At 35.5% G+C, this 72089-nt stretch overlaps 1 protein-coding gene across 2 annotated transcripts; it reads left to right on the top strand.

The window, feature by feature from the left end:
- The first annotated feature begins 36150 nt into the window (after positions 1-36150).
- LOC131859853 (glycolate oxidase 1-like) lies at positions 36151-64890 on the top strand. 2 transcript variants are annotated; one of them, XM_059214043.1, is made up of 12 exons: positions 36151-36651; positions 36765-36944; positions 39427-39551; positions 39639-39685; positions 62082-62163; positions 62324-62444; positions 62792-62858; positions 62993-63055; positions 63529-63598; positions 63730-63830; positions 63931-64035; positions 64358-64890. In XM_059214043.1, exons 2-12 carry the CDS (start codon positions 36808-36810, stop codon positions 64541-64543), a joined length of 1104 nt encoding a protein of 367 aa, XP_059070026.1. In that variant the 5' UTR covers positions 36151-36651; positions 36765-36807; the 3' UTR covers positions 64544-64890. The 2 variants fall into 2 exon arrangements, with proteins under 2 accessions (XP_059070026.1, XP_059070025.1); XM_059214042.1 differs by having other exon boundaries at positions 36153-36651; positions 36806-36944.
- Positions 64891-72089: the final 7199 nt, after the last annotated feature.

Genomic DNA, 72089 nt, shown 5'->3' with positions numbered 1-72089 from the left:
TTGGGAGAGTTGCACAAGAAACAACAATTAAATGATGATATAGCTCTCCAGTCTGGTCCTTCTTGACAAATTGCTTCACCTCAAGGTCCTAAACACACAGGAGCAGAAGAGAAAGATGAAGCAGAGGAACAGTCAGATGTGCACATTGTGACCAATGAGATATTTCCATAGGAAGGTGATAAAGATAAGGATGTACCACAATGGTTGGAATTCACCTTCGAGAGGAAGAAGGGGAAAGTAGTGTTACCTAAGGTTACACTACAACAAACAATCATGGAGGAACCAAGGAAAGTTAAGAAGCCCAAGACTATGCATCATCTGTCGAGAATAGGTTCCGGTGATGTGGTTGCGGATGTGGTAGTTCCAATACAAACAAAAGGTCAAACCTCTCCAAAGTATCAAGTATATCAGGTAAAACTAGGTAAGCAAATAAAGTGGGGGGAGTTAGATACTTTAGAACTAGCTACTAGTGTCATCAAGGGATGGATGGAGAAAGAATATACCTCCCATGCTGAGGTCAAAGCACCACTGGAGCAGTACAAATAGTTGTTGGTAGAAATGGGTAAGTCATTAGATACTTGCAGAAATGATAATCTACCTTCAACCTCATCACTCCTAGAGGGAGAGGTAAAAGCATTGTTGGAGGTGAGATAGGTGGCTGGCACAACAAAATCATGGGCCCAGATAAATGCCTCAAAAATTAGATTATTTTTGCAAAATACTATGAAGGAGTGCAAGGAGGCAGTACAGGTGGGAGGAGCATTAGCTTCTTGTTCTTAGCAATGGGAGCGGAAGCTCAACATGTTCAACAAGCAATTCCGAGTATTAAGTAAATTTTTGCACCTAAGTGAGGAAGTAATAATAGAGGAGGACCTCTTGGGTGGAGATAGTTGCAAGAATTTGCAGTCTTACACATACATTTTGGAACTAAAGGTGGAGATGCTTCAACAGTATGTGAAGGATGTGGAAGACATCCGAGTTCCCCTCCTCAAGGTAGTATTAAAATATGAGGATTTTGTAAGACACTTACTCAAATTTTTTGGATTGGGGATAACTGATACATGGATTATGGAAGAAGAGAAAGTACTTAGTCTGTGAGATGCATATGAGGCCCAACATTTGGGACCCTAGACTCAATTTATTGTTACATTAATGGATAGATATACGCATTTAATTACACAATGTCAATAGGTTGTAGAGACCGTGGTAGAGTTAGAGAAGAAAAGGAAGAATACATAAGAATTTTTGAAAACATATAAATTTAGAATCAAGCATGTTCTTGATCCCCTTGCTTAGGTATTTGCATGTATCATGAATAATTATGTCTTATAAAAAGAAGTAGAAGATAAACACATAGTCACCAAAGATAGCAAGACTTTTGAGAAGAGATTTTGTATGACTTCCCACTAGTACTCCGACTGTAGCTCCAACTCATGTTCCAATTTTGAACAAAATTTTTCATGACTACGAAAGCCTGGCTCATACAAAATGCTCTTCGTAGTGCTTACCTAACCTTCGTTTCGTAGTAGCTAATTGGAGTCTAGAGGCAGAAACTTGCAAGTTAATTGCGACTCCTATATTTTGAGTTCTTAATTTAGATTAGGTTTATTTCCTAGAAAGTAGGGTAGAAAACTCTATAAATTGAGGAGTTTGATTCATTTGTAAGTGTCCACAAATTGATGATTTGAGGCCCACTTAGATATTTTATATTATTCTTTCAGATTGTTATGAACTTGAGTTATTTTTGTTACACATTCTTTGAAATTAATACAAGAAGCATCTTGTAGATTGCCTTATATATGCATATGTTCTACGAGTTTGTTCCTTGTAATCTGGTAATGTCTATTATTTGAAATCAGCAACATGTTCTGATCTTCCATTTATTTCTTTATGAATCATATTGCACACGTAAGTGGTGTATGATAATTATTGGGATAGACAATATTTTGGTTTGTGAAGTTGTAGACTTTGCAGGTTTACTGAAGGTCCGTTATTGAATCTAATTTGGATAATATTTGATAATTTTTGGATTGCAAGGTACTAATTAAGTAGTTCATTAAGTTGCCATTGAATTAGTTTCATTGCTATTTTCTTGTTTCCCTATCTCTCGCAATTTATTTTTAGAAGAATCTTAAAACCATAAAAATACCAAAAAAGGAGGTTAAGTTATTAACGATTAGTGGGATTTAGTTTTAGCCAACAAGCCCCTTAACATGTACAAGCACATCAACCATTGGGATTCTCATCACCATCGAGACCCGACTATAGAGACCTTGGAGTGATCAGTTCCCCAAAACTTATTGCTTTTCAAGAGAGGTGGTGATTGTTCACATTGGCTACCTGACTGTTGTCGAGTGTGTCAAAACAATCATCAATAGAAACTGGCACTAGAAGGAGGGCCCCATACTAGTCCCCTCATTGATTAACCACATATGGTGCTTCTAGGAGATGAACTTCTACCATTTATGCAACCCAACCTCAACTACGAGCAAGAAGACATTGTTTCCCAACTATACGATCTTGCTTGGGATAGTACAAGGGATTATAGTGATTGGTTGTGAGCATGACAAGTCCTAGACAACGAAACACAAAAGGCTATACATATAGAAGCAGAGGCAAAAAGGCAACTTCTCCCACAGGAAAACCCACAACCACCTCCACAACCAAGGAATTGAGGTACTAAGCTAGATCATATATCATCTTTCTCTCCCGAGAGATTCCACATAATCCTTAGGAAAAGTTCTTCGTCATCTGACTTAGTAGAGTTAGGGCCTGCAACTAGGAAAAGGAGAAATAAAGCTAAGGGACAACCTTCAACATCCTCATCAGTGTAGTCATTCATACCCAACGTAGAAGATCAACTAATCCCTAGTCCTCAACCTATTGCTGCACCTTTTGTGACTCAACGTCCACCATCACCACCCTCGATGGCCTACTTTAACCAAGACCAAACGCCACTAGGAACTATACCAGGGGGTATACATGACCTACCTAGAAACTCAAATAAATTTTGCAGTAAATTTTATTATTTGAGGGTAGGATGGCTGATGAGCATATTGAAGCATTCAAAGATGCAGTCATTCGTAATAACATTGAACACCAAGATGTAGTATGTAGACTCTTCCCATATTCACTTGGGGAGAATGAATACAATTGGTATTTGACTCTACCAGCAAATTCTATCACTGGCTAGGATGTTTTGGAGAAAGATTTCATTGATCAATTCCGAGTATATATTGACCCCGGAACATTGTACCATCTATTTGCCTCTCTTAAGAAGTCACCAAATGAACCTTTAACAACTTTTAATACTAGCTTCCAAAGGGCATTTAAGAGGTTACAAGATCCTTATCAGGTAGCACCTAATGTAGCAATTGACTCATATCTAAGAGCTATTGACCCATGGACTGCTATGTTTATAAAAAAGAGTGTGCCCGAAGATCAAAGGAACACCTTGACAAAGGTCTATACGTTGGCAATCAACATGAATCATGAGTTGAACCAAACACTATGGGGAATTGGATACAATTTACCCATAGGAGTGAATCAAGGGAACTATAATCAACTCCCCGGGGTACCCTCGCCTTTTCCTATAGGAGCCCCAACAATGAACCCGATGCCAATCTATGCTTCCCAACCTCCAACTAATCAACAGTTTGCTTCCCAAGCTTTAACTTGGCAGACTAATACCAATGCCGCTCCCACTCAAGCACAATATGATGGTCAAGTACAAGGGGGAAATCAACAATTTTGTAATTCTCATGCACAAGCCGACCTCCAACTACGACGCTTAAGAGTCAAGGATCTATCGGTGAATGCAGGATTGTAGGTACTGGACATTGATTCCATCTGGTCTCATAGGTCTGAGTGTGTCCTAATCCCAATGGCAGTTGTTGGAGATGACTTGGTTTTCCCTCACCTACTCATGGTCTAGTATGCTCACCTTGTCAGTCTTGTTGGGTTTAAATGTTGTCCAATCTTGAGTCGACATCTCATTCTACCTATGTGCGGTTGGTTGTGTGTGTGTGTGTGTATGATTTATCATGGATTGGATTAATTATCCTATGGTTGGACAATGTCTATTTAATTAGTTAATTAATATTGGGTAATAGTTATTAAAGTTATAATTAATCAATTAATTAATGGATATTTGATTTACTATTATTGAATTTATTAATGTTTGATTTATTAATTAATTGGTTTTATTTTGGATTTAATTGGTTTATTGAATATTGTTTTATTTAATTAATTTTATCCTTTTGATTTTATTTATTGTTAATTGATTTAATTTAATTTATTTTAGATATAGTTATGTAGTTGATTTTGATTGTTAATAATTATAAAGTATAAAGCCTATTTCTACACCCCTAAAAGTAATATAATATTACTACTTTGATTTTTATTATGCATGGGGTGGGGTAAAATAAATATAATATATTCTACTTACCCTATTTGGTGATTGGGCAAATTTAAATTTGTTGGTAGATAATATAATAAATATTCCTACATTGGAACTATACAAGGTAGGTAAGAAATATTGTTTTTATGGATTTATTTGATTGGTTGGGAGTTTTTGTTGGGAAATATTTTTTATTTATCTTCTTGTAGTTGTTTGGGGGTTACTAGCGGGCACCATTTTGGATTTTGGAGTCATGTTTCTGGTTTGGATTGAAGATTTTGGAGTGGTTTTGGATTCAACATTTCTTCCTCTTTGATTTAACTCTTTTGGATTGTGATTTGAAGGTCGGTGGATTTTTAATTTTTACATTTATGATTTCAGAGAATGCTTTCTCCATCAGAGAATTTATTTGTCGTGTCTGCAACTTAAAGATTGAATGGGGATTAGTCTATTTTAGTTTAGATAAGCAGGTGGTTATATTTGTATGGAAATATTGATGAGATCCTCTTCTGTGAATTCTCATTGTGGATTTTCTCTGCGAATTTCTCTTTGAGTGTGTTTCTGGAAATGTTATATTCCTAAAATATTGTTAAAATGTATAATGGATCCCATGCATATGTATGTTGATGTTTCCTATATGTTTTAAGTGTGTTCTTGATGGCATTTGATATCTGTTTGAGTATTGTTTCTCTTGAGAACTCCTTGTTGAGATAGGAGTTGCTTTCCTTGGTTTGAATGTGTTGGTAGCATTGTAAAAGCTCATGAATCTCATAGTGAGTGTTCATGTCCTGTTTCAGACATTTGTAGTCTTTTTGTTGGAGTATTGGAGTTTTTGGTAATGTTTTGGTTCAGTTCTTCTGGCCTATGCAGAGATTGGATTCTCTCCTTTGCTCTTTAGATTCAAAATGCAGTTTTAGCCAAGTTGCTTATCCACTGAGTTGCAAAATAATTATTGAGAATTTTATTTGATGTGTAAACCATGTGTACACCCTTTCTAATGCTTATCCAACCTCCTAGTCATTCCCTTGAGGTCATTTTTGTCTCCTCAGTCAATTTGGGCAGTTACCTTACCTTCAGGATCCTTCAAACTTGAGATTTTGCACACTTTACCAAAAATGCCACCATACTAACCAAGAACGCTACCCTATCAACTAGGAACACTACTATGCATACCAAGAACATAATGATACAGACCCAGAGTACCGACAAATTGACTGAGTTAGCTAATCTTCAAACTAAGAAAGCTGACCTATGGACCCAAAACATTGACCAATGGACCCAGAACATTGTGCAATCAACCAAAAACACTATGCAATAGTTCAAAAATGCTACCCTACATACCAAGGGTGCTAACCTGCATACCAAGAGAGCTAAACAAGTCCGGAAGGCCCAAAAAGGTCAATTTTAGTGTTGTAAAGTCCTAGTATGGATTCTGTGAGTTCCCAAAGGCATATGAAGTTTGTGTTGAGGAATTTTAATTGGTTCATGATGTTATATGATGTCTTGTGGTGCCCAAACTTTTGGGCAAAAATGCAACTGTAGTGTAGAAATTAGGAATCATCACAAGATAAGTAGATCAAAACAAAACACAAGACATGAATAACTCAATCAAAAGAACACTCATTGAAATGAACCTAATTCCAAAGCACATTCAATAGAGGTATGAAAACAAAGCATCTAAAAGAAAATATCATGCAAACCATATAACAATTCAGATGCTTCTTCCATGCGGCTCCATTGTTGTTCTTTCCTCTTCAATGGGTTTGTGGATCTCACCTATAAGTGCTCACACAATTGAAAGCAAAAAGCTCAAGAGTACTAGAAATGAAAGTTCGGTAGTTTGATAGAAATTCAGGATTCATGAAGGGATTGAAGGGTTTGAGTGAAGAAAATTATCCAATTTATAGAGAAATTGGAGAAATGACAAGATTGGCATGATGCAATTCAAATGGAAATTGCAAATCAATATGTCAATTATGACAAATTATGCACTTTCCATGCACAATTTAATTGATTGATAATTGATGAAAAATTATGACACATTTCATGTCAAAATTGATTGATTATCAATTATGACAATTTCATGACAAATTGAAATGTCACTCCCATAGAATTAGGAGATGAATATAGGAGGGAAAAGAAATTAGAAATTTAGAAAATTAGAAAATTGAAATTGATGAAAATTAGGAATTAGAAAATTGATGGAAATTAGGATTTAGTGAATTAATCAATAATTTTTCATTTATTAATTAATTCACTTACAAAGAGGAATAATTAGCCAATTAAATAAAGATTTAATTGTAAAGAGAGGACTTAGGATTAATAAATAATTTAATAATCCTAGAGGAAGAAATGACAAATTAGGTTAAATGAATAAATCATAAAACCCTAGAAGATGAATTAGGTCTTGATGAAAGATAATTGACTTGATCATGATTTGAATTGATAAATGACCAATGCGACAAAAATGATTTGATTAAGAAATGCACCAATTGACGAGGAACAATGACAAATTGCTCCAAATTGACATAATTGAGACAGACAATGATCAATGATAAAATCGTTCGCAAGATTGACAAGATTGACAAGAGGACAAGAATCGATGACAAAATAGATGGCAAGACGACAAGATTGACAATGACCACGATCGATGAAAAATCGATCGCAAAATGACAAGATTGCACATGACAACGATCGATGACAAATCGATCGCAAAATGACAAGATTGAAGGATTGATGATAAATCGACAAGATTGATAAGAGGACAAAACCCTAATTAGGATTGACGATGTCCAAAATGATAAGATTGATGATAAGATTGATAAGATTGATAGGAGGACAAAACCCTGATTAGGATTGACAATGTCCAAAATGATGACAAATAAATACGCACATTGATGCGACAGGGTAAAATCGATCAAAAACATGACTGGATAATGTTGTCAACAAGACCAAATTCGAAGACGAGATGATTGAAGAATGTAGAAGAATGACTCGATGCTCGCAAATGATAAAAATCAAGTGCGTGACATAGGAGAAATGTTAATGCAACGCAAAAACCTAAAATGAGGCAATGCGCAATTGTTAAAGTATGACCTCGCAAGCGTTTGACCATTTTTGGGTGTCTACATTTTGCCCCTCTTTGAGACAATGCGATTTTAAGCGTTGTTTCAAAGAACAATGATGAAAATGCCCTAGACAATAACGATGACATATGCATGCCCCCTCGAGGAATTGGCCGGAAACATGCGGAAAAGAGGCCAATTGATCGATAAAAATGATAGGATTGAACGGACTAACAATCGGAGATCGGATGCATGACAGACAATCAATTTAATGTGCACAAGACCGCGACCAACATAAGACGGAGAGGACGCACATCCATCTATGCAATGACAAAGAGCTATAAATGGGACCAAGAGGGTGAAAATGACTCATTTGCACTAGCTAAAGAGGAGGATTTGTTGCTCTGGACAAGGACACTTGCAGACAGATGGTGAACATTCCAACGGCAGATCACCTTGGAGAACGTGTATGCACATTCAGACGACCGGAGGACGCAGGAGCAGCAGTATGTATCTCAAAAACCCATGTTTTGGATTTCATGAATTTGACTCGTTTGCGGGACATTGCGGGGATGAGGAGGACAGAGGGAGCACCCAGTGACAGAGGCACGTACTCCTTATGACAGACAGTGGACATATGTAGCTTGATATGTTGTAGTCAGCCTGCGGGCCATACTGAGGACAGACAGTCCGATTTTGTACTCCGATATTATTAGGATATGTGATATGAAATGCATCGATATGATTGGATGCTATATGTTATGACTTGTGTTTTATTTGCATGTATGGATGACTTATGTACTGGTGTATGAACATGTATGAATGTATTTTTATTGATTTTTGATGGATTTATGAAATGAAATGGATAAAATGCTTGATGTAATATGTGTGATGCAATTGTACTAACCAAATGGATGCAGGATGCAACATATGTGCTTGGATATCAGAGCACTAGACCGAACTGACTATCCGACCGGACGGAAGAAGTGTTAGTAAGAAGAAATGAGATAGAAGAGATGATGAAAACTTGCTTTCAGTAATGCACTTTGTAGGTGAGAACCTTTATTTTTATTTAGCAAAATGGATGCGTAGCATCATGGCATTGAAGGCCATAGCTGAAATGCAACCCTTTTTGCGAAAGACAGACACATCACAGACAAACGACAATCACAATCAAAGAAAGAGACCATGAGCCATCCTGGTCACTCTAAATCACTCAATGACATCATCAAGCAACATAGGGACATGATCAAAGCCAAAGATAAATCAATAAAAAGATAAGACTCACAAATTCAAGCAAATCAAACAAACATCTTGATCTTCATTGTCAAAAGTTGAACGTGCTGATAGGACGATCATGCTGTCTGGTTTCAGGAAATGCGGTACCCCGTCTAAGACAGGACACAGTCTGGTTTCAAGTATACCACACCCTGTATAAGACCCATGATAATGTGACAAGGACAAATGATTTGAAGACAATGTTCGGTTGATAAGACCAATGTGATCAATTTGAGTGTTTGAGTTGATTGAAAAGGTTCATCTGGTTAAAGCATGATTTCAGTTAAAGCACCATGTTGGATTGATTGCAAGTGTTCTTGGATGAATGCTTAGTGATCTATCGAAGCATAAAGGGAATACTTTATTGCAAAATGCGTGTTTTTGTGAGTTTTATAATTTTTTTGTGTTCATTTTTTTAGGACTTTATTTGATTTTTATGAATTTTTTCAAGACCTTATTTGATTTTTATGAATTTTTTCAGGACATTATTCAATTTTTGTGGATTTTTTCAGGACATTTTTTGATTTTTATGGATTTTTTCAGGACATTTTTTTATTTTTATGGATTTTTTCAGGACATTATTTGATTTTTATGGATTTTTTGAGGACATTTTTCAATTTTTATGAGATTTTTTCATGACATTTTTCAATTTTTATGAGATTTTTTCAGGACTTTATTCAATTTTTATGACTTTCTTCAGGACTTTTTTTCAATTTTTATGCATTATTTCAAGACATTATTTGGTTTTTACACTTTTTTTTAGGACTTTTTCAATTTTTAAAACTTTTTTCAGGACATTTTTCAATTTTTAAGACTTTTTTCAGGACTTTATTTAATTTTTATGACTTTTTAAAAATTTTGCCCCCAGTGTCTAGCAAGACCAGGAATATGATAGGTGAATAAATAGGCTTGGTGAAATGATGGTGGATAGAGGGAAGACAAAGACTTTTTATCGTGGAGACAATACGGATGCAATTTTCAAGGGCTATTGCGTGATGGGACAAGAGATTGGATATGACAATGTAAAGCAGTGCCATGGCATGAGGGACATGTCAAGAGGTGTTTGAAACCGTGTTTACATTTTGCATCCTTATGTCAGATCAAGATCAAGGAATGAAAATGAGTGTATGGATAGTGATAAGATATGGATAGGATAAGCAAGACCAAGAATGGATAAGGGACATGGACTGAAGGTCGGGATAGTATACGTGATAGTGGTAGAAAGTTGCAATAAGCTAGGGAATATGGATGAAAGGTTAAAATAAGCAAATGGATAAATGACCAAAAGCTATGATAGACTGAAAGCTGCAAAAAAGATACATGATGCTCATGATGATCCTCAGCCTTGTCAAGATCAAAGGTGGAAAGGGAAATTGGACATGAGGGACAATAGGATATGAAGGGTAATGACAGGGGTTCGATAAGATAATGAAGGGCAATATAATATGAAGGAGGAAACCTGCCCCCAAGTGTGGTGTGCAAGAAGTTCATAGATTACGCATGACGCCTGTTTGCCAGGTTTTCATCACGGTACTTGCCCAAGGCGCCTGTTTGCCAGGTTTTCACCAGTGGACGAATTATTTTTCTTTATTTTTTTCTTTTTCTTTTTTTTTCCTTTTTTCTTTTTTTTGACTTTTTCAATAGAAGATGGACACATGATAGGGGATGAAAGAAGGACTCAAGCGTCTTTTTGTTTGGATAGTAGCCTTAAAAAAAAATGGACCATGACCTTTAAAAGTATGCTCAAAGACGTTGGTAGGATAAGGACATGGAAAATGAGATGAAACTAAGGCAAGGATTTACGCAAAGGATTGGACCAGAGGGATGGAAGGATGGAAAATATGCATTGGATAATGGATAGGGTATTGGAAGAATTGGGCTTCAGCGGATGGAAATGAAGGCAAGATCGACATTGGCACACACCTTGAGGGGTGATGGACTAATGGAGGAAAGATGTATCTTGGATATTGAGATTTGGATGGAGGAATAGCTTGGGATTTTGGGACATAAGGGCCCAAAATGGATGAAGACGGTGGTGGAGAAATAGACTTGGAAGGTTTGGATGGAGGAATAGCAACTTTGGATGCCAATCTGGGTTGTTCTTTTTGTGCTTCAAGGAGCTTCTTGGGGATCCACATGGTTTTTGATTTTTCATGCTTTTGTGGTTCCTTGGAGTGCATTGCTTGCACAAGGGATTTAGGAACCCATATATATTTTGACTTTGCTTGATTTTTCTCAGTGGGCCTTTGTGGCCTTTTGGATATTTCTTTTTCTTTATAGATCATATTGTTCTTTGTTTTGATATGTCGATTAGATTGGACATGTTGATCCTTGAATACATGTGGATTTCTAGACTTACGACTTTTATGCTTGGCATCCAAATTTCTTGGAAGAGGGAATGAATGTTGATGTGGATGAGAATGATATGGAGGCATGTGGGATGGATGAAAGGTTCTCCAAGATGTGTGCCTTTGCTGATGTTGCATAGGAGATGGAGGGATATAGGGACCTAGAATGGATGGAAGCGATGATGGGGAAGGTGGACATTTGGATTTTAACTTTGAAGGGATACCAATGCCTTGAGTGTGAGCTCTGTAGCCATGACCATAAGTATACTCTTTTATATGAAAGGGTTCTTGCTTGTGAAGGTCTACCCCTTTGCCTTTATCAATATTTTGACTAATAGGATACTCTTTGCTTTGGCAAGAAGACGCGAGTCCATTTTGAGGTGGATGTGATATGAGAGAAATAATAAGATCTTGAAGTGGATCAGATTGTACCAAAGTGGAAGAACCCATTATGCATGTCGAGGGTTCATGAACATCTTGCACTGACACGTTAGAATCATGAGGGGGATCAGGATCATGAGGGGGACTAGGATCATGTAATGGACATGGTTCAATGATAGGCTCTTCAAGAGATGGAATGAGAGGAATAATGGGATCATCACAAGAAATGGGATCTTGGAGTGTATATGGAGCAGTAGGACAAGGAGATGGAGGAACAAGTGGATCTTGTGGAGGATCTGAAGGAATAATTTGATCTTGACAAGGAGGAAGATCATTGGAATCCTCTTTCAAGGTGCTTTGCTCTTGACTTTCAATGGGATCATCAGAAAGGATGGAAGGGATATCTTGAATGTCAATGGGATTTGAAAGCACATTGTTTGGGATTGGATGGACTGGGATATCTTGATCTTGCTCAGGGAATGGAGTGTCAATAGGACTTTGGATAGGATGGACAAGAATAGGGGAATCATCGTGAGTGTCTGGGAAGATGAGATCCTGGTCAACAATTGGATGGGATGATAAAGTTTCAGGATCTTGATCTTGATCTATTCTAAGACACATTTCTTCATGTTCTAAATTATCCTCTTGACATGGGGTTGGACTTTGGATATGCATGGGGGATTCTGACAAGGAACCAATGCTTTGGCATGAAGGAAATGCACTTTGAACATTTGTGATGGATTTTGGAAAGGAATCAATGCTTGAACATGAGGAAGAGGGACTTCGAAGGGGGTCCTCTAAAATAGGTAATGGCAATAAAGTGCATGGTGGCATTGGGTCTTGTATTTTTGAAACATGACAAGGATGTGCATCATGAATTGGATTATTTTGGCAATCAATTATGGATAGCTCTTGGATAATTGCATCCTTAGGTGTATTGTTTGATGAGGACAATATGGAAGGTTCTTGTGAAACTTCTAAAGGTGTAGGGATAGATGCCACTGGAGAGTCAATTTGTTTGCGGGGGGATGAGGCATTGCTAGACACAATTGTATTATCTTGATCTTCCTCAATAAACTCACTTGGTAGTTTCTTTAAGAACATTGCAATAAAGCCACCCTTCTTTCGAGGTTTTGACATGGTTGTATCTGGAATTTGAACTTGTTTTTGGTTTGATGTCATGTTTTGATGTTGAACTTGGTTCAATTGTTCTGACATGTTTGAAACTTGGGTTGGTGTGTGTTGCAACCTTTGTTTTTGGATGTTTGGTTGCGGTTGTTGACATTGATATGTTGATTGAACTTGTTGATATTCCACCATTGGTTGAACCATTTGTTGACATTGTATAGTGGGTTGGACATATTATTGAAATTGGACCATTGATTGTGTTGGTTGCAAATCTGATTGATAGTAAACACCTTGTTCTTGTTGTGGAGGCACATAATGTTGAAATTGATGTTGTCTCCTTTCTTGTCATTGTTTCATCATCTCTATTTGGGAGAGGAGAGCTGGTATGTCTGATCGTTCAAGAAGAGATCTTACATCAATTGGCTCAATATTTGGATTTTGACCTGGAAATTTTCGAAACACTTTGGACATTTGTGATCTAATCTTTGCAATGTTTTTCACTCTTTGTTCCAATATCTCATTTTCTTGAGCTAGTTTCTCCTCTAGTTTTTGTATTTGGACATTTGTTTCATCATAAAGAGTTTGATCGATATTGCCTTGTTGTTGGGTTGGATAGAATTGTGATTGCCTTGGATTAAAATTTGATTGCATTGTCGGTTGATATGTCAAACTTTGTTGCATCATCGGTGCTTGGAACCTTGTTTCAATAGACATGTCACTATGCAAATACAATATTTTTTGGAATTTTTCAAGGATAATGTATGATATGCAACTAAATGCAACCTAAATAAATGAAAATGCAATCTATGTTTTTGGTGTTTTTGAAGATTTTGACAAACTTTTGGAATGCAAATCTAAGAGAGACCCTTAGGATATTGGAATGATGTCTAGACCTCAAAGGACAAAAGGACTTAAATGGCAAAGGACAAGATGACAAATGTCTCCCCTATATGCTTGGATACTAAGCTAGGTTTGACGAAATGATATTGATGACAAAAGGACAAAAGTTTGATAATGTCTAGACTTCCCAACACTAACTTAGGGTTTATCAAAGATTTGGATTACTCAAGTATGACAAAACCTAGTTTTGACACTATATGCAAAAGGACAAATGCTATGAAAATGACCCTAATATGATATGATAATGACTTAGGTTTAATGAAGAGACTTGGGATATGCAAATGCAAATGTATGACAATGTCCACCTAAGATGAAACCTAAGGTTAAATTATGAAATGATATTACTCTTATGCAAGAGGACATATGCAAATGATCTTAATATGATATGACAATGACTTAGGCTTAATGAAGAGACTTGGGATATGCAAATGCAAATGTACGACAATGTCCACCTAAGATGAAACCTAAGGTTTAATTATGAAATGATATTACTCTTATGCAAGAGGACATATGCAAATGGATGACTCTTATTGGTATGCAAAAGAAGTATGACTTAGGTGAAGCCTAACCTTGATACTTGACAATGACTTTGCAACATGCAACCTAGGATGAACCTAAATGTAAGTGACATAAGTGTTGAGACAAATTTTTGAACAATGTTGGATAACCATGGTTTAGGAAGATGATCTTTGAATCTTGTTGAATTTTTGTTGGATGAATATCTTTTGTGTTTAAATCTTATGTTTGATCAATGTGTTTTGCTTTTGAAATGGGATAACATTCAACTTTTGACAATCAAAGAATACAAGATGTTACAACTTAGACTCAAGGCAATCATGCTCATTTCCACATTCCTTATGGTAGGCAAAGACATTAGGTACTTGAGAGGTAGACTCATTATGGGATTCAAGGAGAATACATAGATGCTTGACCCCAGGGGCTCCCCTCCACGACACTCACTTCTCAGGGTAGCCAAGCATCAGTCCCCAAGAATCTCCCCATGGCGAACTTAGTATCTCTTCCAAGTATCCGAATTTGTCCTTCTCAAGCAACTAGAAGGGTTTTTGGCCTCTAAAAACAAGGTATGTAGTAAGGATTTCTGTTAAGCATTACTCCTTGATGTCATGCAAGCATGATTGAGACATTAAGCCCATCAAGATACCAAACAAATGTAGTCGCGCAAGCGCGATTTAGACCAAGAGGCCCTACTTAGATGTTGATATGAGAAAGAGTTCAAGGGGCATCACTTCCCAAGTAACTGCAATTCCCACGTAACACTTTCTTCAAAGCTTTCGCTCATCAGGTATTTTTTTATAGTGAGTTAGAATGCCAAGGAATTCTAGCCGTACTCACTTTGGGTCGTTCCCTTCTCACGATTATCACTTGCTTGCTAAAGCAAAGTGGTCGGGAAGGCAGGCCCTCTAATGGAGACAAACAATCAACAACACAAGCATGGTATCGAAGATCTGGATTTCTGATCACCCTTTGAAGGATGAGAGCATACTCTCCTACTCCAATGTCATACTTAACAAACAAAGCAAACAAGGGTTCATTTCCTCCTATTTATAAATCACTAAGTGCCTAATTAAAAATCTCAAACACACAATTTGGTTGTTTCTCCAAGGCAACCTGCAAAACCCAAGTTAGATGTTTGATTTGTTGTCTTTGACCATCGAATCTGCATAAAACATGTTAGTAGTTTGATTTTTAGTCTTTGTCATGCGTATGCCAAGATCCTGCACAAATAATTAGTACCAAAATCCAAAGCACAGATGATCTGATTTATGAAAACCATATTACAATTTCAGTCCACTTTGAGAAGGCATAACTTTCTCATCCTAGCTCCAAATTACAAACCATTTGATGCGTTGGAAAGGTATTCAAATAATCTAGAACCAAATTTCGGAAACATCAATGATGTCTCATCATGTTTCCATATTTGTCCAAAAATGCACCGAAGACCTTCAAAATTGCAATTTACTAAAACATATAAAATTTTGGAAAAATTAGATTTCAATATTTTCCCAATTTAATCCTGATCAACAGAAAACAGAAAGCAAAAATACCAAAGATTTCAAGTAAAAACTGCATTTTTCACCTCTGTTCTGGACTTTACACAGGCGCAGAACTCATGACATAGGTGCAAGATGTCTAACACAAGCACAAAATGTCTCAACACAGGCGCAAGATGTCTCAACACAGGCGCAGAATGCTTCACACAGGCGCAGAAGTGTCCAGAATGCACTGCACGGCCCTGTTTTTGAGTTTTTGACCTGCAAATCAACTTAGAAGCACTCCAAAACACAGTAAGATGGTTAGAAGGTTAGTATTCACGTCGGGTTCACCAATTAATGTAGCGTAGAAATTAGGAATCATCACAAGATAAGTAGATCAAAACAAAACACAAGACATGAATAACTCAATCAAAAGAACACTCATTGAAATGAACCTAATTCCAAAGCACATTCAATAGAGGTATGAAAACAAAGCATCTAAAAGAAAATATCATGCAAACCATATAACAATTCAGATGCTTCTTCCATGCGGCTCCATTTTTGTTCTTTCCTCTTCAATGGGTTTGTGGATCTCACCTATAAGTGCTCACACAATTGAAAGCAAAAAGCTCAAGAGTACTAGAAACGAAAGTTCAGTAGTTTGATAGAAATTCAGGATTCATGAAGGGATTGAAGGGTTTGATTGAAGAAAATTATCCAATTTATAGAGAAATTGAAGAAATGACAAGATTGGCATGATGCAATTCAAATGGAAATTGCAAATCAATATGTCAATTATGACAAATTATGCACTTTCCATGCACAATTTAATTGATTGATAATTGATGAAAAATTATGACACATTTCATGTCAAAATTGATTGATTATCAATTATGACAATTTCATGACAAATTGAAATGTCACTCCCATAGAATTAGGAGATGAATATAGGAGGGAAAAGAAATTAGAAATTTAGAAAATTAGAAAATTGAAATTGATGAAAATTAGGAATTAGAAAATTGATGGAAATTAGGATTTAGTGAATTAATCAATAATTTTTCATTTATTAATTAATTCACTTACAAAGAGGAATAATTAGCCAATTAAATAAAGATTTAATTGTAAAGAGAGGACTTAGGATTAATAAATAATTTAATAATCCTAGAGGAAGAAATGACAAATTAGGTTAAATGAATAAATCATAAAACCCTAGAAGATGAATTAGGTCTTGATGAAAGATAATTGACTTGATCATGATTTGAATTGATAAATGACCAATGCGACAAAAATGATTTGATTAAGAAATGCGCCAATTGACGAGGAACAATGACAAATTGCTCCAAATTGACATAATTGAGACAGACAACGATCGATGACAAATCGATCGCAAGATTGACAAGATTGACAAGAGGACAAGAATCGATGACAAAATAGATGGCAAGACGACAAGATTGACAATGACCACGATCGATGACAAATCGATCGCAAAATGACAAGATTGCACATGACAACGATCGATGACAAATCGATCGCAAAATGACAAGATTGAAGGATTGATGATAAATCGACAAGATTGATAAGAGGACAAAACCCTAATTAGGATTGACGATGTCCAAAATGATAAGATTGATGATAAGATTGATAAGATTGATAGGAGGACAAAACCCTGATTAGGATTGACGATGTCCAAAATGATGACAAATAAATACGCACATTGATGCGACAGGGTAAAATCGATCAAAAACATGACTGGATAATGTTGTCAACAAGACCAAATTCGAAGACGAGATGATTGAAGAATGTAGAAGAAAGACTCGATGCTCGCAAATGATAAAAATCAAGTGCATGACATAGGAGAAATGTTAATGCGACGCAAAAACCTAAAATGAGGCAATGCGCAATTGTTAAAGTATGACCTCGCGAGCGTTTGACCATTTTTGGGTGTCTACAACAACAACAAATTTTTTTAAATAACATTAAATTACTTGCGATCTACGTTATGTGAAGGAGTGGTTGATCACATAGTTTCACAAATTCGATAATTTAAGTGTCAATTTAATAAGGTCTTTAATGCAAACATTAAGGTGTTATATAAAATTCAAATTCTAGAGGGGTAACATGAGCATAAGTTTAACTAAGCGGGGTAAATTCAATCCTTAAGCCCCATTGTTAATCTTCCCTCATAGGGAATAGCTCCCTAGCATTTAATTTAGGAGACTATCCTTAGAGTAGTCCATATTATTTTAAGTTGGTTAGTTAAATTAAATACGCAACTAAGAACTTGAGTAGTTATTGTATACACCTAAAAATGGTCTGAAGATAATTAATTAAATACTCATTTATTTAATTAATCCCCCTTCCCAATTATAATTGAATTCATAAATAATTTGATTAATTTCCCCTTTCATCTACTTATAAATAAATCTATTGATTTATTTAATAAGTTCATTTCATAATCCCCTTTGATTAAGTAATCTAAATTAATTGTAGCCCATATTATTTTAAGTTGGTTAGTTAAATTAAATACACAACTCAGAACTTGAGTAGTTATTGTATACACCTAAAAATGGTCTGAAGATAATTAATTAAATACTCATTTATTTAATTAATTCCCCTTCCCAATTATAATCGAATTCACAAATAATTTGATTAATTTCCCCTTTCATCTACTTATAAATAAATCTATTGATTTATTTAATAAGTTCATTTTATAATCCCCTTTGATTAAGTAATCTAAATTAATTAATTCTCCCCCCATCTAAATTCATTCTTCTAATCTCATAATTAGTGAAAACAAATCAAATCATGATTTGTTGAGATTAATTATCTTTTTCTAAATATTTGAATTTCTAAATTCAAATTGAGCACATGGCTCCTAACTTTTAACCACCTAACCTAACCACCCTTAACCTAACCCATTCTATCTAATCCTAGGGTCTAACTAACCATATCCTCTTGCACATCCTAACCTCTTATGGGTTGGATATTCTTCCCTCGAGACACATGACACTTTTGCCACATGTCTCCTCCCTTGGATACTTTCCCTCTCATGAGAAAGCTTCCTTGACACTTGTCACCACAGAGATGACAAGAATCCCTTCCTCCAACCTCTTCTCCAACTTCCTTGATCTTGGCCCTTGATATCTTCAGATCAATTCTGGACCATCAATTCCTGCCACCTCAACTTTGGCCTTGGAATTCCTATAAATACCCCTCATTTTGGAGCAATAAGGATCCCTTGCATTCCTAGTTTTTGCATTGTAATTATAGGGATTTTACATCATATCATCTAGCATTAATTGTTAATTAGATTAATCATAGATCATTTTCATATTAATCTAGTTTCATTTTATCAATCATGTAGCTTGAATAGATAATTCTATCTAAATCATTCATCAATCATCATGCATTTTATACAATTTACACTCAATCATGAATTAGCTACTCAACTCTTGAGTTGCCACTTTGGAGGTCATTGCTCTGCTGAGAGCCAACAATTATTCAACCTTCAAGGTCCTCAAGAATAGAGGAAGATGGAACATTTGAAAGGAGGCTATGGGTTTGCATCTTTAATTTAGATCTTGTATTTACTTCCTACTTATGTTTTATTGGCTCATCTATGGGTATGCTTGCTTTCAATTTACCACATATTTAGCATCACATTTCCATTCATTTTAGAATAAATATACTTTCCTAGGGATTTAAATTATGATTTTCTAGGAATTACAATCAAGACCAGTTTTTTATAGAGTTAGTTATATAAACTCAATTAATACCATTCCATCCTTAATGAAAATATATTATTCATTGTGAAATTTCTAAAATTTCCCACTTAATATATATTTATTAATGTAAACTTTTTATATTAATATTAATTTAACGGTCATGGTTATCTATTAACCAAAAGGTTCATTACACTTTAATTAGAATTACAACGATTCCCGGATAGTGATTTTATTTTATTAACCCAAGGCATCTATTGATATATGCCATATATATATATATATATATATATATATACCTAACTAGATCAAAGTCATTATTTATATATGTTTAATTACATATACAATTCTTTTTTTTAAAAGTAAACCCCTCTCTCTCTCTCTCTCTCTCTCTCTCTCTCTCTCTCTCTCTCTCTCTCTCTCTCTCTCTCTCTCTCTCTCTCTCTCTCTCTCTCTCTCTATATATATATATATATATATATATATATATATATATATATATATATAAACCTCTAAATATGTATATATTTGCATGTTACGCACCTTCATTGTTTTGTGGATTGCATGGCCAACATTTTCTTTGGCCTCACGAAACGACAAATGCAACTAACATTACGTGTTATGTGCCTTCACTGTTTCATGGACTGCCTACCCGACATTTCCTTCAGTCTCGCAAAATTGTGAAATAATCCTCTAGTAAATTTATTTTTTTTACTATCTTTTCAATTCAGCCCCAAATATATAAAATGTGACACACCTTCGCTGTTTTGTGGATTGTGTGGCCAACATTTTCTTTGGCCTCGCGAAACAACAAATGTGACTAACGTTGCGTGTTATGCGCCTTCGTTGTTTCACGGACTGCATGGCCGACATTTGGCTTTAGTCTCATGAAACAGTGATATATATATATATATATATATATATATATATTCCAGATTAATACTCCTTATTTGCATCCTTTCGGACTGGTGAAGATTTCTCTAAATCCGTGAACTGGGTTTTCACAATATTTTCTGGGTTTTTTTATTTCTTCCTTTTCAAAATTTTATGAAAAATTTAGAAAAAATGGGATATGGGTTTCTTATAAACAATGGAAACAATATGACTGCATTTTTTATTTCAAATAACAACAAAGTATATATATATTTTTAAGTTGGCATTTGAAATAATCTTCTAGAAAATGAAAACTGACTATGAGATAATAAAAAATTGTACAAATTACAACACTATTTTAGGAACTCCATAGCTTCTTCGAATTTCACAATAACTAAAATCTGCAATTTAATAATTCAATACCATTTCAAAGTTTAAACCTTTCAACTTTATTTTCCTTTCAAAGAAGGTTACAATAGATTTAAAATACTTTTCTCATCTCATTTTCTTTTCTCCTAACAAATAATCTTAATAGGACCAATACATTCTTTTACACAGTTTTCTTTGAAACTCAGTAGTAAAGTAATGAAAATACATATGACTCTTTCTCTTTACAATCTTTTCTTTACCAAATTTCTCTAATCACATAAAGATTGCATAATTTGAAATAATCATGAAGATACAACTTGAATCACTCTTCAAACTGCTACATAGATAACTCTTTTCTTTTTGCTAAAGCATATAACAACTAATGAAAGTATTACATTCTCTTTCTTGAATACATTGAATACAAGGAGAATTACATAGATCTATCTCTTTTCAACATTTCTAGAGATTCAGATTAATTTAATAGGAGGATTTAAAATCTAAAGATGAACATTTGGGTTCACTTGGAATCACTTTAGCAGCCACTTTAGGGAAACTATCTTTCTCCATCTTCTAAATTAAGTTGTCGACTTGCAAATAAAGTAGCTTTGGTTGTGGCCATGGAGACTCACCTCCCAACCTAGGCCTACAAGAGGCCACCCCCGAGCTAGAAGAACCAAGAACCAAATGGGTTACACACATACTCAAGCTCAGAACATCATTTCCAAATTTTCACAAGGAGAACATATACAACAAATAACTCCCATCTCAGGCTTGCACAAAGTCACCAAGTGACATTTAAATTAGGTTTGAAGGTGGACCAAGTATCAAAGGGGAGAACTGCAAACAATACAATGATAACCAACTACCTTCACAAGGCATAAACATCCTTCAAAACTTGGTCTCTCACATGAACACAAAATCTCTTATGACCCCCAAAGGCTTTCAAGCCAAAAACTTCCCTTATGTCCCCCAAATTACAAAATAACAACAGCAAGGATCCTAAATCCTTGTTTTTCTCTCTCTTCCTAGAAGAGAGACTCTACACCCTGCGATTGTCACAATCCCTTCACCCCAAGACTACTCTTCTCTCCCAAGGGTGAGTTTAGTCTTGACTCCCAAACATAATATTCATATGAAAGCCACATAAAACAACTATCAATTCGACCAAAATCACAATCAAAGATTCAAAAGAATACACTCGTACACATAGATTTTCAACCAGATTTTTACACAAAGACAAACATGAAAATGCAACTAAAAATATAAGGGTCACAATGCACCAACCTTCAACCCCTACTATGGATTGAATGTTGAAGAAGAGCTCCCAATTACCTCAACAAAGCCAAAAGGTATGCAGCTACAAGTCTCCTCACTTAGACAAATTTCCTTCTCTTCATCCCAAATTTCCTACACAATTCTTAGTCTCCAAGTTTGGAGAGTGGGTGATCAAAGTCCCAAGTTTGAATCTCCTCCCTAAGTAGGCTCTCCTCACACTTTCAAAATTCCTTGGAAAGAATGTGAGATCCCATAGGTTGGTCTTCCCAACCTCTTACATGGTTTCTAAAAATGGGAACTAAAAAGGTAAGTGAAAGTGGGAAGAGAAACTATCACTAAAATGGAAGGTTGTCTTACCAAGGGTCAATCTTCAAAAAGTTGAATTTTCGTCCATCTTGGAAAACTCACTTTTGAGGTGACTTGACAGTCACATGTGAGTGGTCACATGGCTAAAAATTACCCTTACCCATAGGTATATCATATGGGCCTTCAAAAGTGACCTAAACTCAACTCTAGGAGTTAGTTTGACCCCCCAAAAACCCACCTAAAGTTTGTCTATGGGTCAAACTTGATTTGACCAAACTAATGGCTCTTTAACCAAGTTATCTTTTGGGACCACAACATGATATTTGAAAAATGCATTGGGTTACACACTTTCCCTCCTAAGGACTGGACATGTCATTTCCCAACTTACACACAACACAAGTGTCAAGCGACACCATAAAATACACTTGACATGTCCTTTTGGGAGTATTAACAATAACAATTACAATTTGTGAATTTACACTCAAGAATCACTATTACGAAATTAAATACAACACATACGAGGTATTGTCTCTCCAAATAGATAACCCTTGGCTTCACTATTTCACATAGGTTTGGCCTTAGTTCTCTGTGTATTTCCATGGTCACATGGATTAATTTTCCTGCACATCTCATTTAACACATTAATAATCCAAAACCAGATTCATATGTAAGTACAAGAAAGGAAATACTCATTAGACACATAACATCAATTTCACAACATCTCATCAATTGATCCAAATCAAAGCTCAACATAATTAGAACTCGATTTCTCTTCCCTAGCAATCCATATGCAATCATCTACTCAATTACAACATCATAGAAATCATATAAAGCAATCATCAATTAGGTATGCATAAATGAATCACAACATCATCATCATGGAATCCATCTTATCCAATAGTTTCATGATGATTATATGTCAAAAGGTCCCATGACCATGACGTATCAAGGTTCTATTTCGGAAGATAAATTCACAATAGAAATGAGAGGTATCCTTATGGTGGATTTGGGATAGAACCCCAAAACCCCAACTAGATATATGATACATAAGCAAATTATGTCTAATTATCCTCAAGGGGTTGAAATTCACTCATTTAACCATCTAACATAATCCGTCATAATAAATCAAGATATCATAACACAATGTTTCAACCATCTGTGCAGGCTATTAATAAGGTCAACCATGGTCAAACCAGGTTAACTGGAGTTTGATCGAGGAGGGGTACTACATGTATCATGATGTATTTTGTGCTCTGGTAAGCGGGATCATGCCCCACCGTTAAGGAGTTTCCTTATGCAGAAGTTGCTCTAGCAAGAGGTTGTTGCCTTGTTGTTTGAGGATTGCTTCTATGGCTCCAATGGGATGTTTTGTACCTCGTTGTTGAAGATTTGCAGTATTTTATGATGTGCTTATGTTTCATGTTATTATATTGGTACTATACCTATGAGGCATTGGTGAAGGACCTATGCTTGTAATGGTTCATATGAATTCTCGATGTGCAGTATATTCTCAGTGATATTATGTGTTCTTGAAAGTCATTTGTGAGCATTCTTTTTATGTTGTGATGTCATTTTATATTTTACCCTATGGCTTGGCACATGATTAGGGGGAGTGGGCTTCCTTTTGATGACTAGGGTCACATGAGTTAGGTTGCTTGGCACCTAGACCTCCAGGGCACAATGGGAGCTTTCCTTTTTGTAATTCAGTGATAACATTTAATAATTGATTGGATTTGGGTTTCACCTAATAAGATAATTCTATTTGGTTGGGCCATATGAGATGGCAAGCTAATCTCCCTTGTACTCACATAGGTTGACATGGCTCTGCATGTCTGTTAAGGGATTGTTTTCACCCTTCTTTTGTGAAGATAACTTGTATGAATATTAGGAGTATGTATTGCTCTTCTTTGTGAGGCTAGCACGTAGGAGCGTGACTGGTAAGGATGGACATATTCCCTTCTATATGAGGACAACATGTGATGACACTCCATTCCTACATGTGACCATGTCCATGTACCATGATTTATTGTACACCTCTGGAAGAGTCTATTGTTGATTTCAGCCTTGTGGAGCTATGTGATTATTGTTATGTTGAGTTTATTATGTGCTAAGTTGAGTCCCATGGTTTTGAGGTGTCATCCTAGGTCTTGAGTGAGTGTTGGAACCCCATGTCATCTCCTAGCACGAGGGGTGGTTCCTATTTGGTTCCACATGGTCGGGTGGTTTGATGCCTTCTCGCATTGGGATATACTTCATTGGAGTTGTGTGTGTGGATATGGATTTTATTGTTCTTCATTATGCAAGAAGACTTGTAGATAATTCTATGTATTTTATTACTCATGTATTCATGATGGCATTGTATTAAGGGAAGGATCATGTACCTTGTAAAAATAATTCTATGTAATGTGATCTTGTAGGACTAGGAATTGTTTATAATAAAATGGTATTCTTGAATATGACACAAGTTGTCCTATTGTATGTTTAAAAAAATTAATGTATGATTTTTAGATGGAAATATGTACTTTGATTAGATATCATGGATGTATGTTAATGTAATTGTATATGAAAGTATTCCTAATGTTATGCATACGATTCCTAGATCTAAGGTAGTCTTAATGGAAATAATGATTTATTGTGGAATTAGTATCATGATGTTAGGAAGAGTATGTGTTAGCTTTATGATGTTAGAATGGATGCATTATATGGAATTAGGAACATTTGGTATTGGTGCTTAAAATGAACCTAGTCCATAGGATGCTCTTAAGTAGTGACGTTGAGATACCCTAGGGAAAAGATGATATGATATGTTATTCCGCTTGTGTAAATTGCGCTAAGATGTAATTTGTAATGATGCATTTAGTAGATGATGTAGTTGATATGCATTAGATGAATGTTATAGATGTATGTGTTGTTTAGTAGATGATCTTTTTTTTTTTTAATTCTCTATTTGTAGTTAGATTAGGTGTATTCCTCTAGGGTATTTTGGTGGGCATTACAAAAAGGTTTATGTGTGAATAAATTCATATCTTTCAGTGAGGAGATCAAAAGGACTTGGTATTGCAGGGCATACATCCCTGCTTAACCAAAACTGTATCAAGCATTAGTCGATGCTACTTTCTTAGTTCATTTTCTCTGGATTGTAGTCCGATGTTTTGTAAGTCAGTGGGACTTCTCTTTTTGTGATTAGCAGTGAGATCTAGGCTGTTAGCCTGATTGCAAGTGAAATCCCCATTGTAATTATTTCACATATTGCTGCAAAAGTATTATCTAATTGTGGGTAGGGTTTCCCACTGTGGTTTTTCCCTTTACCGGGTTTTCCACTTTAAAATATTGGTGTCATGTGTATTGTGCTTTCGTGCTTCATCTTTCAGTGTGTTGTGCTCTACTATTAATCTTATAATTTGCATTAACTATTGTACTTGTGAGAAAACTAATTCACCCTTCTCTTAGTTTTCTCCTGGTATCAGATCATTGCAATAGATATTGTTGACATTTTGGTACATTTTTGTATGACCCATGATTGAAATGGTTGTAATTGTTGGCAACATCATCTTCTAAGTCTTCACAGTCCATCGGTAACAGAGTAAAGGGTAATCGGTAAAGAACAAGAATTCTTGTTCCTATCGACAGTGAGTAGATCGATATACAAAGGTTAACCGGCTAAGCAGAGTGTAGACCGACTAAGTAGTGAGTAGACTGACACACAGAAGGTCAACTGACTAAGTAGTGAACAGATCAGTACATGGGAGGATAATCGGCTAAGCAGATAATAGATCGGTATACAAAAGGTAATCGACTATGCAGAATTTGATCGGTACTCCAACAGAATAGGAGTCTCAACCGACAGACCAGGAAACGTCTAGTTAACATCCAGTTAAACCAACAATCTTCTCTAGTCAACCGACAGACTTATCGACATGAACGATTGTCTTGATTGATATTCCTGGAATAATTTTTGGAGAGTAATTTATGACGCGGTAACAAAATTTTGAATGAGATTTTTGGAGGGAAAGTTTGCACCAGAACCAAAGGGAAATAAATTCACTTAATTCATTTTGATGAAGTTGTTGTTCATGCAAAAGGAGATCAGAAAAAGGTGAACACATGGGGAGCAGAGTAGAGTGTAGAGCCAAAGGTCAGAGGACTGATAGAGTGAAGAGTTGAGGGTCAAAGAACCAATAGAGTGCGGAGCCAAAGGTATAAGTAGAAAATTGGTGTTGTGCAGAGCAGACACAACCAGTGCAGATAGAGTATGATTTTGATTGTGATCTAATCAAGCTATCAGTAGCCACTCCAGCAGATCATCTTTCTGTTGCTTTCTAACCATTGCAACTAAAATCCCTTAATAGGGTGGACTTTAACATGTCTCATTGTAAAATCCCTTAACTGGGTGTCATCTTAATTGCTGATCCCAAGACCTTTAACAAGGCTAACTTTAATAGGGTAAAGGCACTGACAAGCCTTAAACAAAATCCCTTAACTGGGTGGCACCTAATAGTGTCTTTGTAATCTCCTAACAGGGATGTCTCCTCACCGGGCGTACTCCAGAAGAGTACAAATTTTGTGAGTTCCTACTCACACCGTGGTTTTCTCCCATTTGGGTTTCCATGAGATAAATCTTGGTGTCACTATGTATCTTTTCATGCATGCATATTATTCTGCAGTAATTGTTTGAATTGATGAATAGTAATTAAGTGCAAACTTGAGTTAAAAGTTTTAATTGTGTAAAATTGGTAAAGTGTTGATTCACCCCTTTCCTCTCAACATCGGTTGAGACTAACATATATTTGTAATTAGTTATATTTATTCTTGTGTAGGTTTCCCTCATAATTCCCTAATTGTCACTTCTACCTCCTTAATGAGCTATTTAAGAATATCATCTTGTGAAGGAGGAGAAGACTCTACTATTTGTGAGGGAGGAGAAGGAATAGGTGAAAGGGGAGATAAGGATATTAGAGAAGTGACTAAAGAAGTAGGTTATACCTACCGCACCTCCTTGCTGATTTTTATTCTCTAGAAGTCCTTGGTCTAGCCCTTCTCATCAATAGTTCTTCAAAATATTCTTCCATAGTCACTTTCACTTGGGGGACCTCATATTTATTTTTCATGGCCTTCCTCTATGCTATAATAATTAATGATTTTCTTGCTCTTCTTGTGCCTTTAGGAGTTTGTGGAGTTTCCTTGGAAGTATTTTTCTATTGTGGTTATGGTGCATCCATTGGGTAAGGCTACCTTAACCAGCCCATGGTCTTGGAAATTTATTGCCTTGGTTCAAGATTCAATAAAGCTATTTTTTGGCACAAAATAGTCTACCCTTTTCATATTCTATGTGTAACTCTTATTTTTATTGTAGGAAGGTTCTAGGACCTTCCCATACTCATGCATTTCTTTGGGGGCTTTCTCTAAACCACCTTCCATGACTAAAGAGATTATCATCCTACAATGGTCCCCTAGTCTCACTTCATGTTCATCTAGACAATGAACCCATAATTTTGTAATAGATGGAACATGGATAAATACAGATCTAATCAAGGGACCAATCTTTCTAATGGGATCAAATATTTCCCTAACCTCATTTTTGTGCAGTTAATTTGCTAGTTCTAACTTACCTTTTTCGGCCACTTACATGATGGAATAAGAGTATACCCCCACCTTTATGGGTAATGTGAATTCAACCTTGTTCTTACTATAAATCAACCTGTGAATCTCCAACGCTTGTCTACAAATACCCAACAATATTATCTTGTCATTGGGGTACCTTGGGGGCTTGTATGATGCCCTATGAAAGCCACCCACTTTGATGTAGAATAATATTTTGAATTGGGTAAATTAGCTCCCTAATTTGGCCATTTCTGTAGTTTCCTCCAATGATATCCTCTTGCAATAATCTTTCTCCAATTACCTAAAAATTACATATACAAATACATTATTTACTCTATTATATTGCCTACATCTCTCTTTCAGTTCAAGTTGGGGGTAATGGTCATACACTTCGATTTCTAAGAGTGACATAGTGCTTAATTGGTTTAATCCTAGAAACTTGACCTAAAAAGATACCATGTAAACCAATTAGGAGGTCATGTGGAAGCTAGTTGATCCCAACATATCATATATTTATTCCTCTAATGAGTAACTAATTAATGTTTCTCATTTGGTATTTTTACTAGCACAAACTTGAAGGGTATACTATCATATCCAAGGGTAAAAGTCCTTATCATTGGGAAAACCAAAGACTATGTTGAGGTGGGCAATGATATCCTTAGCATTCTTCTAGAATTCAATTTTTATGGATGACCTTGGCCATCTCTACTATTGATTTCCTTCTCTATAACAATAGGTTCTCATTGATGAAGTTAACAACTTGTGTGTTTTTTTCTCTTATGATACTTCATTGCCTCCTTCATATTTATTATATCAATTTGGGAATAATTAGGGAGCCCAAACTTATCGTAATTACTTCTATATTGATGTCTATAATGGTCTAACCTATAGGATAAACTATCCTTCTATTTTTCTATTTTTTCTATTATAGGCTTGAGCACAAGATAAGACCAACCTTGGAGATTAGAGGGAAATTGGAGTTGTTTTATGCACCAACCCTAATTTATTCATGCATTAAGCCATGAAATGTATTGCCCCCTTCTGTATTGACTCTCTATAGAAATTCTTGAACATCTACATGCCTTAGTTTAGTGTCTCCAATGTCACTCCATGGGGAGAACATCATGGATGGAGGATGATAAAATTTGTATTTGTAGTTAATTTATTTAGTTTGTACTTTCTCTTCTTACATGTGTACTATTGGTAACATAAGATACCATTAATAGAATTGAGAAATACAATATTTTACTTGGTTAAAAATTGATTTCATAAGTAGATACATATAACAAAAGAAGCACAAACTAGACCCCAATTAAAAAAAGCCCTAAATATGTTTTTTTCTTAATGATTAGATATTAGAGGATTAAAGTTCAAGGCCCCATTTGACTAATGCATTGGATATAAGAGACACTAGAAGTTTGACTCTAAGAAAGACAAGATAAACTCGATGAAGAAAGTACACCCTAAAGTGCATCTACTAGGACTTGAACAAAACCTTATATTAATAGCATTGATATAGAAACTCAAGAGAATAAACTTTGAATATAATCAAGGTTCATAGATTGGGAGTAATTATAACCTCTTAATATGTACACAAATAAGAGAATGATCAAAACAATGGTCCTAAAAGGTAAGAACCTTAGAAAGGTGTCAATAATTGAAGATTGAGAGTGCCTCTTAATAGGTACATAAGTAGGAATGCACTCAATATCATAATCAAAATGGATGTGTCTTGTGAATAGTGTTAAGAATTGGAGATCAAACACATGACTTAATGGGTACTGAAGTAAGAAAATGTTTGAAGGCCTAATCTTGAGAGATATAACAAAAGAATTTTTTGGGGATTAAATATTGAAAGAATTATCTAATGAGTACCAAAGTAAGGATAATATCATAACCATAACTCTTAAAAAGATAAAAATTTGTCTAAATGTAGAAGTAAAGACATTACCTTAAAATAATGTAAGAAATACATTGTCATCGATATTTAAGAAGGAACACAAAAATCATGTCTAAAAGAATGGCTTTGAAAGCTTGATGATAAGGTGATGTCAACATAACATCATCAAGAAAAAAATCTCAAACTTCAACAAATAGATTTGATGGAGGGGAAATTGGAAAAACTAGGCCTATACACAAGAAAACCCCCAAAATAGAGAAAAATAAATAAATGAAAAAAAATGAAAACAAAATGCAAAAGGTGCTCCAATCCAAATAAAAAAGAAAATACAATGAAACCCAATCAAGGAAAAAGCAACAAATAAACTTACTAAAACATATAGGAAAAAAATAAAACATTAGAGAAACAAGGAATAAACCCTAATTAGAAGATTTAAAAGGAGATGACAAGGGGGAGAAATAAATCTTAACCATTGATCACAACCCCACACACAAAAAAGTAATGGAAAATAATGCAATCAATCATCAAGAGGGATGTAAAACACTGACCGACACATGTCAAAAGGAAAATGAGATAAAAGAAGAGGAATTACACAAATGGGAAATTTAGTATAAATGCAAAGCCAAACGGTAGACTGGGATGATGTCACATTATAGGAATCATAGTTTTTAGGATGCCTCTATGGTCATGCAAGGACAACCAACCCCATTTTTTTGAAAAGATGACACCAAGATTGGCAAGTTTTTGTCTACAAATGATTAAATTTTTAGAGTTTCCTTGATAGTTATACATACATGACTAGCTTTGAAAGTCTGATAAGAGATAAAGTACTCAAAATGAACACAAGACAAAAAAAGAGGGGAAAGCAAAGGCAAGTAAACACACAAGGGAACACTAAATAAAAGGAAAAAGAGATAAAATGAAGAAGGGAAGAGAGGGGTCCTTGTTTTTCTAAGGTAAAATTGGGCATGTGTGTTTAAGACATTCCCTTTATCATATAGTATGCATAGGGTTATGCATAGTCAATTTGTGGCTATCTTAACTCTTAATTAAGTTATATAATTAATATAATATTAGATAGGTATTTAGTCCAGCTTTGGTGGAATCTAAGGTATAAGTATTTTATATATAGGAGGTAGAGGTCAATTACTATCATCATATTGAGTATCACATTGTTAAATTAAAGACTATTAGAAGTATCCTTCATGAAGTGGTTTAGAAGGTTTTCCCCTTGAAGTGGCATAATTTTATAAGAATTTGTAGCATATTTCCTTTTATATTCTTCTATTATGCAAGTTATTTCATTATAAGCACGATATCAAAGTATGATTTTGGTAATTACAGGGAAATAAATAAGACATTTTAAATTTTTTTGTGGGTAGATTGTGAGTGCATATCTCTCTCATTTTGGCAAAATTTTCACTAATTTTTAAATAGTTTTTCAAGGCCATATTGAAGTAATACAATATAGATTTGACTTCATTTGAAGAAAAGTTTAAGGAGTTATTACAAAATTAGGGTTACCACCAAATGCCCTATTAAATCTATTACATTTTTTACTAGTTTTTAAAGAATGTATCAAGAACATATTGAAGCTACTATAGCCTAGAGTTGAGATCACTTAAAACATTACTTAAGGACTTATTAAAAAATAGGGTTTCCACAAAATTCATTCCCAAAGCTATAAATCATCGAATTTATTGGATATTTTTTAAGGAAGTGAGATCTTCAACTTAGTAAGTTACTATAATTTTTTAGATTGATAGGATTTGTTTTGAAAAAGTTATTAAGAAAAATATTTTGGTAACATCATGGTAAGGGCTTCAACAATAGGTAGAAGAAAGAATCTGATCAAACTTGGAAAGACTCCTAATAAATATGATCTATTAGGAGAGGAGAAGGATACCATGACACTAGATGATCTAAAGAATCAAACCATAAATATGAAGAAAAACAGAGGATAAACCAATATGATGAAGGAATACATATTGTTAAAGATGGATAAGATGATAGTAGATATCAAGGATATGATTTTATAAATATTTTTTAACTAAGGTTCTAGTGATTTTAAATATGGAGAGCTAAAAAATAAGATAAGAGATGAAAATATGTCTCCTACGTGAGACAATATGCTTCTCAGATTGACTCAAATATAAAGATGGATTATCACTCAAATAATTCAATGCCAACACTCATATGGGATCTTAGATCCTATTAACAATGAATGATATGGAAGAAGGAAGAGGAGGGGGATGAGGAGGAGAGTCAAAGGTTCCCACACAAAAAACCTACAAGAGGTTATAGATGTGTACTATTAGTTGTTAGGTATGTGTGACATGGATTTCCTCCCAAAATAGATCATGATCATACCATTCAAATAGTAATAGAGCACTACCCACCATTCACCACCTCTTCCTTTAGGGTGCACCCAAATGTTAGATAAATATAATAACTCATTCAAAATAGAAAGAATCACCCTTTAGTATCAAGGAGGACAAGAAAAATGCACAAAACATAATGAAGAGATAAGTGAATCAACACAAAAATTTAACACAAAAAATGCTACCAAAGTTAAATGTAGGGGGAATATCCATCTTTTCAAGACACACATGAAAAAGTTGAGGACTAAGATACTTTTAATGCACCTCATTTAAATGTAAGTATTTATTGGTCAAATTCCCCACATGGGATATGAATATTTTATGCAAGCACATCTATAATTGATCAATATAAAAGATAATTCTTGTGTAAAGAGGAGGCATGCTACTTCCTTAATCATATAGTGCACATAGGGTTATGATTAGTAGGCTTGTAGCTAACTTAACTCTTACTTAAGTTAAATTATCATTAATATAGTCTCATATATGTAGCTAAGGTAGTTTGGGTGGCAAATAAGGCATAAGTTTGACATATATAGGAGGTAGAGGTTTTTTATTATCATCATATGAGTATCATATTCTTATTGTAGACTATTGGAGGTATCTAATTTGAATTATTTTATAGAGTTTTCCCATCAAAATGACATGTTATTATCAAGTATTTACAAAAAAATTAATATTATTTTCTTCTGTATAAATTATGTTTCATTACAAGTAGTATTAGATCATGATCTTGGCAATTGGAGGGCAAGAACTAAAGCAAATTTTTTGAATTTTGAAGGAAAATTCAAGGAGTTAATACTTAAGTAATTGGGGTTTATAGGTGAAAATTCTCTATTAGGATTGTAAACCAACAAATTTTTTAAAAGTTTTTTTAAGGCTCAGTCAAGAAAATATTAAAGCTAATATATTATAGATTTGAGGTTATTTAGAGAAGAATTCGAGGAGTTAGAAAAAAATAGGGTTTTCACCTTATTGGCTTTGAAGACTATAAATCATCACATTAATTAGAGAATTTTGTTTGGGAGGGAAGATCTTGAACTAAGTTAGAATAATTTTTTTGATTAATTAGATTTTTTTTGAATAAGTTGTTATGACAACTAGTTTGGTGGAATCATTATGGGGGCTTCAACAAGTGGTAGGGGAAGGAAACTAATCACTCTTAAAAAGACTCTCGACAAAGAGGATGCATTAGGTGAGGAGATGGATTAAATGACTATGGACGATCTAAAGAAATGGACTAACAATATGGAGGGGATTATGAGAGAAACAACAAAATGAAGAAATATCATTGAATATGGATGCACAGATAGGAGATCTCAAGGAAGTGACTATACAAATAGTTTCTAGCTAAGGTTCTATAAATTTCAAACATAGAGAGTCATACAACAATATAGGGGATGAAAATGAGAATTTGAAGTGACAATATGCTTTGTGGATTTTCATAGATCTAAAGATGGACCATCATCCAAATAATTCAATGGCTAGCACTAATATGAGAAATCAAAACTTGTTAGAAATTGAGGATATGCAAGAAGGAGAAGGAGGAGGAGGAGGAGGAGGAGGAGGAGGGTCAAAGGTTCCTACACTAACAAATCTAACAAATCTATAGGTGGACGTGTACTCATTAGTTGTTGGGGATGTGCCATATGAATTTATTCTTGAAGTATATCATTATCATGCCATTCAAATAGTAACATGACACTACCCACCATCCATTACCTCTTCTTTGAGGGTGCAATCAAAGATTATATATATAAAAAAGAACACATTCAACATTAGCAAGAGGTTCCATTTAGTCTTGAGGTGGACAAGGAAAATACAAAAAAAAAATGAAGAGGCAAGTGGATCAATGAAAAATTGTAACACTAACAATGTTATCAAAATTAGATGCAATGCCATGAAGAGCCATATTGGAAACTAACATAATTTTTAAGACATGCATGAAGAAGTTGAGGATTAAAACAATCACAAAGTACCTTGTTTAATGTAGTTATTCATTAGTCAAATTTACAACATGGGAAAATAAAGCTTTTATGCATACACATTCATAATTGATTATCAATGAGGATAATGTTTGTGTAAAGAGGGAGGATGGTTGCCATTAATCATACAATGTGTATAGGGTTATGTGTAGCTGGTTTGGGTGGCATCAAAGATATAAGTATGATATACATAGGAGGTAGAGGTTAATTATTACAATTATATTGATAATAACCAATATACTCTCACACAGGTTGTTAAGTTAGCTTGGATATCATCCAAGGCATAAGTATGGTATATATAGGAGGTAGAGGCTAGTTATTATCATCATATTGATAGTAACTAAATAAGTGAAACATCTAAAATCTATGAATGTACATATGCTACGTCCTTAATTACATAGTGTGCATAGGGTTATGAGTAGTCAACATGTGGCTACTTGAACTCTTCATTAAGATATAATCATTAATATAGTCTTATATAGGTAGTTAACTTAGCTTGGGTGACATCCAAGACATACATATCATATATATATAAGAGGCATATATTAGTTATTATCATCATATTGAGTATCATGTTCTTATTGAAGACTATTAGAAGTATCCCCTTTGAAGTGGTTTAGGAGGTTGTCCCCTTGAAGTGGCATATTACTCTCAAGTATTTGTAACATACTTCCCATTATATTATTCTATTGTGCAAGTTGTTTCATTACAATTTCATTCTTGATGTAAGGAACCATCTACAAACAATATAATGAAATCACTACTCCAATTTTTATCATCTATCTTGCTTATAAGTGTAAAAGGATGAATCCTTTAACAATTCTTAAAATGATGAATCACAATAGTTTTTCCCAAATTGTCATAACTTTAGTAATTTATTTGCACAACACTATTCTTTTTGTGTGCCTTTAGCTAGAGATCTAGTGAGGGATCTTGAGGAGTCACGACACCTTAGGTGAGCTCTTAGGTTCTCCCAAACTTGAGTGATATTTTGGTGTAGTGTCTTAATCGTTGGGTGGTTGTTGGCTTATGTAGGATGAGGGGGATGACCATAAGTGATCCATACCTATGTTCACACTCAACATTGGGCATAAAATTTGGTAGTTAGCCTTGAACCCACTAGCCAATTGGCACTATATATTCGTGTGGTCTAGATTAATCCTTATACATAATTGTTTCCCATCTAGCAATTTGTTGCATGATGTGTCCCAATCTATGGATTAGGCCACATGACACAGCTCCCTCCATGCTCTATGTTGCACCATGTGACTTAGTGAACCTTATTCAAATTCCAATGTTCTCACTCCCCATCAAACCTTTTTGAGAACTATTCATTTTCTCATTGACTTGCACACCAAAAATATTAAATTGAACTATTAAGAACATGCATATATTAGCATTTCTAGGTCATTAGCAAGAAGGAAATATTGTCAAGTAACATCAAGTAGTAATGAAAATCCTCCAATCACATTTAATTAGAGAGCATCTAGAATCATATCTTTGTATCACACATTAACCTATGAGGTCATATACATCTTCCACTATTTGTATGGTGTGTTTGCAATCTTATACTTCAATATTCTACTGGCTAGACTTGCAATTGAGACAACTCTAGGTCTTCACCTCTTGCCTTAAAGAAAGCCCCCAGTCTACTTGTTAACACAATCCATTTACAACAATAACTTAAAAGATGCTAGTGTAAATTATTCCACAAGTCACACTCATGTATGACTAGGTTACTTAATTTGATCTTGTTGTAAACCAAATCACTCGACATGACCTTATCTACATTAAATTATTTTTTAATAGAATTGTCACATATTCCAGTACCAAACTTATAACTAAATTCCAATTACTAATTACAAGAATCAACATCAGAACTCAAATCAACATCATATCATAACACAAATTAAACTCTTTGGTCTCTCTCCAACTTTTTAATTAGATAAATACTTAATTTTAAGGGCTCTTTATTTATATTACTTGTTGAGTCTAAATGACATCATATAAGGCTAGTGCATGTGGTTCTCTACAAACATGTTATGAATAAAAATCTGAGTTTAAATCGAATATAAAAATCTAAAGCTAATCCATGAAGTGGATTCCAATACAAAGATGACGAATCTAAACTATATTCCATCAGGACGAGTCTCTTGAATATGATCGGAAGTTGGACCCATTACTTATTGTTTATTTTGACAGAGCTTTCAGTGTGATTTTTATTCCTAATTGATTTTAAGTTAGAAGATACGAACTGGCAAATCCATCAACTAAAGCATTTTCTACATTTGTTCCAAGAATTGAGCTTTGAATTTCTTATCGAGAAGTGGTCAGAAGTGGTCATGCATAAAATTTCTTCTGAAACAAATTCAATTTGATTTAGTTTTTCTTCACTTTGTAAAGACTTAATGTAAAAGCAGAGTCATTGATATCTGTGCAATCCAGTTGTTTCCATTTCAAAGAAATTCGCCATCATTTATTGTAGGAAAAAAATTGTATGGCGAATAGCTAAGAGTTCCGTGATTCAATATATGTCTATTTAGGATTTGTTTACTCGTTCAACTTGCACAAATAGCTAAATTATTGCTTGTTGCACATGTGAATAAAATTTGAATAAACAAACCTTTGTACAAAATTCTAAATGTTAGAGATTTCTGGCAACTTTAAAAGAATCTAGCGATTAGCAGCAGCTATCACTGCGCAGCAGTACAGCATCATCTTCATACTGCTGTAGATATCACGCTTTCAGGTATGCAGACATTCAAATAACTTGCCGCAAACCTTGTTTGCATGTTATTTGCAGTGAAATTTTATGACATTTTGATGACTGTTAAGGGCTTTTTGTCAAAATAATGTGTTTAGGAAGGCATTGATAGAAGTAAGTGGGTTGTTGGGGTGATCAGATATGGAGATCGTCAATGTTCAAGATTATGAAGCCGTGGCCAAGGAAAAGTTACCCAAGATGGTATATGATTATTATGCATCTGGTGCTGAAGATCAATGGACTCTTAAGGAAAACCAAAGGGCCTTTCAAAGAATAAGGTATACCTTTCGTTCTTCCTTTGGTTTTCTGCTATACTTTCTCTGTGATTGTGAGCTGCATTTGATCATTTAGTATGTATTTACATTTACATGTAGCATGGCTCTTTTAAACACTGTATACGGGTTGCTCTTGGACTAGGGATCTTGAATTGGTGAGGATGTTTTGTATGTTTGGAAACCACATGCCTGAGATGAACGTGATCACTCTGAGTGATTAATTATCTATGTTATTCAGGGATGTACTTAATCCCTGTTTTAAAATAGGATGATTAATTACCACTTTTGCTTGTGCATGATGTGATAGTGGGATTGTTAAGTTGTTTACTAGGAACAAGCATTCTCAGTTAAAATCACCTAAAAGTCTTTTACTATTTTGAAAAATGGAATTAGGTGATTTTTAAGGCGAGGGGCTGGTTACCTACAATTCCTCACTGGGTACTGCTGAGAATTTTTTGGACCCTTTAACAGTCAGGTGGCCTCATGGATTGTTTTGGCAGCAGTTAATGCTAAAAAATTGGACACGCCTTCTAATACTGCCATGTGACACAAAATCACTAGGTTGGTTAGAGATAAGATTCCATTTTATTTTGTAGCAATTTTTCTTTCATCTCATAAGACCTCCTGCTCCATCAATAGATCGTAAAGCCCCCTGCATGGGACTGCTAAGTAGAGCTGTTCTTCACTTTGTGCCTTTGGCTTCTGGTTAAAAGTCTAGTCTTCCGTGGCATGCATGCTGATGAAATCCATATTATTCCCAACTGGAAGATTGTCCTTGGACGTTGATCCAATCAAAAGGATCACAGTCTAGTTATTTTTCAATCTGGGTGTCAGAAATTAAACTATCAATTGGTAATCTAAGAAAACTGCCTTTCTTTTACAAGTCCTTTCCAAAAGGATTGGCAGAATAAAGGACGAGAACATTTTCATTGAGAATGGAATTGGTGTAGAAATCCGGGAGCTCATTAATAGGATTAAATAGTGCACAGTAAAATATGGTAGAAGACTACTCCATACAAATGGGAATGGTGGATGTTTACTCTAGGAGCAACTGTATTTGCAACTTCTGGTTTACTCTGGAGCTTGGTTATGAGGTTAAGACTTAGAGATCCAAAATTTTATAATATATAAGGTAAATGGACACAAATCCCCTTGTGGATTTTTTGAAGGGGGGCTCTATATTCTAAATTGGCCATCTGTCTTGGCTATGACTTAAACAACAACCTCTATCTTTACCATTCTAGACTGTACATGTACACCCCGGTAAAAATATTGAAATGAATGACCATATCTTGCATCAAATACTCATTAGCACAGGGCCTAAGAGTAGTGCAAATTCTGTCCAGACGTTGAAGATCAAATTAGGAATGAAACCCATCTGAATGTTAGTTGTAAAGATCCAGACGATTGATGTACAATCACAGTGATTGAGCTGTGGCCCTTGATAGTTTTCATGATATATTCTATCAGCCGACTGGATCACTGTTTCTTGAGGTACATATTTCATAAACTAGTACTATTTTGTTAGAACTTAGAAGTTAGGGGTATGTTTTCTATGGGTTGAATTCCGTATAGAACTTTTAATACGTCTAATTCTAACTACGATGAATCATCCACCAAAAAAAGTTATTAAGACTCAAGAATATTGCTATCATATGGAAAGAGCTATTAGTTCAAAGTTTTTCTTCAATTTGATTTTCACTGAATCTTCTTTTAATGGGAGCTTAGAATTCATTTCTAGAGCATTACCTGGAATGTATTGGCTGACCAACATAACTAATTGTATTCTGGAATATATTAAATTCTTAAGTCCTGGTAGGTTGAGGAGTTGGAACCATATATCCACAGATGCACCAAGTTAGAACCTGGAAGTTTATTAGTCAATTAGGAATGCTTTCTGTTTTAAAAAATAAATCTTATATGACATAATAAGGCGTGAGAGTTACAGTCAGAGCATAAAAATGACTTGAAATTATCAGTTTTTGAAATTTTGAATGCTGCGGCTTTGTTCTTTTAGTCCCATGAATTATTTGTCAAGATCTGTAAGCATCTTGTTTTGTATGCATACAGAATAGCCAAAACCTTGATCATTAAGCAGATATCCTGACATGTATCCAGTTAGAGGAGTTGGACAAATTTCATGATCTGATACTCTTATAGATCGTATGGACCAGTTTGGTATAAACTGTAAAGGACATTAAAGTCATTATTTTTGTTGTCACTGTTGATGTTAGTTATAGGTTGCCAAAGTTGCAAGTTCTAAATGTATAATTAATTAGCTCCAAGGTGAAATTAAGAAAAACCTGGGCTCTCCACTTACATCTCTGTTCTTAGGATCAAGTTTGAGATACGGGGAGGGGAGAAGAAGGGCGGACAAGGGAATTACACTGGTTGAATGTTTTTAAATTTCTTAAATTGTCCAATTGACAAGCTATATTTAACAGAAACACCACCCTTAATAAAATTTATAGTTTTGTTTTTCCAGGTTTCGACCTCGCATCTTAGTTGATGTATCGAAAATAGATACAAGCAGCACTATGTTGGGATTCAAGATATCAATGCCTATCATGATTGCTCCAACAGCCATGCAAAAGATGGCTCATCCAGATGGTATTCATTCTCTCTTTTCATCATTTGTGGCCTCTTCCTTTGTTGCAGGTCCTCTCTGATACTAACAGGCTTCACCTTACTTTACAGGAGAGTTGGCAACTGCAAGAGCTGCATCAGCAGCAGGCACTATAATGGTTTGAACTCCATCCTTTCTGTAAATGTTATTGCAGTTTCCAATTTAATAAACAAGTTATATGTTTGATGGTGTATTTAAAGTTTTGGTATTATGACTATGACAATAATATTTTCCTTTCGTTTGCTGCAGGTATGGAGGATGAACATGTATCGATTTCAATGTCATCTCCTTTCTTTTGAATGATGTATATATAGTAAGGTAGTCACGATCAAGTGGCACCTTGATCGGACATGTCTTTTAGACATGTCCGACCAAGATGTCACTTGGTCGTGACTCTTACAAACATCAACCGATCCACTCGGTGATAACTAATCGGTGCTAGTGTAAATGATAACAGATCTATAAACATACCCGATATTGAATTGGTATCATTGTAAATGATAACAGATCTATAAACATACCCGATAATGAATCGGTATCATTGTAAATGATAACAGATCGATAAACACACCCGATAGTGAATCGGTGTCAAAGTAAACAAGCCCGATAACTAATTGCATTTCATATGCTATCGGATTAATACCCCAATAGTATATTAATGCCGATTCATAAATGAATCGACATTAATATGCTATCAGGTTAATAGCCCGATAGCATTTAGATCGACCTTAACTATGTTAAGCAAGTCGTCGATCTAATCCATCTTTATCCAATGTCAATATCATAATTATGATCAATGTTATAGTCTGATAAACATAAATTATGAATCAAATAATCTAATAGCATAGATGAATAAGCCAATAACAGAATAGAGGAGATTAATGAGTTAGGAGAGTCTCATCTTGCAGAAGCTACTAATGCATTAACACTTTCTTTGGCAATTTACTTTAATAGCAGTACTTTTTGTGCCTGTGAAGTATTAGTTCTTATGAAATTTTCTTTTTACAACAGACAGCTTTGTATATTTATCTGCTAGGTAATGTGTGCTATAAAAATCTAAGATAAAATGAGTATCTTAAGTAGTTTTCTATGTTTTTTTCCAAAATGTGTAGAGAGTCCACAATTGTCCTTACACGGATTTCTATTCCTAAATTAGCACTAAAATGCTTGAAGCCATTCTCTCAGCGACTCTGTGGATTTTTTAGCAATAAAACTGCTTGCCAAGTAGTTGGGAAATAGGGTTTCATTAGCAACATGGTTTTTATTGGAGTCTTAGGTTGTCTGTTGTGTATGCTTCAGGGGCAAGGGGGATTCAGTTCCTTACCCTGTTTCTTATCAACAGGTTTTTGTGGGGGCTCTTTGCTCTAGGAGTAAACAAGGTGAGTAGATCACAAATTCTTCAAAGTAAAAGAGAAGGTAGACTCCTGCTGGGTCAGCAGTGGATTCTTTTAAAGGCAAAGAACTTTATAAGCTCCTTTTTGCTTTTCCAAAGGACCATCATCAAGCTGAGAATCATACCCCAGTTGTAGAGTTGGATGAGCTGAAGCTTGAACTGGATACTTAATTTCCTGTGGTAGGAGATTTGATTTTTAAGCTTTTAAGCCTATTGCTTATGTCCATAAGGTTATGCAATGGCCCAGGAATGACCATAGAATAAACAGAGACTTCTACATCTTTATATTGCAGAAAGATTGGATTTTTTTTTCTTGAGCTTGCTTGGCTAGAAGATAACAGCAATAGAAAATAAAAAAATTATAATAATTTCTGCTCGGATCATTGGTTGATCTCTCGAATCTTGAGATAATTGTTGATTCAAGACCTAAAACATGGCCTTTTAAATTTAACTTAATATGACTCCATCCGCATTTGGAGTAAGAGGAGGAGCAGTTGCAGTCATCACCCTTTTATGTTACAAAATCCAAGATGTTTGGTATAAAACCCTAAGAGGATTAAAGAACGCTTAGAAATTACATCTAGGAACTCTTTGGAGATATATTTAGAAACGTGTTTCTGGAGCATCAAATGGTCTCTAGTGAAGAAATAGTTACATACAAAGGACTCTTACAAGACCTTTAAAGAGAAGAAATGTTGGTCCATGAGGATTAGATAGTTTATGAAGAGCTGAAGAAATCTTTTGGAATAAAAAATCAATACTCAATTGGTTCAAGAAAAGTGATAGAAACACTCATTTCTTTCATCAATTGACATGTGCTTATGGGCAGGTAAGCTAAATAAATGACTAAAGAGCCAGGACAGAAGAATGCTGCAAATTCAGGAAAATATTTGCCAAGAATCTATTTGTCATTTCCAAAATTTTCTTTCAAAGAAGCAAGATAGATACAAGTCTCATCTTTTGAGAAACATCTTGTTGATGTGTTTTTTACTGTCACCCCAAGTTTCCGAGATGGGGGGATGGAGAAATGGGTTTCCAAGACGTTTTTTTTCCCGGAGTAGGGGACAACAGGGGAAGGCTATATATATATATATATATATATATATGAAAAATTGATTGCTCAAAATAATTGGATTAATTAATTACAAATATACAATCGTATAATAAAGGAATTACAAGACGGTGTTCTAAAAAGAACAAACCGTTAATCTAAAGCTACAAAAAGCTTAAAATGCTAAATAATGCTAAAAAGATTAAAACTAAAAAGCAAACTATGCGTTCTTATAAAAGAAGCAATAGTTGACTGATGACTAACTAAATGACCATTAATAGAACCACAAAAGAAGGTAACTGACTAAAAGAATTAATTATTCTGATACCCTACCCTAATGGTCATTGTATCAAGTATCAACTAATTACTCGACAAAAGACACTGCAGGTCTTTGGATCATAAATGCAATGCAAAGAACACTTTGCTGCTACGAAGACCCTCCTAGGATCTGCAAAGTGGTAATGACCAAGAATAGTTGATCTCGTCTGACTGATGTAACCCTCACACGCTAATTAGAGAACTGTCACATGCGAATTATAGAAGCTCGAGACCATGATTTTGAGGAAAAATTGGCAAACCGTTTTGTAGAAGAGTATTGAGCACTGTTTGCTCCAACAACTCTAAAACAGACTGCAAGATACCACGGTTGCAGATGTTCGCCCTAGCAGTGCAACCCAAAACTGATTGCAACAAAGCACGAGTTTTGAGGAAGAAAACCGTCAAACCTTGAGAACTTCGCGAATCACAAAATCCCACACGAACCTCGTGTATTACATATGATTTTTGAGGAAAAAATCGTGAAAACCTAGAAATCCCACGGAAACTTTGTGGATTATAGATTATTTTTTGTGAACCATGCGAACAATTTTTGAGGAAAAAATCATGAAAACCCTAAAATGTTGCGTGACAAAACACACCAGACATCACGCGGAAAAAGCCTAATTTTTGAGGAAAAAATCAAGCAAAACCCTCCCATGTTTTTTTGTGGAAAAAATCAGAAAACCGACAAACAGTTTTTCAGGAAAAAATCATGAAAACCTTGGGATGTGTAGGACAAGAGGTTTGGCCCAAATCAATCTGATCAAGGCAACGATATTCAAATATTGTGAACATGCACTGTTTCCAGGTGTTGTTGCAGCTGTTGAATTTCTGACCGTGTTTGAACATGATGTTGGTCAAAGATGCCATCACAGAAACCGAGGTTGAACGAGGTCAACCTAGTGAAGGCATGAGATAGAAAAATCTGATTACAAATCAGAATAGAAGCAACGGGACAGAATTTGAACCCTGGAGTGGAATTTGAGGCACTAATCCCAATGCACGAATTTCAAGGTTTGTTGAAAAACCCAGAAATAAAAATTTCCTAAAAATCTGAACCCTGAAAATTTTCTATAAAAATCAGAAAATAATAATCTGCAGAAAATAATCAGCCAAAAAAATTTTCTACCACAAATCCCAAGGTACCTTGCTGTAGAAAAGAAATAATTTTTCTGAAAAGAAAAAACTGGCTGCAGAAAAATAACTTCGATTGTTTTTTTTACCAAAAAAAATCATAAAAATAGAGGGCATAACCGGAGGTTTTGGCAGAAAGACAGAAACCCTAGGTGTTGGCAGAAAAATCACCCACAGGTTCCAAAAAAAACTGTTGTTGCTTCTGAAAATCATGAAAAAACACGAAAAATATAGTGCCAAAAAAATCGCGGAAGGAACCCACAAAAAGACACGGAAATCACGCCCAAAAACTATGTCAAAAATTGTGAAAATTGGAACCAAAAACCCTTGGGAAACCCAGATAACCATGTCGCGTGGCCAAATAGGAATCACAGGCATCCCTATATATATATAGAGAAATCTGAAATTTTTAATATATTCAGGAATTATATATTTGTATAACATTGTAACACAGTAACATTCATCATAGCAACATAATAACATTTATATAAAAAATGAGTAACATAGTAAAGAAAGAAACCTTGATAAGGTAGAAAGTACTACAAAAGCTTTCACTATTTATGTCATACTGGCTCTGACATTTTATTTTAGATAAAATGCCTCCAGAGTAGATACATAATAGTCCAATGCATCGAGACTTTCATTATCTAAGCACAACAAATAAATAGTTCTTGCATAGCCTATTCAAAGCTCTAACCTCCTAAGCATTAATTCCAATCATGGACTTGCTGACCTGCTTCTTTGTAAATAATTAACCGCATGCTACACTCTAGACTCTACACGTTAATTAGACAAAACTAGTCTTCACAACATGCAACATGTAGGCCCTTTCATTTATTAGACAAAACTAGTCTTCACAACATTCTCACTTCTTTTCAAATTAAGCTAAGCTTCTCTCATTTGCTTCATGTTTCTCTCTGAATTCTATCAAGCATTTTTATTCAGATAAGCTAAACAAAATTTGACCTAACTTTTCAGTTTGTTTCATTTTTTATGACTTGTTTTTTAAGCTGAGTATTTTAGGTAATTTGATCTACCTGAAAAGCTTTTACATATATTGTTTTGGCTGAAGTGTTTTCCACCCAAAAAGAGTTTATTCTAATTTGTTTGTAACAGCTCTCCAAATTCAAGTTACAAAGATAATACTAATTTAAATGCAAGTAAGTTTTATCCCCTGCGTTCTCTAAGTCCGAAGTCCATGTCATCATGTTACAAACTATGTTACCCGGGGATGCGTCCCTGGTTTTTTTTTTTCAGCCGTCCCCGTCTTGGGGATGTCCCGGAGATAAGGGACTCCTAGGGGATGTCCCCATAAATTCTGCATATTGACAGTGAGTTTTGACAATGAATTCTATTAGCAATTTGTCTTTGAGTCTCAATTTAACACAAATTTGGCTTAAGAACTCTGCTAGCTCTTATATGTTAAGGTTCTATAATGTATATGTGCATACTTTATCCATGTCTTGATACAAATATTTTATTTTCCCTATATATTTTAATTTTTCCTAGCTGTATATAACCGTCCCCTAGTCGTCCCCAAAACTGGCAAAAAAAATCACCGTCCCAGAAACACATACCCTTGTCCCTTGTCGTCCCCGTCCCGAAAACTTGAGGTAACATAGGTTACAAAGTAACCAAAAAATGAAATGTGGTGAAGAGGTTTTAATTCTATTGCATATGGAAGAACAATTATAGAATGAGTATCATGGTAAAGAAAGAAACCTTGATAAGGTATAAAAAATAGATTTTATAAAAACAATTGTTTTCTAATCCCTCTTGCCACCGAAAACGACCATCCGTCCCCGGGACAGTCAAGGGATGGCTTGGCTGTCCCCAATCGTCCGGGGGATGGTCAATGGTCTCTGACCTCATCATTGATCGTTTCTAAAAATTTTGCTTGATCAGGGATGGCTTGGAAACGTTTCCGTTTGTCTTCCTGTACCCAAAATTGTTTCCGTTTTCGAAATATGTGCCTTTAGGGTGGAAACACATTTCCGGGTAACATTGGGTTTTTATGCACTTCATACACTGAATAAAATACCAAGGTATCTTATCCTCTCTTGAACAAAGACCTCTCAAATGCTAAGCTATGTGATCATATGAGGTGACTCCAAGGTGTGGATAAGCTCAATGGTTGATGTGATTTTGGTGGAATCACAAGGGGGACTTACATTGTACATGAGTGCTTGAATGTGGCTGGAACGTGGAAACTTACTTGATTGAAAAAGAGATAAAAGGGATTGAGGGTTTACAAAATTCTAATCTACTCCTAAGATCAAGGGTAGCATTGGATCACGCTTTGATGGACACATTCCTTAAACCAAGCTTTGCTTCACCATGTTGCCAACATCTACGCAAAACCAATGCAATCTTCCAAGGGAAATGAAAGGTTTTCATATCATGAACATTCATCCAAATACCTAATACACTAGCGCAACTTGAATAAATATATCCACAATTGAACTTAGCACATTTTAAGGTTTAGGCTAACTATACACTGTAATTGAAAATCATCCAACCACAAAATGTATGAACCAAAGAATTATCAACATCCACAGATTACTCCATCACAATTAATGAACTTCATCTAACATGAGGATATAACAAGAAACCATACAATATGCAAAAGAAACACCACCATTCACCATAAATTCAATGAAAAGTCTGTTTATTTACATGCTTGGCGACAATTTCTGCCTTCTCCTCCTACTCTACTCTACTTGCTAACTGCTTGCTATCTAATATCTATTAATTTTTACAAATGATGATAGCAAGCCTTTTATAGGTCTCCCTTTTGCAAATGAATGGCCAAAATCAAATCCAAATCAATGGCCAAGATTACAAAATAAAACCCTAATTAGGTTTTGTTACACCCATTACATAACATTTAATGCTTGACCAATGATAAAATTACATTTTTTTAGGACACATGTCCTTCCTTGAATTTTCAAGAATAAGAATCGAGGTTAGGTAAGATAAACAATATCACTTGCTCCACCTTTGAATAAGCTAGCTTCGCTGAACTTGGACACGTTGACCTTGATTGATGAATGAAGGTGAGTTGTCGCCACCTCAGCTTACACCTTGTAGATCATTACTGTTGGTTGAAAATTTTGTACACTTGGGGAAATATACAAAATTGTGGTTTCAACCACAGCACACGAGTAAAAACTCTCCTAATTAAGGGAAGGCTCCCCCTATCTAACTAAAACTGAAATAAAAACAGGATGGGACAGCAGTCTTCCTTCTTTCTTCAAGAAAGACAATATCCTTTTCTCTTCACAGAAAAGGATAGCGATTGAATATGAATAGCAGTAACCACTTTCAAGTAAAATGAGAGAAAGGAAATGAAGTTTTCTGAAAGCGCAAAAACTTCCGTCACTTCCTTCGGGACGGGACAGCAATATCAAGCTCAAAGACTTGACTATTAGAAGTCCTATCTACCCTTTGCTATACTAAATTTTACGACGAATAAAAGACAACAGCTCAAAGACTGGAATAATTTATTCTTTCAACACAAAGACAAGAACTAATGCAAACTCAAAGACTTGTTGCTATTTCTCATCAAACAATAATTTTTCCCTCAAGAATAGACGCAAGCTCAAAGACTTGCTGCTCCTTCTAGAGATTTCCTATTTTAATTAATCTTCTCTACTTGCAGCTCAAAGACTTCAAATCAGATTGGACTAAGCTCCTTTAGAAACACTTTGCATAAAATAAATAAAAAGAGTCAAACTCAAACTTGTAGCTCAAAGACTCAAAACTTGAGTAATCTTTCTTTATTATTTTTCAAAACCTTCAATTCACATACATAAGCTCAAAGACTTTTTGCTGTAAATTTGGCAGAGTTTTTGCTTGCTTTCCCAAAAGATAAAGATTACAAAGGACCCTCTCTTCTATTTATAGGAGAGGAGACTTGAGAAAAAGGTGGGAGGATCCTAACTAACTTGAGAAATTCCCTCAACCACCAAGACCTATTCAACAACTAATTATGACTTCATTAACTAACTAAGACTTATTCCAACTACAGTCCTAATCAGACACAACTTGTAGTTGCCTTACAAGTAATTACAAAAATACAAGTGATGACAACTTGCAATTACAAAAATGCAAGTGATGACAGCTTGCAATTACAAAAACGTTTTTACTAGTAAACTTGCCAAAAGGGAAACTACAATTCTGAAGTTACAATTTTAAAATTTTACAACAAGTGTTAAAAACACTTAAGTTGCACCTCTTGAAGATATGAACAATTCGAACTTTTGAATAACTTTCTGCAATTCATCAGGATCTGATTCATGAGTGTTCATAGCCACCACCCTAGTCTTTACGATGACATCATGGCATTGGCATAGCGTGGAATTGCCCTCTTCCAATGCTGACCGGATTTCCTGCAACTCAGTTTGATACTTAATCAATATTTGAATGGAAGCGATTGAGAATTACTCACTTCTCCATTCATCATGAATCTTGAGTTGCAGATCTGCAAGAACTTCTTCCTCGGGCAGTAGCTCATCATTCTGATTTAAAATGTCGCAAGATGCCTTTTTACAACGGGAGGTAACATCTTGAAAGACTGCTTCACGCAACTTTAAGGTCTCATCAATTTCTTCAATGAGTGATTTGAGAACAAGAGATTTGTTCTCCAAAAGTTCCTCATATTCAATGTACATGACTCTGGAAGGAATTACGTCATGCACCTGAAGAACGTCCAACTGATGTTGAGGCATCTTTCGCCAAGAAACTAGATTTCTCTCAACCTTCTCCAAATTTAGTTTGAAAGCACCCAAGATTTGATTCAACTTATCTTCAATGGTTTCCAATTTAACCATTGTTTCAAATACCTGTCTTATGACTTGTGAACATAAGTCATGCAATTGATCAACCCAGGTGTCTAAGGCTTGAACCTTTTGGGCGGCTCTCTCGATACCTTGGATTGGTTCACTGACCTTGGAGGAAATAGGTACTTGGCCTTCTCCACTTGAAGGTTGAGTAATACTTTGGATGGCTGCCATGAGTCTTTGATTCTCTACTTCCAATTGATCTTTCTTGGTCAACACCTCATCATACCGTTGTACCAATGTAGCCACTGTTTGTTGAGCATCATGTTTGACAACCTCATGAGTCTGCTTACCCAGATGCACTTTGGTGATCCGATAATCAGCTACTTGCATTTCTTCAACTGGTTTATCTGATATTGGTTCAGCGATTTCTGCCACTCTCATCCGATTTTCATCAATGATCACCCTTGAAACTGTCTTTGCCCTCTTAATAGCTTTAGGTTTTGATTGTTTCAACTGTTGGTAGTCAAAGGCATCAGGTGAGATCACCTGCTTCTTCCTCTTTGTAGTGAAAGAACTGAGCCATGGAGGTAAAGCCATTAACTCTGATTCTGAGATAGAGGGAGAAGCAGTTTCTGTTTGAACAATTGTGGTGATCTTGGGAGAAGTGTCTGTCTGGATAGCCACCATAGTCTGCTGAGTGACGACAGGATGTGATGAAGATGTCATGAACTCATCAAAATAGGTCATAGAAGTATCAATATCAGACACAGGTCCATATGAAGGATCATCTGAAAAGATGTTCAACAAATTTTTGTGAGAACGACCTTGAGATTGTTTCTGCTACTGAAAGTGGAAGGACGTTCTGCGGAGATTCTGAAACTGAAGGGGCAGATTGAGAGCTCACATCTATCATAGGAGGAAACATGGGTACCTCAATAGGAAGTGAAGAAAGAGAATTATGTGGGGACTCTGTAGAAAGCGACTGAGGAGCATTATCAGATTGAGTTTCTTCCTCTGAAGTTTCAGGATCAATCACATGAATTTCCAACTGTGGCTTCTCCTTGCCTTGAACTGTTATTTCCTGAGGAGGAAGCACCATTGCACGGTTGACTCACAATTTAATCCTCATACTAGAAGAGGATGCACCTTCTTTATTGTCTAGTTGAATTTCAGACTTCCGCCCAAGAGGACCTGTAGATTCATCTTCTTTCCCAACCTTAATCTTAATGAGCTTGACACCATTGTTCTTAAGCCAGATATTGGTATTGGCATGAACTGACTGAAATCTATCCAAGATAGAAGTGCCTTCCTTATGGGACCAGTGGATAGAAGGAAGTGGAGCCTCATCAACATTATGATTGACAAACTCAGGATCAAGAATGTTGCCATCATCAATCATCCCTTGTGGCACGTTCACGAGGTTTAGATCCACAATCTGTTCTGCAGTGAGTTGGCAGTAATCCATCTTGCGAATCTCCTTTTCGGTACGGAGATCAACCCAGATATCTTCTATCCGATGTACATGGATGAAGGTCTTCTTGATCTTCTCCTTCATGCCTCGGTAATCGAAATCAGCTCTAGGTTTGAATCTTTTGAGTCTAATTTCCTGCAACTCGGTCTCCATAGCCTTGGCCTTGATTGAAGTCATTAGAGAATATTGACCAATCTTCAATGGGTTGTTGGAAGAAATACCCATGCCAACCTTGTGCTCAACTGACTAATATGTATGCACAGCCATGGTCTGCCTTCCCAATTCCATGAGAATAATCTTATTTGTTGGGTATCGTGGGAGCATGTAAGGCTGCCTGCCATAGCATCCAACTCTCATGTAGGTAAAAGTTGGAAACTGGAGAAACAAACAACCATATTCTTTCACCTTTTCCCATGCTTCATCTGAGACTCTTTTGTTCTTCAGGTTCTTGTCAAATTGACACAAGTAATGACCAAAGAAAGCGTCCTGAACCCTTTTGAAATGAGACCTACTTGATCTTAGAGGCAATTGATCATAGTATTCCCAAACCGGTACAAGCATGTGGTCACCCTTGGTGGAAAGACTCGGGAAATGTCTAAGTGACGCAGCAATATACACGAGATATGAATTCATGTAGAAGGTGAAAGTAGTAGAGACGACTGCAAGTTGTTCACACAAAGCATCACTGATGATCTCACCCCAACAGATGTGCTGAGACTGCCTTATTAACATAATAAATTGGTACATCCAAGGTTCAAAAACATTGGAATGTTCCAATCCCATCATACGACTCAGAAGAGTAATAGTATCACCAATCTCATTCTTGAATTCAGATCGATATAACTTTGCCCATCTGGTAAGCGCAGTGCAAGGTTCATGAATCCATTTGTTGATATGACGCTTATAGTCTTTCTCCCTTTTGGCAAAGTATTAAGCTGCACTTTGCTTGGAAATCTCTATATAAATGGTTTCAGAAGGTATTTTGAAAACCCTCTCTATAGCTTCTGCATCCAGGCGAATGATCACTTCTCCATCATCATTTTTAATAACTCGTGTCTCTTTATCAAAATGATGGGCACATGCTAGAACAAATTCCGGTTCTAGGGCAGCAACTAGAAAGGATGCGAAATTCCGGTTCTAGGGCAGCAACTGGAAAGGATGCGACATGATGGATATGGCTGTCCAGCAACCATTGCATATCCCCCTCCTTCGGATCTTCAATCCTTTGTATGAATTCGGACATGTCAACATGCCCTATCTCAGTATCCTTGATATGATCAAGGGAGAAGGAAACCTGTGATTGCGTAACTTCATTTTGGTATTTATCATACCTATATTTCATCTTTTTTGGAGTGGGAGATGATGGTACATCTGTCATCTGGAAACAACTAGGAATGCTGCAATGTAAATCCAAGAGTATCAAGGCAACATCAAAGTCAGTACCTTTAGACATTTTCATTCCTCCAAATGGGAAAGTTCAACTTTCGTACTTTGGCTTTGTGAGAGGAAATATAAGAGGTGGAAAAATAAGCTTTTGACTTATTTCGGGTTTTGAAACATGTTTTGCAAGTACACAAGAGGGAAGTACAAATGTGTAATCGGGTTTCCAAATCCCGAATGCAATTATACTTGCAAAACACGAAGCATGAATAAATGGAAGGAGAATGAATTTTCAGTTTGGAAGTTGGGAAGAACACATTTGCAATTGGTTTTCTAAATCCAAATGCAAACTTATTTACAAACTGAAAATCGAAGGAATGGATGAAAAAAAATAGTATTTAGGCAAGTAGGAAATGGCGAGGATGATAAGTACAGATGAGGGAATTGGAAACGGATAGGTAAAAATGAATTTCAAGAAGATCACTTGGAACTTTATCATGCCAAAATGGAAAGAACTTTCAACTTGCAATCTGGATTTCAAAACCCGAAATTGGGAAGAACTTGATTTTTTCGTCATTGAAACTTGATTTTTAGACTAAAGAAGGTTAAGTCTTTGTCCAAAAAGGGAAGAACACATCTTGAGGTAGAACTTTTCACACTTGCAAATTTCTTTGCAAATTGGGAAGAGCACATCTTTCTTATTTTGAAACTTGATTTTTTTTTTTGGACCAAAGAAGGTTAAGTCTTTGTTCAAAAAGGGGAAAAACATAAATTTTCCTCTTACTTGCAATCGGGTTTCTAAAACCCGAATGCAAGTAAAGAAGGAGAATTACAAAGGGGAAGAACAACTTTACTTTACAAATTTCTTTGTAAAATGGGGAATTTCCTCTCATAAACCCGTTATGAACACGAACAAAACTAAAACTAAACAAGAAAATGCAAGGAAAGAAACAAGAAAGAAATACAAAAATAAAAATTACCTTGCAAGGTTGAGAAGAAATCCAAACTTGGAGAATCAACCCAACATGGAAGATGATGCCCTTTAAATAGAATTTACACAATGGGAAAAACTTAGCCACGCATTGTGACAAAAGAAAAACCGATTTGCTATAAAAATGCCATGTAAAAATGCCAAGGAAGTAGTTCGAAACTGATTTCATTCATCATTAAATACAAGACAAAGCAAAAACGATTTAGGATTGAAAGCATACCTTATAGGCGAAGAATGCATTTTTTGGCCAAAAACATGACTGGTTTTTAGGGCCTTTTTGCAAATCCGAAACCAAAAATGCGCATAAAATGGTTTGATAAATGCTTAGAATCCAACGCATTTATGGTTGAGTTAAAAACGCCTTAGAAATAGATGGATTGAAACCCCCAAACCATGGCAAATCGCATAAATGCATGATTCAGAAAAAACGCTTTGAAGAAGACAAATGGCGAAAAAAATGGTTTAATGAATGTGTGGAAAATGGGTTTGAATCCTTCAAAGTTGCAGCAAATCCACACTTGGAAGGAATCCCTACATTTCCTCCAAAAAATTCGAACCCAAATCAGCTTGCAATGGCATGGAAGAATTTTGGGTTTTGAAAACAAAACAAGAAGTTTTATAAAATGTTCATATTTTTGCCTCTAAGGCAAATTTCGGGTTTTAGAAAAGAAATTACAAGTTAAATTAATTGTAATAGGGAAATAGAATTCCCTTTACAAGTGATTTAACTTAAAACATGTAAAGGGGTTTTAAAATCCCATTTACAAGTTTTATTTTAACATTATAAAAATAACTTTAAGTTACAAAGACATGTAAAGGGGTTTTAAAATCCTACTTACATGTTTTATTTTAACTTAAAGTCAAACTACTGGTAATGGGGGTTTTAAAACCCTCATTACAAGTTTTATAAAAACTTGCAGTTGGAGAAAAATTCCCCTACAAGCCAAAAAGCTTCAAGGGGGTTTTGAAAAACAAATTACCAGTTACTGGTAATTATTGAAAAATTCCCCTACATTGAAGTAGCAAACGGACTCGAAATGTAACGAAATTCGAAACATAGCTTGGGGATGGATCAACGATCGATCCAGTCCAAGGATGGGGCGAATTTCTGCCTCGGGAAGTGTGCCGTAGAGTAAAATTTTTCATTTTTTAACAAAAATTTCTATATGATAGTCCAATTTTTGAAATAAAAAATTGAGGACAACAATTACAAAGAAGAGTTTGTGATTTGGGCAATATCTCTTGATGCTCAACATTTCCAAGCCTGTGATGATGATCCTATTGCTCAAGTCAACCTTCTAACCTTATTTGATTCTTTTAACTTATCTTGATCACTTTCATAATTTCTCTTTATTGTATGTTGAACTTTCATCTTGCACTTAACATTTGGGTATCTTCATGATGTACTAGTCTTGGATCTTGGATTTCCAGAGGAAATTCAAGATAATTGCGAAATTTCCTCATCTTCATTGCAATATCTTGATGCTGATTTGCCTTTTCTATGCTAGTGAATCTCGACCCCTTCACCATCTTGCCGAGTCTTGCATCCGGATGAACTGCACCTCTTCAAGCTGTTGTAATGGCCTTCTTCATCATTACTCAATCATTACGTGCACTGCCCTTGCACTCTTGTATTTGCTGATGAAGCTCTCCTTGAATGTTCATCTTCTGTCTTGATGTTGCTCGTATCTTGCACCTTCACTCTCTTTATCAGTCACCTTCAAAACAAACAAGAATGCTATCAAACACACTTAATATCTCTGATATTCCACTCTAATTATTCTGATTTCTGATTTTTATGTCTGATTTTAATCACTTCAAGTCTGATTTTCCATCGTCTAAGATCTGATTGGGGTTTTAGGTCTGAGATTTTTAACATTTTGAAGTTTGATTGTGGATTTTGGAAAGTGGTGGACAAATTGTTGTACTTCACCAAGAGGTCGTGGATTTCTTCAAGTCATGGGTGATCTCTCGCTTCCTCGAGATGGTGGTCTTTAGCACTTCATCACTTAAATCACTCATTGCCATGTTGCTAATTTAGCTAAGGCAGAGATAAAGTGATTTCCAGACTCAAAGTCAATGACCCAACATGGTTGGGGATTTGAGCACCACTCACCTAGGTAGGTTGGCGATTTGAGCACCACCAGGACAAACTTACCACCATCCACCTCCAAGTCATGGATTCCTCTAGTTCGTGGATTATTTGCAAGTGGAGGATAGTCATCATCACTATTCAATCTCGCCAACTCCAAAACTTAGTCTGTCAATTCACCCTCAATATGATGTTGATCATCATTCTCCAAGCAAGGATTGAGTTAGTTCATCGTTTCTTCTTCACTTCATAGATCAACTTTGCTATCTTCATGCTTGAGGAGTGGATTCTAGCAAGTCATGGATAAAAATCATTTCACACCCTTAGGTCGTGGATTTGAGCAGCTCAAGGATAAAAGTCTCCTAGGTCATGGATTTGAGCAACTCAAGGATAAAACTCATCTAGGTCATGGATTTGAGCAACTCAAGAATAAAAGTCACACTCACCTTCTAGGTTGTGGATTTGAGCAACTCAAGGATAAAAATTTTCACTCACCATCCAAGGTCGTGGATTTGAGCAACTCAAGGATAAAAGTCTCCTAGGTTGTGGATTTTGGTGAGTCAAGGATAACTCACTTCAACCTCGTCACTTATTGATTTCACCAAGTGTAGATTACTTGTTCATAGGGTTGACTTAGTGTTTTCTTTCTCTCATCATCTCTTAGACCTTGAATGATCTTCATCAAGCACTTCATGTCAATTGATTGATCATCACTTCTTAATTGATCCTCGCTTCTACATTCTAACCTAAGGGCATCCACCTGCTCGCTTGACTGCTCATCACACCTAAGACTCATACATTGATCTGACTTGAAGGTTGCATTGTGAAGCATCACCCAATGACTACCTTCACTCTCACCTATCACTTGACTCTCACCTATCACCTAAGCACTTAGAGCTGCAAAGGATCCAAATCAATCCAAAGGGAGACCTGATTGCTGCTAGATTGCCCGACTTGATCACATCCTGATGACAAAGGCATTGCATCCTCTCACAAGCAAGAGGTTAAGGATACCAAAATTGCTGCCAAGCGAAGCAAACTAAGCAAAAGAACCAACCTACGAGCAAAAAAGTGGGGGTCCCCATTTTCAATGGGATGATGTGTGAAAACATCACAACACATCCCTTCTCTGATTATGATGAACAAAAGTTATATCTCTCTGGTTTTTGAAGAAAAGTGAAGGAAGCTCTCTTCTCAATGCAAGTAGATAGAGACGCTGGACAAGATGGCTTCTGAGTAAACTTATTATGAATTCTGGTCCATATTGAAGGATGAATGAATGACATTCCTTAAATAATCAAGAGCTTCAAAAAACTCACAAAGGAATTGAAGCCACTTTTTTGGCTGTTATCTGAAAGAAGAATGACACCACTTACATGATTGCAAAAGCTATGACTATTGACTCAAAGGAGATCCTCCTAAGTGTAGAATAAAGTTGGTTTGTCTAAGATGATTAGTAATGAAACAGTTATTATTTCCCATGAACTTGTGTTCTTTGACGCTAGGGCAAAAAGGATAAATTATGGTTAAATTAGATATAGCCAAGGTTTATAACAGTTAACCAGTCAGTTTTGGACAAAATATTGAGAAATATGAATTCTTTCATGAATGTTGTGTCTGAATTAGTGATATTTTTTTCCAAAGATTATTTTTCCTGGTCAATATTTCTCTCATACATTTCTTCAATGTGTAAAAGATACGAGACATGGTGAAACCTTGTTGATATAGCTTTTCATCGTCCTTGCTGAAGCAGTTGGAAAAGCTATTTAGAAAAGTTAATATGATAAAGAAACGAAAGACTTTAGAGTTTTCTAGAGGTTAAAATAGTAAACACGTTTCTCCTCTCCAGTTTTTTCGAGAGTACTTTTCTGTGAGGAATAGCTCTTTAATTTGAAGCAAGATATTATGAAAAAACATTCTAAATCTTATCAGAAAACTTTAGGAAAGGGATAAATAGAGAAAAATTGATGATTTTCCTTTTTGAATGGACTTTTGGGGTTTAACACCTAGTTCCTTCCAAGCATTTATCTTACAATCGTTATAATTATTTTATTGTGGTTTTCCAAAACAGATCTTTATGAATATCTAGAGGGAAGAAAGAGAAATTTTTCTTGGAGATTGATTGAAGGTTTAAAAGAACTAGAGAAAACTCTGTTTTGTTTACATCAACATTTTGGATTACACTATGTTATCCATCATTTGCTCTCATCCTGATGATGGATTAGAGAGTGTGATTGGAAACCATTGATGTAAAGAGAAAACACAGTTTTTTCAGAAGCTCTTCTTTTTCAATCTAATGGATTGTGAAAACCTCATGTACATTATTGTGTAGATGCAAAATTATGTTCTTCTAGCTATACGAGTTCTTCAATTTTCAGTGCAAGATCTCTAAAGATGTTGAAATTGTTAGAATCCATCCAAAGATACTTCCTCTGGGACATTTCTGCAGGTCAAAAGCTCCTTTTCTTCTAGAGAATTCCTGAAAATCAAAATCTTTTTCTTTTGATGGCTTGGGACAATATCTACAAACCTAATTAGAGTTCATGGATTGAAACTAGTATGGAGACTATTAAAATGTTAGCTATTTGCAGAGTAAGTTTGTAAAACCTTAATGTCTAAATACCTAGACAGCATGGAACTAGAATTGTTCTCCATTTCTAGCCTTACTTCTAAATCTTCAACTTGGAATTTTAATTTTAATTGCAAATCCCTTTAAGTGGGATAATGAAGATGGGTCTATGGCAGAGTTTTAGGATAAACTTTGGATCTGTCTGCATAAAGTTAGAGATATTTCATTTTAGGATCAATAGTGATATCTCCACACAATAAAGAAATGAAATAGAACAGATGAGAATCATAGTTACAAAACTCGGACTCGGCAAGCTGATTTTTGATTCGGACTCGGACTCGGCGCCCAGACTCAGCAAAGACTCAGCCAATTGAAAAACCCGAGAAATTCAAGTTTTTTTGAGGATTTAAAACTTGTTTCATGCATCCTTTAATAAATAACATTAAAGACACAATAATCTCATCAAATAGAAGCACATACACAAGTTTACATTGATCACATAAGTAAAAATGCAAATTTTAGGCTTCAGCTGAAGGAAATAAGCTAAACTAAATAACACATCAGAAATATAGATAGTGTCACATGTCTACAAAATTCATGGAATATGAAATCCATGTCATCAAGAGCTCAAAACATATATCAAGTTCAACATAAAAGCTAGAGCCTAGAAGTCTAAGGCTCAAAGGAGCCAATATTAGTGATCACTCGACCCTACAACTGTCCTACGTGTGTGCCTAAGATAGGTCCTAGAATGTTCTGTAGCCATGATCTCTGCCTGTGTCTCAGGCTCAGGCTCAGGCTCAGCCTCAGTGACATCCGCATCCTCATCCACATCATCCTCGGTCTTTGTGCTCTAGTCTCCTCTGCCATCGCTACTGCCTCTGCCTCTTGATCCATGGAATTCAATATAACTCCTATCCGTTGTAGTGTTTCTCCTCCTGTTTCTGTTGATTGCAGCCTAGTTTCCTTTTCCTATGTTATTTCAGTCTCCCACCTATCCCATTCCTATTTCTTGTTTCCTGGGTCCCCACTTCTATGGTTGGTGTTTTTTGGAATAGGTGTTCTGTTCCTGCATCCTTTGCTTCTCCCTCAATATTAGAGTTCCTGATCCACCCATGGTATACAATTCTAAGGGTTAACCAACCGGAAGGCCAAACAAAATAGAAGTTCAGGATGGCCATGTCCCTCCCACAACTATCTCTGGGTGGGAGGACAACAATAGATAGGCCGATCTGATTGTGATCGTTGAGGTCACAGTTTTGTCTCCCTCAGTTCATGAATTTGTCATGGTACCTCGATTTCGTTACTTTATGTTGTTGTTCTGGTTGCACTTCTGGTTTAGTAGTTCTTGGTTTAATATAACTGGTCCTTATGTGGAGTAGCTGCTGTGGATTTCTAATGAGGTGTCCTGCGAGTGACAGCAAAGTGGTTAACACAGTAGTTCTGAAACATTCATTTTGATACACATATTTGTGTGGGATGAAAGGGAATCGTCTCTAATGGTGATTTCGAGTAAGAAGAACTCCCCTATGGCATTTCCAATCTGTTTTGTATATCCTTCTTGCATGTCTGAGTCACCAAACAAGACATTATAAGCCACCCGAGTCTTTACTGCCAACTTTGCCTTCGCATCAAATTGGGGAGTCATGATAAGTGATTGAAGTCGAGAGTTTCTATGAAATGATGGGCCTCTTTCAGAATCTTTTCTTTGCTGTGCTGTGATCCAGGACTGCCAAGAAGAAATTACAGGCTAAGGGTCCTATCTTTTCGACTGATCCCCACTTCCTTTCAATATATTGTTTAAAGATGTCAATCTGGACCTTATTTCTGTGAAATTTGCTAACACATATTTTTCTGATAGTTGATGTATTTCTGGAATTAGAAATTCATTCTTATAAAATAAATGCTTTTTTATTCCACAAGTCCAATTGTGCATGGAGCCTGATTATTTGTTGGCATGTTCTTTCTTTGTGTGAGTTGATGTTTCACTTAAAACACTGACTTTTTATTTTTTTTTGCCTTTTTTTAACATGCTGGGTGGCAGAGTCTGGGGCTCGGGACTCACGGAGTCTGCCGAGTCTGATAGATTCGTGAGTCTGTGCAGACCTGGCCAGACTCAGCCAAGTCCGAGTCCAAGGTCCTCTGGCCTCAGCAGAGGTGACCCGCCTCAGGACTCACCGAGTCTGGGCCAGACTCTGCGAGTTTTGTAACTTTGAGAATAGACAAGATACCGAGTACCCAAATATAATGACGATCTTTACAATATTCCATCATGTTGCTTTTCATATTGCTCAATTTGTAACTTCAACTCTGAGTTTCCTGGGTTGTCTTGAATGTGATCAAATCCACTAGATTAAGCAGGACAATCTGATTGTCAAGCCATATCATATGTGTGCTTTGTTAGCCTTAAAAAACAGCTTGTCAAGAATATTGTATGCTTTTGATAGTGAAGACTCTCAATACAAACTCAAAGTCTAATTTCACTCACAACATCCCTACCAATAATTCCACAAGCTTCATCACATATATTGAGGTACATTGGTCTAGCCTGCTAATTTTTTTAGGTTTTCATTTCTTCAACTGTACAATTATGCCACAAGCCCTTTCTATTAACAAATCTTACATCTTTTGCCTCTATATATGGTGATTAATGTTTTTAGATTGAAATCAGATTCCAGAGACCCTCCGATTAAAAGATAACAAATAGTAACAGATGATATAATTAGCGGAAATGAATAATGCCAATGAAAAATCTTTGATAAAATGCAACAGGGCAAGAAAAAACTCACCTCAACCATACATTGTAAAGTTGAAACAATTTCCAGCAACCCCATCATTTACCTCAAGAAAGTAAACACCTTTATCATTTAGCTACTGGACATAGATACAACATAAATTAAACCAGTGTAAATATTATTCCTTACAAAATGGGATGACAGAATTCAATTCTTTGGCCTATCATCCATCATTCCAGTGCCTTCACCATTGTGCCAATGCTCCAATAATTGTAAGAAAATTAGCTCCATGGTGAACAACATTAGATTAAGATTCTTGAAAAAGATAGCATTGGAATAGTCTTTGGAGGACGCAGCATACTATGTAACTTTTAATCTGTGCACACTAGCTATCTATTTCAGAATGGTCACCATTAGGACATTTTTTTTGCAGTTGGGGTCTCCTCTACTAGATTCCTAGGTATGGAAAGAAACAGAATCTGAGGCTATGGTCCCATGGAGGGGGGCTACTTAAATTTCTCAACACACTCTGTTGAGATTTTTTAGTAAACTTTGACAATTAGGTGGTTCCATGGATGTTATAGAAGCAAGCAATGCTAAACATTTTAGCTCAGAATTTTTAGGAAGTTGGTGGCATGTATTTTTTCAGGAGCAGCTAATACTAAGAAAATTGTAGATGTCTTCTAATGATGCCATGGGACAAAAAGTTACCTATGCTGGTGGAAACCATCCCAAAGACAATTACTAGAAATCTGAGTACTAAAAGTGAGGGGCTCCTATTTTCCAAATACCACATTTTCCCTCATTTTATGGGAACTCCCATTCCATAAAAATAAATCCAGATGCCCCCCACCCCTGCCCTGCTACATAGGACGACTTTCTTAGAGTTTGAGAAAGTGTACTCCTTAGAAGGGAGCCTTCCAACCATGAGATACAAATTTCTTATAGGAATTCCCCCTTGCTGTTACCTAAGGTGCCAACTATTTGCAAATCACCTCATTGGAGCCTAGTGACTCTTCACAACTAGCATCTTCTTAGATGTGACTAGCCAATAGGCCATTGAATATGGATGCTGTACCAAACGCAAATACTTCACATGCATGGAATGGAGGCAGCCGATGAGATACCTTGTCTCAGTTATTGAATAAACTTTAAGTCTTTGTAACTATAAAATAATTCAAAATAAAAAAATAATTTTGAAGATTTTATGCAGACATGCTAAAGGTTTGATGAAACACAGGCACAAAGTCAGTAGAAATGTTCCATCCAAATTGGATTTAGCAGACCCCTGTGACCTTTTACAAGGAAAACAATTCGGACTTTTAAAAACAGTCAATGTGAACAGATTTTTGAGTTGTATTTAGAGGTTGATGCAGCTTTATATGTTGAACAGAGAGATAGCTTCAAATGAAGTCCATAGATCCTTGTAGAAGGTTTTAAAACTCAAAATGAATTATAACACATGAACAAATGATCTCATAATTGTAAGTAATACAGTCATAGGTCCTATCAAATGAATGTGCTTGGCCTTCTGTAACAACCTCATCATTATACCCTCAAATTACCACTATTTTTTTTTGTTTATTATTTCTTAAAGTTATTATGTGTTTATTCACTTGTATACTAAAGTGCTTCTATCCATATGAGATAGGCATTTGTCCATCTAGGAAAAGTATCCAACCATACGGGTTAGACATCTTATCCACATGGGACATGGATTCATCTATCCATAAAGGACAGAAAATGCTCTGGTCAGAGACTTAGACTCATTAGGACCATTTGGGTCCTGAATCACTCTCTAAAGACTACACTATCCTATTAGGAGTGCACTGAGGTCGCTGTCTTTAGGAGCATATAAATATATAATTAAATAGCTTGAGTCACACCTCAACAACATTTGACCTAAAGTCTTGGAGAGTCAAGAGAATCCATCTAGGATTCCTTCCGAGTATACAAAGAATATATTTTATCTTGAGATTTCTTCCCTTCCCTTAATCAGTGGATTCTCTTGAGTATTAAATCTTATATTATTAATCAAGTTATCATAATCTTCTTTAAACACATCTTAACCCCCATCCCTGAATGCCTAAGTAGTGGGATTATCCTTCGTTTCCCATACTGCCTACATACCCTGCTTCCAAATGGGATCAAAGAATAAAATATGTAGTTTTTTTTTCTACTCTTAAGTTTGATGTGAACTGTTGTGCGCGTATGTAGCCCTCTAGGGCCCCTTTTCCCAAACAGTTCCTCTACGACTACTACCCACAAAGGGAAACAATAATTATAAGTAAATAGTTGCCACAACTATTACTTCTGTTCTTAAGTAAGTAACTATATGCGAGTTTTTCATAGGGCTTGCGAGTAACAACACATATTTGGATTTTTTTGAAGGCAAGTTACTTGCCAGGCCTTCTCTACTTGGTGACTTGCAAGTAACTCATGGAGGTTTTGAACAATGGTTCTAAAGATTCAATATGATATAAAACACAAAAGTTTGTTTTTTAGTGTTTCCTTGTATCTGTTTTTAATTATGTCTTGCAATTATTTATTAGTTATTGGTTTTGAACTTTTCTAATTGAGTCTTGGTTTATTACAGACACTTTCATCATGGGCTACATCTAGCGTTGAAGAAATTTCCTCAACTGGACCAGGCATTCGTTTTTTCCAGCTTTATGTAGGTTTCTTACATCCCTTCCCATGCCATATGGAGCTTCCCGTCTGCATGACAAAAGCATATTTGTTAAATGGTGCTTAAAGTCATCCGGTGAAGGGCAAATATAAAATAGATGTAAATAATCCAATTTTAACTTAGGGTTTAGCTTGGGTTATTGCAGGTAGTCAAGGATAGACATGTGGTTGCACAACTTGTTAGAAGGGCAGAGAATGCTGGTTTCAAGGCAATTGCACTCACGGTAGATGCTCCTCGACTTGGGCGCAGGGAAGCAGACATTAGAAACAGGTATTAACAAAGACTAGGAAATTTTAAGGGGAATGGCTGCCTTGTACTTTTATCCTGAGTATTGAATGCATTAAAGAGATATCAATCTTCTCTTGGTAGTTTTTTCACGTGAATACTACCCTAGAAACTATCCTAGGGTTTGTACATCAAAATTCTACTTTTGAGAATGCCTCAAGTGGGCCTTGGGCTTGTAAAAGCATGTTGGTGAAAATATTATTTCAAATTTAATGTTGTATTGCATATGTTTTTAAATTCAAGAATTTACTTTTTATATGCCTCCTCATTTGAACTCTACTTTTTGACAACTAATTTTTTCTCTTTTTCAATAATGCTGACAAACCCTACAGATTTGTACTCCCACCACATCTAACCCTCAGGAACTTTGAGGGCTTGGACCTTGGTAAGATGGAGAAGTTACTTTCTTTCTAAACCACATGGTATGTTGAAATAAATGAATCAAAGTTCACAAATTGTAATTAGCCTGTTTTGAGCACTTCATCTTAGTTTTGGATATTTCTCACTTTTTGTAACCCATGGCTTCATTGTAGACTGAAGACTCTGGACTGACTTCATATGTTGCCAATCAAATCGACAGATCACTGAGTTGGAAGGTTTGTATTGCCAAAATATTTACTTAAGTTAGTTTGAATGGATTGTATGGTTTCAATTTGAAGCTGAGTCCTTGGGAGCACCCGATGTCCAAAACGCATCATTTCCAACATAATCTACTGGGGTTTTGGTTACTAGCTTTTGAAAGTGTGTATTGAATGTCTGAAGTTAGTAAAGAAATTCTTCTGCTTATTTAACCAATTGTATTTCTGCTGTTATTTACAAAATATACATCTTAATATAGTAGTGTCACTTTCATGCCTTTAATATTAAGAGAAACATACTAAAGAAACACAAACATCCACATGTTTGAGCTAATACTGAACTTTGATTTGCCTTTCTTGATTTTATCTAGGGTAGGCTGTATTGACAAGCACATGAATGATGTGTGACTATATCTGTTAATTTTGAATATAATTTTGTCCAAGTAGGCGTGCATGCAAAACACGATAAACATTTTTTGGCCTTTAAACAGGATATTAAGTGGCTGCAGACAATTACGCACTTGCCAATACTTGTGAAGGGGGTACTTACTGCTGAGGACAGTAAGTGCTTTATTGTTTATGATATTATATATAAAATAAGAATACATAATTTCATTTCTGTTTTTCTAATTTTGTTTCTAAATTTTCAAGCTGATCAAAAGGATTGATTTTTCCATTGTATGCTGTTACAGCAAGGCTAGCTGTCCAAGCAGGTGTAGCAGGCATAATTGTTTCCAACCATGGAGCTCGACAGCTTGATTATGTTCCAGCGACAATAAGCTGCCTTGAAGAGGTCTCTATCTATTTTATGAGGGCTTTTTTCTTCAATGGGGCATTTTGTATGGCTACTTTTTCCCCTAGATTAGCTGACAAAGTTATGAATGTGTGTGCAGGTTGTAAATGCTGCACAAGGCCAAGTTCCTGTGTTTCTTGATGGTGGGGTTCGACGTGGCACAGATATTTTCAAGGCACTGGCACTTGGAGCCTCTGGTGTTTTCGTAAGTCTACTTTATTGAGCATGTTTGTGGGCTATCTCTTTGAAGAATCTAGAGTTTTAAAAAATCCAAGCAATTAGTTTGACTGTCAATGTTGGAAACTCAAAGCTATCTTAGATGTATTTGGGACATGTTTGTGCCTTTTTTGTCGATGTTGATGATTGGCAAGGCTGTTTATTCATATGCCTAACCATGGATGTCTTTACATACACTGTGCTTCTGTCATATTATGTGGTGATTTAGTCAAGTTGGCTGCATCAATTTGATAATAGTCAATGTATTTTCGAATCTTAACATTTTTTTTTTCTTGGACTACTGTTTGCAGATTGGAAGGCCTGTTGTCTTTGCTTTGGCTGCAGAAGGTGAAGCTGGAGTTAAAAAAGTTCTGCAAATGCTTCGGGATGAATTTGAACTCACTATGTCTTTGGCAGGATGTTGTTCAGTGAAGGACATAAACCGTAATTACATTCAAACTGAGGCTGACATGTTTAAGGCTTGGGCAAGGCTGTAACCTGACCCAAGTCAGTGGTTATCCAGGAATGCAATAATTATAAGGTAGTTTTTAAGGTAAATGCTAAGTAAGACATCAAATTTATGTGTGATATGTAACAACCTAAAGAAAATCTTGGGAACATGTTATTATCGCTAGTCAAAAACCTTAATCTTAAATATTGTCCCGAATACATCTTAGTTGTTAGTCAATATTAAGTGCGCATGGTGTCAGGTATCATAAAAACTTAGAATATTCAATCTAATTTTACAAGAATTTGCTGGACGACTCAAGTTGTAGTTACAAGGTAGCAGTGAAGTTACTACCAATATCTTTTTACTCCAATAAATTGATTGGCCAACTTTTCCCCAAATTTTGCATAGTAAAACCTGGTCTAAGTGTGTGATAAAGGAAAGAGAGTGCTACTAACAGATGGATGAGGTGGGTTCTGTCAGGCAAAGTAGTAGAATTCCTTACATTTGAAAAGAGAGGAAAAGAGATTGGTAGAGCTTTACCTGTATAATCTTCCAAACAAGGCTGATTTTGGGTATAGAAAAATCTGTAGTTGGAATAAAACGATGACAAAGGTGACTGAGATGTGTTTTTGATGATGTTTGTGATGGGCATTTTGAATCATTCCACAGTTGGATTAATTCACCGGCATGTTATGCATTAAAATGAGAGTAAAGGTCGCTGAATGAGTCGACCTCTTCATGAGCCTAAGGATAAAGAATGAATTCTGCTTTTCCCGAGTTACAATCTTGCAGTGATTGAGTAGAAAAATGATAGGGATGGACATGGGAAACTATAATCCCCAAATTAATTGTAACCATTGGGTAGGGAGGTTAGATTAATGTTCTCTAGGAACTTGTAGTATATGCCCTTGTAAAACAAAATTGTAGCAGGCAATGGTAGGCAATATTTACAATTTCATCCATGTAGAATGCTCCATTTGAGTACACAGATGGGGTTCTTTTGTGTATGATCAATCGGGGAGAATCACTTACATACCTTCACCACAGCCACTTTCTGGACACGCATGTAGGAAATTCTTATGAGAGCAATGAAGTTATAAAACTAACTTAATCCACCTCAACACAAATTTAATATTTGCCAAGATTTGAACAAAATATTAGACTTTGCCAATCTTTTATATTGTAGGATTGTCACCTTGAATCTTCTAGATATCCTTTGTTGCATATGAGATCCATGTTAAAATGAATTTTCTGTGGTTGTTGACAACACATGGGATATTTCAAAATTTTATTTATCTATGTATGCCTATTTTCCTCATTATTTCTTTAAGTTGGCCTTGTTTATACACTTGCATTCTAAAATGGAACCATGCCAACCTATTTTATATGTTTAATTTTCATTTTCTTCTTTTCTTGTGATTGTTTGCAGTTTTATTTTTTTGGGAGTAAAAGCTTCATTCAAAAATTTCTATGAGAGTTGATGCTTTTTAGAGACAAAAAGTATACTTCAGATTTTTCTCTTTTCTTGTACTTGTTTTTATGTTTATTGATAATAAACATGTTTTTGACTCTCTTAGAGCTCAAATCATCCTCATAATACTTCAAACCACTTGAACAAGACCTACATGGTTGCAATAATCATGTCTTGCTACCAATCTTTAGAGGAGCCAATACATGTTCACCCTAACTTCACGCTTCTCAAAATCATGTGGACATTTAAAAAAAAAATCAATTTTACTAGTGTTCCACGAGCGTTGGGGATGGGGGGACGGGGGACGCATTTCTGGGACGGGGGGACCAAGGGCCTGAGTTTGGGGACGGCGGGGGGAAGGCGGCGGCGGGGGGGAGGGGGGGGGGTGTGGTGGTGTTGATATAGTTATACATATACATATAGTACTTGAAAAACTAGTTTTGAAAAGATGTATGACAGTATTAAAGTATAAGAATTACATTTCAAATGAGACTATAGGAAATTTGAAATACTAAATCTAAATACCAAGATTTCTTCAATGCTAATTGTGTTGTTATATGGAGCCTAATTAGACTCGGAGGTTAAATTTTCCCTACTTCTATTGGTGCAGTTTCCCCCTATATTTTTCAATGGGGGTTTGGGGGTAGCGCCCCCAAGTTGGGGTCAAGGGCAGCGCCCCTTGCGCGTTCCCTGTCGCGATACAGGGCGGGGTCGAGGGGCAGCGCCCCGCGAGGCCAAAAATACTTTTATTATTTTCTAAAGGCATCAGGTGTTATTTTTCTATTGGCCCACGTCTAATTAGGGTTACCCCTTAACCCCCCCCCAAAGTCACATGTTTTTTAAAAACTGTTTTTTTTGGTTAGCTTTGACGTGGGAACGCGGGAGATGCCTGGGCGTCTCCTCGTCCCTCAAGAGATGTCTGGGCGTCTCTTGAGAGATGGGGAGACGCCCAGACGTCTCCACGTCTCCTTGGGAGATGCAGAGGCATCTCCGCGTCCCGACGGTGCTTGGGTGGTGGTGGCGGGACGGTGGGGGACGTCACGTCCCTGTCCCCCCTTCCCCGAGACGTTTCTAACGGGGGGACACGCCCAAAAAGGGGGGGGGGACGCGTCCTCGTGGAACACTGAATTTTACACAACAACTTACTTGTCAAGTCCTCTACTTAAAAACAAAATTTCAAGTCCATATGGTCATATATGATGCCACATCAGCATGCAATTTTGTGAATGTGTCCAAAATGGTCCCAAATTGTCACAAGACCCATAGGTGTGCACTAAGTCATGTTTTCTTGTGTGCTGATGTGGCATCACATCATTGGTTTGTTTTTGAATTTATGAGGTACTTTTTTGGGGACAAGCATTGACATGACATTTTTAGGGCACCACTATTGGTCTAAAAGTGTCCATGTACTACAACATGTATTGGTACCCCTATCACCTATTGGTTCCTCTCCCTTCATGTCTTGCACTTTCAAATACACCTTTTCCTGCATAAGTGAACACTACTCTTGCAAAACCCTAACATGCTTATTTAAGTAAGCTTTTCAAAAAAAGAAAGTAAGATCTTTTAGCATCTACATTTATTTATGGAAACAATTGGATTATATAGTTTTCAACATTTATACCTATATATAACATATCACAATGGTCTAAGGGAGCATATACTTAAACTAGAAGCTATCATTTGGCCAAATTGCCACAAATTGGAGGATCTAGTTTGTCAACACATGCGACATAAGCATGTTGCACTCATGTCTTGCACTTTCAAATACACCTTTTCCTGCATAAATGAACACTACTCTTGCAAAACCCTTACATGCTTATTTTATGTAAGCTTTTCAAAACAGAAATGTAAGATCTTTTAGCACCTACATTTATTTATGGAAACAACTGGATTATATAGATTTCAACATTTATACCTTTATATAACATATCACAATGTTATGAGGGAGCATATACTTAAACTAGAAGCTATCATTTGGCCAAATTGCCACAAATTGGGGGATCTAGTTTGTCAATGTCACCCAAGAGATAAAAATTGACACAATTACACCTTTGGAGATTTTGAATCTTGGTGGTTGGTGTAATTAAGGAATGTATGATCATCCTTATCAATTGAGCTACAACCCTTTAGTAGCACCTACACTTATACCACACAATTTAATCTTTTGGAAATTAACTAGGGCATCCTCTAGTATTGTTGCTCACACCTCCATTACAATTACATACACCCAACACCATAGTGCTACAAACCTACAACTTTCTAGCTACTTTGTGCTAAAACAATTATGGGAATTTGATTGAGGCAAGCTACCATATGTGTCATTGTCATTCCTTTATATTTGTCAAGTTCTTTAATATATAAGACTAGTTGACAATTGCAATTGATTTATATCATCAGGTACAAAGGACACAGCCATGTAAGTATATGTCAAGTGGACACTAGTGTTTTACATCATCAATTAGAAAGGATGCAACCATGTAAGTTCAAGACACCAATGTGTCAAGTGGACACTAGTGTGCCCATGTGGATAGAACCACGCGACTTAGGATGCTATGGATTGTTCTTAGATGTGAAAATTTCAAAAAACATTTTTGACAATTTAGAAGCTCATTTAGTCAACTTTCAATTGTTTTAGCCTTACAATTCCTTAGGTACACTTTCTTGCTTATCATGTGTATACATGTTGTGATTTTTTAAATAATCAAATTGTGGTCCAATATATTGCTAGTATTGGAGAAAATGGGATACATTACTTAAAGTGATATATGTAGATATTGGAGGTTGGGAAGCATGCATAGGAGGGGGTGAGGTTCTTATAAGTCATGTTCCAAATCCTATACAAATCACTTTGCACATTTCAATTCAGGCAAATGCCATTCACTATTCCACTCTTGCTAATGTTGTGAACTTGTCTCTTTTCTATACCACATTCTTGTATTTTGTTAGAGCCTCATAATCATAGGGGCACATACTTAATCCAAACTTAAATATAGTTAAGTATAATCCTAAAACTAGTTATTAGACACCTTTTAGTAATGCCATGAGCCTATTTAGAAGAATAACTAGATATCTTTAAAACCTTTTCATTATAATTTAGGTTAATATGTGTATTATATGTAGGTTTATTGTTAGAGTTTGTGTGGTTAGTTGAGTTATATGTAGGTGTGGGTAGTACCCTTGATTGATAGGGTAGAAATTGTTAGAGTTTGTTATAAGAGTGATTTATTGTTAGAGTTTGTGTGGTTAGTTGAGTTATATGTAGGTGTGGGTAGTACCCTTGATTGATAGGGTAGAAATAATAATAAAGAGATATACAAATGTAGAAAAAAAAAGAAGATACACTAGACATTGGATGAAAATAAGGAGGCATTTTAAGTGCACTAGTGCTTGCAAAGCGAGTATCAAAATACACATTTGAGGGGCATAAATGGAATTAGTGTTGTTTATTAATACTTTATGAACACACTTCCTATGCAATTGTAAAGTGAATGCCTTAAGCTTTATCCTCTTTAATTTTAATAGAGCTATTTATTTTGGTAGGGCTACTATAAATCTCAACTCCTATAGTTCATTTAATTAAATTTAAAATTTAATTAGTATTAGGTGAATGAGAGTAACTCTAATAATTGACAAACTTTTACACATTTAGAATAGTTGTTTATTTTAATTACAACTACACGAAATTGCAAATGGTACTTATACCTCAAAAACCATTTTTTATTGATTAAAGATTAACATAGCCCCTCTTTAAACTCTTTCCATTAATTAAAGTGTGATACAATAGTTATATTTCTTGGTGTTTTTCGAAGTTTAGGGATAAAAATAAGTTATTGGATTTTATGGATAGTAGGGGACAATTATCAAAATTTGTATAGAACATTTAAATTTAATATTTAAAAAAAAATAATAATACAAAATAATTAAAAAGGTACAACTTATCATTTTTGTGAACACTGATTTATTGAAGATAAATTCATGTAAAGTTTGACAATTTAATAATCAATTGATCCAATGATTGGTGCTAGGTATTTTCAATATAATGTTTATATTATTAATCTAGTTCAAAGCACAAACTACAAAATACAAAATAACACACAAGACAATAACTAATGTAACTCATTGTTCAATATAATTTTCTAGCATACTTCTCATCCCGAGAACTATCCATTTCATTTGGATATTGCAACTTGATCTTGACCAACCCTATATCTGGAGCTTGATTCTCATCAATTTGCACAACTTCTTAGGCTCTAAATTCTATTGTACTATCATCTCTATTTGTGTTTAATTGTCTTGCAATCACTATTTCAAAAGAATGCATATGGTGAGAATCTGCCTTGCTTCTCTAGTTTCCTAAACTAAGGTTGTTCTTCTTAATAGAGTGGATGAAGTTATATGTTGATCAATTGCTTTAGTAGTAGAGGAATGACAAAGTATAAGAGTCAAAGGGATAGTATGTATTAATGTTAGAGGCTCTCACACAACTACCATCAACTCACTAGGTTTTCTTGCGGCAAAGTTTCCCCATTTGTCTATCTTGAACTCATATTGAATTTGAGCTCAACAAATTTGGTTAATTCATGGTGGGTTAATATAGATTCCTTTGTGTTACACATCTTAATTAATCATCTCTATCATATATCATGTATTATCATGGTCTTAACATTCAATTATCATGAATATTGAGGATATATGATAGTGATGATGTGCTTGGCATACAACCAAAAAATATTGCTCTTCACCATTCCCTTCATCCTTAATCTTGGATTTGCCTTGGACATGATGTATGTATTCCACCTATATTGCCAAAAGAGTTTGTTTTATATATTGATCATCGAGCTTTGAAAAAAAATAATAGTCAAGGAAAGTTGAATCAAAGACACTTAAAATGGATTGAGTTTTTTTTTAAGTTATGCTTTTGTTTTAAAGCAAAGGAGTGGAAGGTCAAACAAAGTTGTTGATGCCTCAAGTAGACAGTAAAGTTTGTTGATAGGGATAAAGATAGAAGTTGTTGGGTTTAATGAACTCAAAATTTTATATACTAAAGATCCAAACTTGCAAGGCTTGTTTCAAAATTATTGCTTTGGATAGGACAAGATAGTTGGATTTAATAATCCAAGATGACATGTTGTTTAGAGGAGGTCAGTCGTGCATTCTAATGAGTTTAATGAGAGATAACTTGATTAAGGAAAAGCATAGTGGAGGGTTGGCTGAGCACTTTGGTTGAGATAAGACCATTGCTCTTGTTAGTGAGAATTATTATTGGCCACAATTGCATCAAGACATAAAGAAGTTTGTGCAAAGTTGTAGAGTATGTCAAATGGCCAAAGGAGTAAGTTAGAATATATGGCTATATTGGCCATTACTTGTATCAAAGAGGCCATGGGAATATTTTAGCATAGACTTTGTTGTTGGTATATTGAAGACATAGAGAGGACATGATTCCATATGTATGACAGTTGATAGATTACGATGTAGGATCACATGGGTGTATTGACAATCAGTGCCTTCAAAAACAATTTCCAGTTTGTATTCCCCATTTTAACTTTGGTTTGGGTTTTAATTTTAGTCTTGGCTTCAACTCCCAACTTGAGCTTTGGAGAAGGGCTAAACATCCATTAAATCCTAAGGATACAAAATTTTGTCAGATGTTGTAGTTGTAGCATAGAATTGGCATATGCGCAAAATGAATTTGTTGTAAAGGCTTTAGAAACTTTCAAGCAAATTAATTGGCAGGTGTAAATCAAATTGTGCAATCGTTGGTAGTATCCTCTAGCAAAAAAGAGAGATTTGGAAACTAGTATGAACATCCATTTGAGTGCAAATGGTATGGAATATTGTTAGATGTTGAAGTTGTGACTACCCTAGTACACACATATGCAAATGTGTAAGCATAGACAAAGCATGCATGCTAATTTAAAATGAGAAAATAAAATAATAATTAGACAACACAAAAACAATACTATGAATTACGTGGTTCACCATAACTAGCTACATCCACAGGAAAGCAGGGAACACTTCTATTAACTAGTCTCAAAATAATAAAATACATGGACTGCACACAACCATTTATACATTCATATTCAACTATGAAATGAAGAGTTGGGAGGAGCCAAAA

This window comes from Cryptomeria japonica, chromosome 11 (genome assembly GCF_030272615.1).
Source record: "Cryptomeria japonica chromosome 11, Sugi_1.0, whole genome shotgun sequence".
In the NCBI taxonomy this organism is placed as follows: Eukaryota; Viridiplantae; Streptophyta; class Pinopsida; order Cupressales; family Cupressaceae; genus Cryptomeria; species Cryptomeria japonica.
The sequence above is the reverse complement of the archived record's forward strand: the minus strand, read 5'-3'. Positions and strand labels throughout refer to the sequence as shown.

Coding starts and splice junctions, on each gene's coding strand:
- LOC131859853 (XM_059214043.1), top strand. CDS start 36,808: ATGGAGATCGTCAATGTTCAAGATTATGAAGCCGTGGCCAAGGAAAAG. Junction 39,686..62,081: donor CAGCAGCAGGCACTATAATG/GTTTGAACTCCA, acceptor GGTTTATTACAG/ACACTTTCATCATGGGCTAC. Junction 62,859..62,992: donor ACCTTGGTAAGATGGAGAAG/TTACTTTCTTTC, acceptor GCTTCATTGTAG/ACTGAAGACTCTGGACTGAC.